Source organism: Haliotis rubra, unplaced genomic scaffold (genome assembly GCF_003918875.1).
Source record: "Haliotis rubra isolate DU_JTF1 unplaced genomic scaffold, ASM391887v1 Scf301, whole genome shotgun sequence".
Classification (NCBI taxonomy): Eukaryota; Metazoa; Mollusca; class Gastropoda; order Lepetellida; family Haliotidae; genus Haliotis; species Haliotis rubra.
Window position 1 is genome coordinate 699706 of NW_025766971.1, and position 63890 is coordinate 763595.

Consider the following 63890-nt stretch of genomic DNA (forward strand, 5'->3'; position numbering starts at 1 on the left):
ATAAAGTACACAAAGACACCAGAGACTTCCTGAGATGGAGCGATGGCCCAGACAGCAAAATGGAGGTCTGATTCAAGAAACATTTAAAAGTCTACTTGTTACCACACTTGGTGCTTTGTATTGGCGCTAACTGGACAAAAAAGAACTGGTGATCTTGGAGAACAGGAGACAGAAGACTGGGAAACTGTGCCATGGTATTAAACTGTGCCATGGTACAGACCAACAAGTCCAGACAAGGAGACACACACAGCTACATGAACATCACTACATAAGTGCAATAATCTTGAACCCTCTAACTCCATTTCACCTCAGCTCATTAGATAAGCATCTCCATCTGTGCCTTTGTTGTTTAATGCCACATTCAGCAATATTCCACCTATATGGTGGTGGTCTGTAAATAATAAGGTCTGTACCAAACAATCCAGTGATCAACAGCATGAGCATTGATCTACACAATTAGGATTTGCCAGTAGATGACATGTGTCATCAAAGCTCAACAAGTCTGACCACCCAATGATCCAGCGAGCATTGACCTATGTAGCCTTTCCACGACAAGCATGGGTTGGTGAAGACCAGTTCTACCAGCTAGTATAAGGTTACACATCAGTCTATAACTTGGTTTCCCTCAACCATCAGAAACAATTTCTGACCATCTCAAGAAAGGCACGTCAAGCTGTCCTCCCACATTAAGCTGAATCATGTTCACATGGCAAATGTGCTTGAAACATCCAGGGAGGAAATGACATGTAAACAAACCCTGGATGAGTGAGGATGGTGCCCTACACTAATGTTCAACAGAGGGTAGTGTGAGAGGTGTGAGGTGCTTCAGTGAGTGAGTGGAGCCTTCAGTGGACACAACAGCGACACAACGGTATCATGCTCATATGGAGAACTTTGTCTAAGAGTTAGGTGCATGTGTACCCACCTGGACCATTATGAGGAAGACAACACTTATCTGTTCATGTCAAAACAGTTATATCAAAAGTTTATTGCAAGTATATTGTTGATGAAATAACCCCATTAAATCAGATTGTTTACCTCTGAGTTAAGACTAAACATCACCTTCAATGGCGGTGCCCTCAGATCATAGGGGAGGCACCACATCTGAGTAAAAAATCTGATTCTAATGAGGTTGTTGGTGAATTGGAATGGGAATTCCAATCTTTCTTTTAAATAGGCTCTAGCCTCATTTGGCTAAGTAATCTTAATGCTGCAACTGCCCAACATTTATGGGATTCCTTTGACAACAACTCCAATTTGACCAGGCTGCTAAGGGACACAACTCTGCACAGCAGGGACTTATGCCTCGTATAACACAACTACCTTCAAGAAGTCCTGAAACCTTTCACGACGAGGTTTGCTCATACAGGATCCCATCTTCTCATGAAGAAAAAGGTAATTTAAGACATGGCCTCATATCACACATCTGCCTTCAAGAAGTCCTGAAACCTTTCACGATGAGGTTTGACGTTTACAGGATCCCATCTTCTCATGTAGAAAAAGTAATGTGAAAACATGGCCTTGATGTAGAAGAAAGGTGAACACTGGCTTCATGGTTGATGTAAAGATTAGAAGTCCAGTTTAGATGAAGGTCCACCACACGCCAGGGACGTGGGTTTAAATCTGGGTGCAGGGTCCTCTTGCTCTCGACTGGCCGACTCCGACAACTCGGGGTAGGTGCAGCTTCTGGCAAACATAAAATACAACACAATGGGAGGACGAGAAAAATCAACAACACCTCATTCTTTGCTCTTTTTGTATGTATGTTTTATGAAAAAAATGAGCTATTACCTGTGAGTGAGTGAGTGAGTTTAGAAAGTTTTACAATGCTTTCAGTAATAATCTGAGCTTCACACATTTCAGCCATGTAGGGAATCAAACCTGGGTCTTTGTCAAGACAAGCGAATGCTTTAACCACTAGGCTATCCCACCACCCCTATCACCTCAGAGGTCCACAACACAAATGTAGGAGTATTTACCCATGTATACTGAGAAGCTCTACAGGCAAACCTAGCTGTATAATAATTTCAGTATTGCACAGAATTTCAAGAATTTGAAAAAACAACTATAAAGAATGTGCAGTGAGAAATCCCAATGGCATACAGCAGATTTTCTTCATATAAAAATGAACCCACCTCTATTGTGAATTTTTTTCGCTTGAGTTTGAATGCCAGGTCCAGTGTGTCGGGCATATGAGAGACGAGAGAGTTGAGACGTGGTAGTTGACGAAGGTGCAACAGACCTGAAATATAGCAAGGTTGAGGTTTGTTTCTTTGTTTATTCTTTAACTTTGCTCTCAGCAATATCCCAGAAGTAATGGGAACCAAGCCTGGACAAAACAATCCTGTGATTGACAACAAGAGCATCAATCCATGCAATGGATATGATGCTGTTGTTGACACACATCAACCAAGTTAGAGGGTCTGGTCTCCCAATACTGTTAGTAGTGGTGGTCCGATTAATTGAAATAATCGAAGATTGGTCGCAGTGACTAAACGACCAAGCAATCGATCATAATTTCTCATAATCGAACACAAACAATTCTGGAACACTTGTTTTCATTAACAATATTTATCACATGGTTGGTTTTGTCTGTTACATTTCGCAAGCACTGCAAGCTCGTTTCAAGTCATGATTGAATTTATCTTAAAGATTCCAAGAAATTTATGTTCCTAACATACTAGTCATCCTTTAAAGATGTGAAATTTTGCCAAAAAACGCCTAAAAGAACTACATGTTTTTTCCTTATTTTTATGTGCATTAACAAATTTCATAAATGACGCTAACCAATTATTTTCGATGATTGATCGGTGGTAATGAACCAATCATCAATTATGAGATTTGAACCAATTCCCAACACTACCTGTTAGTCGCTTCTTCCTACAAACATGGGCTGACAAAGCCCGATTTGCCCCGGGATCAATAAGGTGAGTGAGTGAGTTCAGTTTTACGACACTTTTAGCAATATTCCAGCAATATCACGGCAGGGGACACCAGAAATGGACTTCACACATTGTACCCATGTGGGGAATCAAACCTGGGGAATCAAACCTGGGTATTCGGCGTGACGAGCCAACGCATTAACCACTAGGCTACCCCACCAACCCAATGATGTCAAGGAGTGTTTCACATCCCAGTCTACTTCTGTTCAACAATATCTTGCTGATTTGTAAACAATCAAGTTTTCCACAAGCAAAATATCTGGGACCAACTTCAACTGGAATCCCTACAAGGACAAACATGGAGGAGACAGTCTCCATTACTCTAAAGTATGTCCTTTTTATGAAAAGACTGTTCAAAGCAGGACCAAAATCAAAATTTGTTGCTCTTGGCTCCACACACTATATTCAGCTCCTTGCTCCACAGAAGATCTATCACTCTAAGGTTGACACATGATGTGTACCATCTGATTAAAAGTGTAGTAGAGTGATAACTTACCATGATATTCCTTAAAAGCAGGATTTTTTCCTTGATAGAGCCAGCAAAACTTTCGAGCCGTATTGCTGTGTCACTTAGACGAACAAGTCTTTCCACAAAACCTGGATCCTGCTCACAGAAAGAAAGAGAATATTCATCAATTATAGTTCATAGGACACATCATGTGTCATCATCATTTCATTACTGAAAGGAAAGTGAGTGAGTGAGTGAGTGAGTTTCAGTTACGTTACTTCTACCAGAATTCCAGAAATATAATCACATAATGTGCATTTATTTACAATCATATCTTACTGCACATGTAATATACCTCGTAATGGAATGTTTTAAATTTCTGAAATAAAACCCAGAAATTAAAGAAGTGAGATTACATTTGGTCCACAGATTTAAGACTGACTGACTGACTGAGATTACATTTGGGCTTCACACATTGTCCCATGTGGAGATTCGAACAGATTTAAGAAGAGCCCCAGCTTGTCTTTCAGTTTTAGTCTGTTTTAGTTAATCTTAAAGTGTTTAATATGAAATTGGTATTGTGTGTCACATGATATGTGACTGTTGAGGCAACAGGAATTAGCACCACTAGAGATGACAAGAGATGACGTACCTGGAACAGGTGAGAAGGTACGGTGATGAGACAACAGGCATAGGCTGACCTCAGCATCGACCTGAGTGCATATAGGAAGCGTGGCAGCGAGGGGTCTGAACTCCCATCTGGCCCCACCCCTCCACTCTCACCCCACAGCGGAGACCCCAGGGAGTGTATTGCTGCAATGTGATGGGAGGTGTGGTTTATACAGGAGACAAGGTGAGACATCAACATTGTCCAATTTGATTTGTCTTACGGACCGATTTAAAGCACAAGTTACAAACCAGGCTCAAAAGTTGGGTTGGTTATATTAACAGTATTGCGGCCGATCCCAAGGATTTCGACACAGAAATTCAAAGTTGAAAAAATGCATGACACACAAAAGAAGGCCCTCAAAAATCTGATGGAAAGGATGTTGTCACATCCATGTCCATGGCCCTTACCCAGTCCTGTTTTCCTCATCTGGGCCTCGATTTTTTAAGCTCTCTTAACGCTAAGATAGTCGTAAGTGCCATACATTAACATTAACTTACGACTATCTTAGCGATAAGAGAGCTTTGAAAATCTAGGCCCTGGGGTGTGTGAGTTTGGTTATGCTTCTTTTAGTAATATTTCTCTAATATCACGGCAGGGGACACCAGAAATAGGCTTCACACATTGTACCCATGTGTTGAATCGAACCCAGGACTTTGGCGTGGCGGGTGAACACTTTAACCACTACCCCATCGACCCTCCTCATCTGGAAGTTTTTTCTTCAGTAAAATGTGGAAACTGGAGTGAGTGAGAGTGTGAGTGAGTGAGTATGATTTTAAGCCACTTGTAGCAATATTCCAGCAATATCACGGCAGGTGACACCAGAAATGGGCTGCACACATTGTACCCGTTTTGGGAATTGAACCCACAAGGCTACCCCACCACCCCTTGCTTTGGATGGAACAACACACGTAAATATATGTAGTCCATCAATATGATGGGAAGATCTATGTTGTCCTATTAGATTTGTTTGTTTGTTGTTTAACAATGCTCTTAGCAATATTCCAGCAATATGCTACCAGTCTGTAAATAATCGAGTTTGGAACAGACAATCCAGTGATCAAAAGCATGAGCATCGATTCACGTGATTGGGATATGATGACATGTAAGTTAGCGAGTCTGACCACCTGATTATGTTTGTTGCCTCTTACGACAAGAATGGTTTGCTGAAGACCAATTCCAACCCCGATCTTCAAGGAGTTTTCGTATTTGACAGAGATCTTACCTATCCTAAGTATATTTCTGTTGTCACACTGCTGGCTGGTGGAGAACTTGCCAGACTCTATCCGGCTGTGTATGTACTGGAGCAGTCTGCTGTAGTGTGGGGTCATGAAGGGACAGGGGTCAAGGCTGGCAAGGGACAGAAATCTTGCTTTAGCATGTTCATCTTTAACATCATCACCTGTTCATTTCAAAACTACTTCATCGACTTGCAGGAAATCACTACATAATGACTCAAAATGAAAAAATATTTGTTCACATTTGACAATACTTTTGACAAAGTGAAAAATGTACAGACTTTATCATATTTGAAGTCGTTCTTAATAAATATGAAGTGTACTATGTTGTTTATACAGCAAATACAATCATTATTCCCTTCTCTGTTAACTGCTTCACAAAGTTTGATTTGGAAAGGAAAATGAAATGAAAGTACTGTATAAAAGCATTAATCTGTACCTCTGTGTTGCCGCCAACAGGTATAAACATGGCTTGAGGCAGCATACATTCACATCCCCTCGGTCTTACCTGTGCGTAAAGTCATGTGTTGACAGTGTTGTGACATCAGAGCTGCCAACTGTTTCTGCCGACATGGACTTTGTCAGATTATAATAATGTCCGAATTTGGCGGAGGGTTGGTTAGACTGCAAATAATAATACCTTACTGATTGACATGAGGTTTGCATCAGCCACATCTTCATAATGTCATCCAAACATGTCCAATATTTGTGGGCAAAACTTACCAGGATTTCTTGTACTTAAGGCCCTGCAAAATTGGGCCGATAGGCCTAAAATCAGCATTTTTTCCAGTTTTAGAGGCATGGACCTAAATCAAATTCTTTAATTCTATTATTGGGAGTGATGTCCCTTGGTAAAAGCACACAATGATTGACTTAAAATGCTCATTTTACAATCAGGGGTACCATTGTGTACAGGACACACTGGACTCTTGAGGCAGGTTAGATACCTAACACGGGAATAGCTGTGCCACACATTCTAGACCTGAATGGGCTGCATTACATTATATTTGTTTCAGTGTCAGTATGACAGACTATGGCTTACCCTGCTTACTGTTGATGTGACAACATGTATCTCTGAGGAAAATTATAAAGCTATGACATTTAAACAACAAATACGACTGTACCTCACAACTTAAAGTGACCAGTTGACCTTACCACTCACCTGAACTTTAGGCTTATTCTGGTATCTCCAGGCGATCTTCATAGACCCTGAATCGGATCCTTCGGACATGGCCTCTTCTGGGTCGTCTGTAATAGGGGCAGGTAACTCCTGCAGCAACAACAGAACAGTGCTCAACATCAATATTTCCATACTTGACTCATCCAAAGACATATATAGACATATATACACTGAAACCTGTCTAAACCGGCACCCAATGGGACCGAAATAAAATGCCGGTTTAGACAGGGTGCCGGATTAGACAGTGACGATAATTTTTTAACATGGCTGCCATTTACACTCGCCAATCTCTTCATTCCTGATTATCTAGCATGCCGAGAGGAGTGTATTGGATTAAGGGACCTTGACTGGATGCTACTACCCATGCCGGCTTAGAGCGTTTGATTCACCACGCAATCACTACTTCCTGGATATCTTGCGTGCCAAGAGGATTAATTAGTGTATTGGATTATGGGTCCTTGATTGGACTGCTCATACCCATGCCGGTTTAGACAGTGTTAATTACAGTTAAAATTGCTTGTTGGGACCGGAAAGTCGTGCCGGAATATGGAATAGACAGGTGCCGGATTAGACAATGTTTTAATTATCATAATATCGTTGTAAAAAGGCGGGACCAAACTTTTATGCTGGTTTTGACAGTGTGTCGGATTAGACAGGTGCCGGTGTTGGCAGGTTTCACTGTATTTACGTCTTTCTCTCATCCTTCCAGAATGTCAGTCATGAAGTCTTATGATAATCCTGAATACACTGCCAGTTTGTGATCACCACTTGGGTCTGTGTGATTCTACCTGAATAAGAGAGTTGGGGTCTGTGTGACTTTACCTGAATGAGTGAGTTGGGTTCTGTGTGACTCTACCTGAGTGAGCCAGTTGTAGTCTTTGTGACTTTACCTGAATGAGTGAGTTGGGGTCTGTGTCAAGATCTGCCAGCAAGGTTGAGTGCCTGGTCATGACACTCTCTGCCACAAAATACTTCACCAGAAGTCTTGCATAGCTACCATATGTATCTTCCTCTGGAAAATAGGATTTGGAATACATAGTCAACATAGTTATCACCAAACAAGAACATTACGTTTACTGGTTTTATCCATGCATCCTTAATGTCTAATCAGAAGATCCACAAACCTACCAATCAACAGCACTGTGCCAACAGCCAAACCACCACCTGCAGGTAAAAACAAACAAACTGATTATTTATTTTATTATGCAATATTCAGGACACATAAAAGCAGCCTTTTAAAAATATTTAAAAACAACCCCAACTTTGTAGATTTATACTGAACTCCTCAATATTTGAGTTGTATGATGGTAAAACAGCAATATTTAACCTGTAACTGGCCTGTAACTGAGTCTGGCTTTATGCAGCTCTCATTGACCACCCTTTACTGGCAGTACTCATCTGCGAGACATTGTGAAGGGTAATTATGACCTGTTTGATTCATATACATCCTGAAAATTTAGTTTGAAATTAGATTTTGGTACTAAATCTTTGATGGAAATTTAAAATGTTGGAAGAAGAAGAAGACATAAATTTTTGTTTGTTTGTGGTTTAACATTCAGCAAATTTCCAGGTATATGATGATGGTAAATAACTGAAACTGGACAATCCTGCGACCGATATCATGAGCATTGATCTACACCCATGAGATAAGATACATGCATAAAATAAGTCAGCGAGACTGACTGATGGGTAGCACCCTGTACAGTCAAGAAATGACCCTGCATCGTCATGTCTTGACTGTATAGGACCGCCTCGCGGCTCTCGGCTACTCCATGGGTTACATCAACCCTTAAACGGAAAATGACTTCTCTATTGTTTGTAATGGCATTGCTGGGCTACCTCTTGCATCAGATGCCACTTCATCAGGTGAATGATGAAGGGGAAAGAATATTCTGAAAAGTCATAACAAACAGCATTTTTGGGCCACTCTTACTTGTTATCCATAAAAGGTTCATCTCTTCAGAACATGTGAACTAGTGTCATGAAAAGGTTGCGCTTTAAATAAACACGTAATACTCGTGACAAATCACGAACATTATGACATATCATTATCTGAATAATGTTATATAACATCGAACGGTATTTGACACTTCGTCATTTCCGTATGTTTTGATAACAACCGAGTTCAGCTTAACGGCATGCAGGATCAATTTCACAAAGACACAATTGATGATTTAATACCTATAACATTATCTAAAGACGGGACACCAGTGGATATCAATAATTGACTGTTTAACAAGGATGGTTTCGTTCCAGATATTTGCGGTACTTTCACACGTGTTTTCTTCTGAAAGCTTGTTGATGCTGCCATGTTGATATTATGTTTAAGTCGATAAACACTGTACGGTTGTATCATGGGGAAATAGTTCGTGCTTCCCATATACATATTGGATTACATAAAGCACCAACATAATTTATATTTAACAATATATGTTTGAATTATGTGGTAATGAAAGTAACCAGGCAACGCGCTTCACAGCCGTTTTTAATTTATCGATTAGTATACACTCTTGTGTCTTGGAGATACGGAATTTGGAGTACTATATTCCTAAAAACTGTTCTCATACATTACAGTTCATACTGTATTTTCCTGAATAAAAGAATTAGGTATAACAATCGGTGCACAGTGTGACATACTAAACACAAATGGACAAATATAAACTCAAGAGATTAAAACTATTAAAATTACAGTGTACATACAGTTGGAGTTCGCCGGTAGAATAGTTAGTGATTCATCTATATATAGCCCATATAGAATTATTTCCGATTTATGATCCTGGATAGAATAGGAAAGAGTCGCTCCATGCTCAAACGTAACATTTAAATCCACATATTCAAATGACGTTCTTAATCTTATAGTAGCCCGAATGCCACAAGGCATTTCTTGATAAAACTGTAACAAGTATATGAAGATACATGTATCGAAGGGATTACATGTTCATCACTAGAATACTTGGGCGAATACATATGTATTGCGTTCTAAGTGAACTTGTAGAGTAGAGATGATATTCAAATAAGAATGTGCGTGCTTGCATCAGCGTAAAATCGCGGTGATAGTAACGGTAGTTCAATTATTTCTCATTTCATGCGAAGGTCCTCGTGATAACAGTATTAGTTGGGTGGTAAGTAGTACCCGAATGTAAACAAGTATGTGTTCATTGCACGTGCGTTCGCGATCTCCTGTTATCTTTGGACGTATCAGAGATGAAATCAACTCTTCTGTTTACGATTAATTGTTAAAAAGGAATTAACGGAATTCCGATTTTTGTCAGTACTGGGAACATAGTTTGAAAAATTGTTTTGAAACTCCCGCCTTGACAAGTTGTAATAGCCTAGCAGACGACGTTGCAAGTCAGAGGAGCAGACGACCGTTTACATCCGGTTAATTTCTTAGTTTAGTTTGTCGTCAAAGTATATGACGTGCTTCTTTTAGGTTCACAATTTTGTTTGCATGTTGACAGGACTGCACAAGAGGCACACCAAGGTAGGTATATTTAAGATATGTCTTGTTTTTCAAAATGACCTGGTGCATTTAGGCTAGACTTTAATTTGTGACTTTAGAGTCAGAAAATTACGTGCACTTTTAAAAACGAGCTAAAGTTTCTCATACCTCGAAAACCATTAGTGTCATTTATGCTATTTGTCGGGTTTTATACATAGTGAAGTACTTTCAGGTATGATATTAATTCAACATACAGAATACTCAATGATGGTACTTCGAATTTATCAGCTGATGTTGTTTGCTATTAAATTAAAAAAATGCTGAAACAACACCCAGAATCAAATATTTACAGACGCTTCTGATGCCCAATACAGCTTCTGATGCCCAATACAGTATAGATCTGTTGTTACTCACATCGTAAATGTTAAAATTGATCATAATAATGTTCATACCACATCTTTTTGAAAATAACCTCAAACAAATCTGGATTTGTCCAAATGCAGCATATGTTTTTCTATCTTATAAACTAAGTCTATTTCATTTACTGTGTGTATTAAACATTTATAAAAAGTCCCAAATACTTATACATATCAGGAAATATTTATTTCAGAAATGGATATCAAAACATACATGTCGTGTAAGAAACCTAGAAGATCAATACGCCTTGAAGGAAAAGTTCAAGAACATATGAAAGAATCAGCCATAAAACAGAGCCCTCTTGGAATTTTCGACATATTGCCTCTTGAGTTGAAATTCTACATACTGAAGTTTTGCTCAGGTTTGTTATTTTAAAATAAAATATATATTCAAATGTTTCCATGTCATATCTTATCATATTTAAGTGATATTAATTCAAAATTGGAGAGACTTATTCCCATTCATATTCCTTTTATATGCATTTCTTTGTTCATAGATTTTGTCTCCTTAAGGCCCAAAAACAAATGTTGTGGTTCCGATTTCCTACATTTCAGAACTAGGGTAGGTAGGTAGGGTTTTTGTTCTTTTAAAAAATATTTTTTCATTACTTATGTGTCAGAAAATAAATTTAATTTATTATGTGGTGAGTAAAATTGTTAGGCTCAGCCGGAATATTTAGGGTCGGTCGGGAAATCGGAACCACAAGCTTTTTTTTTTAGGCCTAATTCAACGTACAGAATATAACTGAGTTTGCTACCTTTCATCTACTCAATGATGGTACTTCAAATTTATCAGTTGATGTTGTTTGCTATTAACTTTCATTTGCTTTACAGTTATTGATTTGAGTCTTATGACAATTACATCAAAAGCGATGAGGAATTTGATTGAAGGATACAGAGTAACAAGGCCTTTGAGTCGTCACTTCTTGGAATTGCCAGATCCTCATGTCATACTGCCATTGAGTGAACAAGCAGAGTATTTAAAAACTACCAAAGATTAGGTAATGCTGTCACAGATGCCTTTATCCAGTGTTGAAAGTTAAATGCCAAGTGACCTGAATGTGGAACTCTTTTGTATTTCACTTTTAAAAAATGTACAACTTGTATTTCTGGTTATAAGGTTATAAGATAACTGCTAACTGAAAATTCGGGTTAGAATTGATCTTCAGTAACCCATGCTTGTCGTAAGAGGCAACTAACAGGATCTGGTGGTCAGACTTGCTGACTTGGTTGACACATTTCATCGTATCCCAATTGTGTAGATCGATGCTCATGCTGTTGATCACCAGATTGTCTGGTCCAGACTCAATTATATACAGACCACTGCCACATAGGCTAGCTGGAATAATGCTGAGTGTGGAGTAAAACTAAACAAACTTTAATTGCTAACAAGTCATCTGTTTTATACTTCTATAATTACATTAAGTCCACCAAACTAAAAAAGACAAGATATGAACATTCTCTTTACCTGAATCCTGGCAATGTGTATGTGCACTATGCATATTTGTCATAATTTGTTTAATACTGAAGCTGAAAATTATTTTCATGTGAATTTCATGAATTTCTGTTGTTGTTTTTCAAATATTTTATATGGACCTGATCATCATTCAGTAATAATATAGATTTGTGGATTTCTTTACAGGCCTGCTTATGAAGAGGTCCTCATGCTTGTACGCAACAAAGGAAAGGCTGAAATTTGTCAATGATTTCCTGACAAGGGTAAAATGTTTTAATATGATTGTTGTAAACATAAAAGCCATTATGGTATGAGATGTCCATAATGTAATTGTATGGGGCATAGTGGGTTCAGTTGTCTGATGTGTCACTCTTAGCTATGAAGGATCCTCTGATTTTAAGTTTGATTCTCACATTGGCCCCTATATTGATCCTCTGGTTTCCCACCACAATTATTCCTAAACAGCCAACATCACTTTAATCTGACCTGACAAATTAATATGACCAAAATAAAGTTCATAGCAGCATTAAACCCAACTAACATATTAAGAAATCACCACCATTTTTAGTTGAGATAATCGGACAAAAATCAAACTTGTCTTAAACTGTCCTTATCATTCATTTGTATTCTTGATCTTTTATGCAGATGATGTGCTCCAACTCCAAACACTGTACTGATGCAATAAGTTGTGTGGCTTTATGCAGCTTTGGGCATTTCTTCCATACTGTGATAGCTGGTTGGGATGACAGTGAATGCCAGAAAGCATATGATGTTGTCTGTCAACATTCATGTATACTCAAGACACTGAAATATGTAGTGTCTGGAAATCCAGGTGATTATAGTGTAAAGGTTACCTCAACAAATGTTTCATAACGGTTTTGTAGACAGAGACTAGACTGATTATGATCCTGTCATTGTGAAGAATGACTAGTGTGAAAACTTCAGACACCAAGTGTTAATAATGTATGACAATGATGATGTTTACCACCAGGATACTTCATTGCTTCTACCCTAAAAATAATTTTGAATTAGAAAAGCAAGATTTATGGATGTCAACTTCTTCATTGTGAATAACACGTTTTAGGGTGTATGCATGCTCCTTCATCAGGTAAAGCAAGCAAACACTCCGAAACATTGTGTTATTCACAATAAAGAAGTTGACATCCACAAATCTTGCTTTTCTCATGCATTCCACTGATAAATGCCATTCAAAGATTTAATTTTGAATTGCCTACAGGAAGTAGAGGGAAATGAATATCAATTACATTCTTATGTGTTCAAATAGTTCAAGTGAAAAGGGTTCAGTGCGGGAAGGGGTCATTGCATCCATGAGTTTCCTTGATTTAGAAGTTTATTTAAAGGACTCCTTATATGGTTTACTTATGATATGAGGTTTATGAAAAGGGTCCCTTGAATTTCATGCCTAATTTGGAATACTGCAACAACCATCAATGCCCCTTACCTTTACTACATGCCTGCAGAAAGCTTTTTCACAAGTTGTAACTTTTTGTTCAGGTTACAGTCTGGAACAAGAAATGAAGTGTCGTGTCTTCCTCAGGCGAGTGTTTCTAGATGCATGTCCAACAACGCAAGACAAGGCATTCTGGCTGAGCAGAATTCTCAAGCCTTGGCCCATGGTCCACCAGGCAAAGATCCTTTATATACTTTATGGGGCAGAGACAGAGGGTCAGTATCCAGATTATATGAGAATATAATCAATGTTTTCACTGTATCATTATAATACTATGTTATTATCAAATTGGCTGCCATGTCTTCATTTGAACTGTCATATTCTGACAATGTCCTTAATGTCATGATTTTTAACATATGTTATGTTTGGGATTACACTTTCTTTGTAAAGTACAGATTCTAGTACTTTTGTTGGGTTGAGTCCCATCTGGGATTCGAACCCACACCCTCACAGTCAGGCACCTAATCGCCAGCATACAAAGTGATCCGCCTAACCCGCTCAGTCATCGCAACTTCTAAAAAAATGAAGTTGGACAAGTGTAGTGTAGACTGAGGACTTTGTGTACCCCTCTGATAGGTGTAAATTGATACGGCTCCAATGGCTGAAAGCTATGATTACACAATGCCATTTAGAAAGTGGTCAAATGTAACATATGTTCATAATATTTGGGATTACACTTTCTTAGTAAGGTACAGATTCTAGTACTTTTGTTGGGTTGAGTCCCACTTGTGATTTGAACCCACATCCTCAGAGTTAGGCAACTAATTGCCAGCACACAAAGTCAGCTGCCTAACCCGCTCAGCCACCATGACTTCAACACTGAGAAAGTGTAGTCCCAAATATAAAATAACTGCTTTCTAAATGGCATTATGTGTCATGATTTTGTTTTTCTTTTTTGCAGCAATGAAACACTTAGACTGATCACGTCTATTCATGAATATGCTATGAGATAAAGTATGTTAACATTCAGCAGTAAGACTAATTTACATAAGAATAGGTATATATTTTAGAGCAAATGCCATTCTATTGATGTTGAAGTTGTTTTACAGTGCAGTATAACTTTGTATGTTCTGACATGAAACTAATGTATTCATTCCCATCCACTACATATTGCTTGTCAGTGAAATTAAACTTTTAAGAACTGTGTTGTAAAACACTGCACAGAATATTTATCAATCAGAAAAACTCAGAGAAAATAGTTCCAGATAAAATTGTAAACATTGAGACATGGATATCTATTCAGATAGTCCTAGATGATTAGCAGTCTAAGTCAACAACTCATCAAGTAGCTGATACATCAGTTTATGCGTCATTTTTATCAAAGCGTAGCCTTGACTTTGCTTTTGACTTCATTTTGAGTAGGTATTAATGTTAAAGTAAAGTTTAATTAGCTGACACGAATAGCTTCAGAAATGGGCCTCAGACTAGTGTCTAGACTGATACTGGCATTTCATAAGATGCATACAATCAGAGGTGTAGCTACCATTATAAAACTAAAACCCAGGCTTACACATAATTGTTGCCAGAAGGTTGGGCAAGCCCTCAATAGTATCTAAATATTAAGCTTTCCAACCTATCGGGCTTACACAAAAAATTGGTTTGCTATGCACCTGACGATAAATGCATTTAGCTTAAAGAAGTCCAGGTCTGATGTTTACTATGAATTTGTGAAGTGAAAGTTTATGTGTGTCATTAGTTTGAGTCCTCAGATTCCCCACAACTGAATTTTGTGTCTGACAGTGCAAAAATACAACACATGTTATACAATCTGTCACTTTGGTCCTCATATTTTCCCAGTTGTTTATTCCATGCAATCAGTGGTGAAGAATGCTGTCTGTTCATTCTGAATATTTCCATCTGTCCCTGTTTTCATAAGGTGTTACTTTTTTACGAATGTTTCACTTTTTGTAATGGTTTGCCTTTTTGATCCCCCTGGCGAGAAAATTACTTTGTTGGTCTGACATGTGTCAGCAAAGCACTCCTTCAACATCAGAAGAATCATGGTATCTCAGTGGGCTAAAGCAGTTTGGAGAAATTGCACAAAATACATTGCATGTTCAGATATCTGCACCTCCACCAATGTTTGCCTTTTTAAGGAATGGTCATGACAGATGAACATCATCAGCAAGTTTGGAGAAATTGCAAACATTGTTCAGATGACCTCCACTGGTCAGAAGATGACATCATCAGTGTTCTGGATGAACTTACAAGTAGGCAGCTTTGCCCTTATTCCTGTATTGCCATTTCAGACTTACACAGTCACTGTAATCCCACTGCTCTTATACTGGGGAAACATTAGGACTTTAAATAAGAGTGGCATGACATAACTCTATCTTGTTGAAAGTGAAAATATTATCATTCAGACACTACAGCAGCAAATGTGATGGGTCTTTGTTTGTACTCAATTTACCCTTTCTTTCTTGGTGTCATCGAACCAGTTATGTCATTTAGAAGCTAAATGAATTTTGGATGCATAGAAAGAATATTAATACAGTGTTCACGAATAGCGTCTGACCCTCTGACAAATCCGGCAGATTCGCCAACGGTCCGATAGAAATCTACAACCCGCCGGCCCCAGTTCCTGACTGTATATTTCACAATGACTTTGACTGAAGTTGTTATATGTGACATGTGACACTTGTTTGCTGTTTATAAATCTTATGTTTGTTAATAATTTCAATGCCAATATAAGAAATATTAAATCTGAAATGTGTATTTAATTTTATTCTATGGGTCCTGTGAATTTTCAATGGGTCAGACAGACATCTGAAACTTACAGGACCGAAAGTCCTGTTACTTTGAAACACCATTTGTGAACACTGTTAATAGAGTCTGTATTTATCAAAAACATGCATGAATACAATATTTCAGTGAGTAAAGTGCCCCATTTATCTTATTGTGCTAAATGATTAGCAGGCATGATTGACTGCAGAATTACCTTTTGATCAAGCAGTCACTGCATTGATGTATGGAGCATAAAAGTAGTTCCTATGGAGTGACCTCATTTGCATATCTATTAGATCAGGATACCAAATTCATCAGATTGGTTTATGGCTTTGATCATGGCATAATCCTTTATTTGATAAATGTCTGTCATGTAAACCCTTCTTAATAGCTGTCCACATCATTAACACAAAAACATACTTTATATTATGCCACAAAACAAGATTCAAACATCTTTATCACATACTATGTTACTTACAATGTCATGTCCATGCAGCTGTTTTAAATCAATTTACACACAACGTTTTAAAGACTGATTAATTAATTTCACTTGGAGAAAATTATGATATTGACATATACATGGCTTTTACATCTTCACAGGTTACCCTGATGAATGGTTAGCAGAGAATGTGGCTCATCTTTTACTCATGTGTGGAGATCAGATAACATCCAAACTCCTCATCAGCAAAGCAATCAATGGAAGAATCATCGAACTGTGCAGCATCACTACCTCATTCTGTTTGGTATGTTAAACAGAAAACCAAGATTTCACTTTCAGTTATACTTATCAGTGTGTGCAAAGTATGTAACTCAGATCATAACCATGCATGATCCCTAGGGAGTTGAGATTGATAACACGATGTGCCGTTGAGACTGACATCCATGGATTGAGGAAAAAAAACAGCACCTTGAGCATGTGGATATGTCCGCAATGTAAATATCCTATAATAAGTAAAACGCAAATATTATCGATGACAACTTCTTCTTTATTGTATGTCACAACGTTTCTGGGCTATTCCCTGCCCCTTCGTCAGGTGAAACATTGTGACATACAATGAACAAGTTGTCATCCATGATATTTGCGTTTTACTTGAATACCAACTTCTAAATGCCTCTCAAGAACCTCATCCTATAATAATAATAATAAAAAATAATAATAACCATGTGATCAAAACACATTTTTTGTATGATATTTATTGCCAACAAAAAATATCAGTGTTCACAGAATATTTTGTTAAGTGTCTATGTTTGTTGACATTTCCAACTGTTAATATAAGTAATAGTCTATTGTTCATTTAATTTTGACACAGGGCATTTCTTTAGAGTTCCATGTCTTTTCAGGTGTGTGTGAAGAACAATTTCAGCATGAGCTATGTGATCACAATGCTGCAGAACATCATCAAAGTAATGGACAACCCTAAAGACAGGATGACTTTCATAAACAGCATGATGGACATGTTCAAGGAACTCATCCTTGACATGCATGAGTACACAGAATCAGGTACAGTCAAAATATTTGTTTATACAGTCAGGGTATTGCATAGAAATGAATGGGATTCATGGTGACTCACAGTTAAAGTGTTTTTTGGTCATCTTCTAAATTTGTGGGTCATGAAAATGTTTTGTCAATGAAATAATTGCATTATTAATTCTAAATAAAGCAAGGGCTGTGAAAGCATATTTTGTGATATTGTCCCCTGTTGTAAGTATTCTGATGCAATGCATAGTTACTTATATATATATATATCAACTAATCAATTCATTCATAACAAACTTTAATATAAGGAAATGGGTAAATACACCAGTGATTTTATGTATCATAATTTAACCTGTTAAACTTCCAGGTGCAGTTTACAGTCAAAAAATTAAATTGCTTGACCTTAAATTATCTTTAGGATTTTTTCATAAAATATTGTGTCAGCTATTACAAGTATGAAAATATTTTAGGAGTATTTTACAAAAGTGTTGAGTCAAATATGTAGGAATTATGCATCTTCTAAAACCCTGTACACTGTAATTATTTTTAAAGAACAAGTATTGTTACTCTTAACTTTTAATTGCTTGGGGATGTTTCAATCTATTGGTACTAGCTTTCAGGTCAACTGAGATCCAATATTTGGAAAGTAAACTAAAAAGAAATATTCAAAAAGTGCTATTTTAGAGACCTCAAAAGCTTTTTCTGTATCAAATAATGTTCTGAATATCAATAAATCTTGAATTAACACTGGTGTTTTTTTTGTGAGTTGTTAAGTTATGATATTTTATAGAAATGCAGGGCTTGACATTCACCCAAATTCCCAAACAAGACCACAGGACCAGTAACTTTTAAAAATTACTGATCCTTACAGATTCTTACTGGTCCTGCTAAGGGACATTTAATGTCAAATTCAAATTTGCACTTGCTTTTTATAATTTTATACATTCACATGTTGTCGTGTTCACTTGTTTTTTTTTATTCATTCATTCATATATTTTTTGACAGTTCAAAACCTGTACAATTATATTGACAGCCTTAAATATCTACTAGACCGTCGGGATAGCACTTATCAAAGTTGCACTGGTCCTGTCAACATTTTACTAGACCCGGGCCAGTGGGATAGCGTGAATGTCGAGCCCTGCATTTAAAATGTATTGAAAACATGGAAAGATAATGAAAATACTGTTGTCATATACAGAATGTCTTTTCTTTCAGGTGAGGGACATGATGGTGAACTGTATTACCTTGTCATGGCTCTCTCAGAGTTCACAAAGAGGGTGGTCCATCTTGCATTCAAAAGCCTCTTAGGATAAATTTGTAACACTCGTTACAACACTGTGAGAATGCTGTACCTGTGATATGAACTGCTACTTAATATTGTCGATATTCAGCATTAGTGTGGATAATTGCCCTAATCTTTGCTGGATTTGTAGAAATTTGCCATTTTTAGGAGTTGTACTGTACCGGTATGTTATTATTGTAAGGACTAGTGGAATAAAAAAATTAGTTTCTGTCAGCTAATATCTTTTGATTTAGCTTGAACTCAAATTCTTTGCCCTACTTTTGTTTGACAGAACAACACTGACTCATTTTCTTCTTCTATGTTGAAATGATTTCTATTAGAGCTTCCCAAAGTAATGTTATGTTTGCTTGTCACACTTTGTTGGTATATCTTTTAACCATATATTGTTAGTAGATCATGGGTTTATGAACAGTTAAACATTTGTTATTGTCGTTGTGTTTAAAACCCAGCAGCAATGAAAGATATTGGATATTCTTGAATCATTCCAGGCTATCTACTGCTTATAAAAATGTGAAATTAGAATGAAAGAATGTTGAGTCAGGGGAACATTGCCAATAATAACTTACTGTTCAAGAAAGTCATTCAGAAAACCTGAGGTTGGCAGGTAGAAATGTGTGGTAAAAGACTGCTTGTTTTTCTTCCGCTGAACCCAAATGACACTGATAATATTTTGTACAAAGGTGTAACATATCCTCTTTATATTTATTATATTTATATACTATATGCCTGTATATATATATAAATACATAGTCTCTCCTCTAGTCAGCCCAAAATGTTGCTGGAATATTGCTAAAAGCGGTGTAAAACCAAACTCAGTCAGTCAGTCAGTCTCTCCTCTAGTCAGTAAAAGGATCCCTGCAAAGCAGAATTATTAACTTTGCTGCATCTCAGAGTCAGTTTATGGAATTTCTTGTGCTTAGGGCTGGCTATCAATATTATCAATATGGATCATAGAAATCAATAATCATTGACTAAATATGCATGATATCGAATCAGTAAATTTGAGTAAAAGTAAACAATAAAATTTCATGTCAATGATGAGCAGTGACACATTAATAGTGATAATAATCATAATATGGATTCTTATATTGCGCTAAACTCCACACCAAAGTGTGCTCAAAGCATGGATTACTAACAAAAACTGTGTTAGGAACAGAAGTTAGCTATGAATGATGACATAACTCAGACTTTATTTCATCATTATAGTTTATGTAAGATATTACCTCTGACACAATTTTCGTTGATAATTCTTCCCATCAACAAAATTTTCAATTATCAATCTTTATAGCCAGCACTACTTGCTCTGGATACATATCCAAGTCTTTAATGATATGTGACTATAGAAGAAACTGTCAAATGTTGTGTTTTCATTTGAAATTAAAGATGTTGAAGGATTTCTTATTTGTAAATGACAACTCTATTATGTACAGATTTAATGGTGTAAGTGCTTCTAAAATAGATGTTTGCATTAAAAGGTCTCTTTGTAACATCTTAAATACATGACTTGTCCGTTGTGTCACTAGTTCTGTTAGGCACGAATGCCATACCGAAATGTCTCCCAGAGGTATACAGATTTCTTGACTGAAATATGTATATCCATAACAAGAGTGAAATATTAACATGGCATTTCTTCTGGACATTTGTGTGGCTGTAAGTAAATGTCCTTGTAAATAAGCTAATCTAAATCACTACTATGTATTGAAGATCATAGAATGATTGTTTATGTAACTTAAGTTAATTCAATGTTATACATGTATTTCCTGATCTCTATGAACTGTGATAAACATGAGCCTTTATTTAAAGTTGAATTATGCTGTCACATGTCTTGTAAAAGCTAAATGTAAGTAATAAATGTGCGGCATTTGTTAACTTTGAAAATAAAGAAAATACTATGAAATATTTCTTTTCAGTTTTTTTTCTGTAAACTGAGTAAGATGCAAGAAACCCGTAATCACTTTTATATCCTAATCTGTAAAGGATGAAAGTGATCCATTATTTGTTCTCATATACAGAGTTCATGTTCAAAATATTTACAGAAATGGCACTGATATGGCCTCTTGGGACATTTTAAGTCCAAGAAAGTGGCTTTATTCTTTCTTGAGCATTCAATTCCAGGAGGCTATTGTGTCTCACAGTCCAGCAGAACCACATAATTTCCCTTTCCACCAACCCCTTTTTGCAGTGACAGAGCTTTGTATACATCAGCTAATTAAAAGCAGCAACTAGGATTCTTCCAAATGTCAACGAAAGATTGGTCGAACTGGATTACCGGCTGGTTCATGTCCTGTCATAGGCGTTGCCCATCTCATTCGGAACATGTTCAATGCGAAGAAATCTGGACAATCGACCCTCATGCATGGCAATACAGCCATATTATTCTGTCTCAAAAGTCTGTCACAGTGCATGCGTTGCAACGTGTGGGCGGGCACAATACTACTGCAACGTGGCCTTATGTCCCTGAATTTGCAGGGTAGATCTTAAACTTTGTCGTCCTGGTGGCGTACGCCTTTCAAATTACCATTAACAATGGTGAGTTGGGATTGCATCTAATACCATCTGGCAGTTTGGTATGGATTCCCTACAACCACACTGTTGACGTGACTGCACTTTGACGTTTGGCCTGGGGCTTATTATGAATGAGTGAACAGATGATATTGTGTTTCGATGGACTTTCAAATATCTGTTATTCCTGTGTACAGTAGAAGCCGATTTTCAGGCAATGCTACAGTATCATTAAGTGTGTTATGAGCACCTGATAGCTGAACAATCATCATGTGACGTTTACCTTATAAAACCACGTGTATGAGAATCCTGCTTCTCCCTAACAGACAAATATCCAAATTGTGCGCCACGCTCGAACGTGCTCATACCAATTATGAATCACGACCTTAAATTCTTCATAACGTTTTGAACGGTGCGTCAGTTTCAGAAGAAATGTATTTTTATTGACGTTCATGTTAATCATAGTTACTTCTTCCCGATAGAATACACCGTAGGCAGTTCCTACAGATAGTATGTCAGCCGATACTATGCTTAATTGCATTGGGAGAATAGACTGACTGACTGACTGAGTTTGGTTTTACGCCGCTTTTAGCAATATTCCAGCAACATCACGGCGGGGGACACCAGAAATGGGCTTCACACATTGTGCCCATGTGGGGATTCGAACCCGGGTCTTCGGCGTGACGAGCCAACGCTTTAACCATTAGGCTACCCCACCGCCCCTGGGAGAATAGAAGACGTAGATGTAGATTATCCCTGATTGCATACAGACAGGCCACGTGCATATTGTGTTCTCAGCTCAGTGGGGAATATTCAATCCAAGCTTCTGTGTAGTGAGTTGCTTTAAATTGGTCTCTTAGGTCCAGGCAGACTATAGTGGTTGACAGGGTGAACACATATGACTTCCTCATTTCAGCTCTTACAGATGAGCATGGATTCCCGGTGACCTTTTCTGACACATAACCGAGCAGGTATAAGCTGCTATTGTGCCTTCTCATCTACTTGCTAGCCGTGAAGGTCCGGGTTAGAATATTGATCTTCAGTAACCGGATCGGGTGATCAGGCTCGGTGACTTGGTTGACACATGTCATCGATCGGTGCCCAATTGCGCAGATCGATGATCATACTGTTGATCACTGGATTGTCTGGTCCAGACTCGATTATTTACATACCGCTGCCATATAGCGGGAATATTGCTGAGTGCGGCGTAAAACTAAACTCACTCACTCATCTACTTGGATTCTTGTGTGATTCAGATTCCAGTACAAGAGCTTGCCTCGTGTATTGATTACTGCATCTCGGTAGATGGAAGAACTGGTATGTTGCAGACAGCACATCATGCCAAAGATTGCAGGAAATGTTTAAAAATGTATATCAAAATAATTAAAAACAAATCTGAAGACTGAAATCATACCATATATTTTTATTTCGTAATCATACAGGCAGATATTGAGTAGACATTGACAAAACATAAACAGAAAGCATTGTAGTTAACATGAATGTTATGGTGAATGTAAAACTTTATAGAACTAGGGACCATGCCCTAAATGTATGGAAATGTGTTTCATGTTAACTCGGTCAAATTCAGCTCATTCGATATGAACATTGTAACTGTATGTTTGAGTGAATCATTATGATCATTCACACCTCACACAATTGCATATTCCGTGGATGAAACCGAATAGACCCTGTTAATATCAACAACCATGTCATGTTTATTGTACAATCTGGTCATGGAAAGATAATTATTAAACTTGTTGGCCTGAACGAACTCGCAAGCTTTCTTGTTCTCGATCGGCTGCGTGAAAATGACCTCTCCGTTTTCTGGCACAAATGAAGCCAGTTTACAGAACAGGGCATGAGCAATTTTGTCACTGTCTGCAAAAAGTGGATACATACGAAAGCCAATATCCGCCGCTCTCAGTACCCCATATCCACAAACCTTTCCATTTTGAACGGCAACAACGGTCTTTGCCTTCTGAAACAAGACCCAGTTCTTCAAGTAGGACGGTCTTGGCAATGTATGGATGTCTGCATCGTATGTAACGACGTCATCAAAATTGACGTCTTCTATTGGGATGATGTCAAAATCTCCTTTACTCGGCTCCTTTACGAAGTCAGGGCTCACGGGCCCCATGTTATAGTGGAAAGTATAGGATGGGATGGTCCATCCAAACTGTTCATAAAACGTGATTCTGTTGGACAACGCTGTTCCTCCAACGTTGCGATGATTCATGACGTCCATGACGGACCGAAACAGCGTCTTCCCTATGCCCGTTCCTCGGTATTCTTCTTTCACTATGTTCATTCCCGACGAAGCGAACGTGTCACTGTGTGACAGAATGCCATTGTGTCCTGATCAAAATGAAATATATGAAAGAGTATACATTATTTGTTTGTTAACGTTTAACGCCGCACTCAGCAATATTCCACCAATATGACGGCAGTTTTCTCACCCAAATCTATATCACTCTACATAACATCAAAGCGTCATTTCATCCATCATGTGCTAGTCATTTTTTCCTTATGTACTATATACTTCATGTTATTTGCTACCTATTCTGTCAGTGTGAATGTGTGAGTGAATGCAATGTGCCTGTCTAATGTCTTACAAAAAAAAAAAAAAAAGAAGCCTGTTGCTTCAATCCCTTTTCACTTCAATGGGGTTTCTGCTTCCCTGGGTTGCAGCCCCCATTTGTAACATGGGTTTCTCAAATAAAAAGATTAAAAAAACCCAAAAGAAATATGACGGCAGTTTGAAACCCGGCAGTCTGTAAATAACCAAGCCTGGTCCAAACACTTCAGTGATTGACATCAAGAGCAGCGACCCTGACCATCCGATCCTGTCAATCGCCTCTTGCGACTGACATGGGTTGCAGAAGACCAATTCTAGCCCGGATGCTCACGGGTCAGAATAGATATGAGCGTGTAAAGAGAGCTATCTACATTTACCATAGTGTCGTGAAACTAACAGGGTCAACGTGGCTCTTTGGAGCAGACGGTTTTCAAAACTGAAAATATTGATTTTGGATCATAAACAGAATCACGCCCTTGTATCTTTTAATATCAATGACATCAACGCTCGTCGATAAAAGTTTAATATCCCAAGGCAAACACCGGAGTTATAACTTTTATCTACTCTGGCTGATATATTTAATATCCCGGTTGAGATTCTGTACATATGTTTAGTTGACGTTATTTCAGTCCCTTAATGCTGATACGTTATTCGCCCCGTGGTTGCATCGCTGATTTAAACAACCTTATCTGCAACATTAACTACAGTTGTAAAGAGTTTGCTGTACCTATAACCTCCCCAGTGGGTGTGACCACCACCAACAGTCCCGAGGAATCCGTGTCGAAAATACACTCCAAGTAGTCTCTCTCCATGTTCCACTGGTTGGCGGACGTCAGCTCGTACAGGCCTTGAATGTCCTCGCGGCGCATGCGTCGAACCTCATAGTCAACCCCTTCTCGTGCAGTGGAAAAGCTAAAAATAAAAAAAATTCAACATCATTGAATTAATTCTATCTTTATACTGCTACATGCATCAATATTGACTACATAAAATATATACTCAGGGTCAAAACTTTAGCACAATAACATCAAACATCTACATGTATTATACACATGTCCTAAATAGAATCATGATATTGAAGGTAAAAAAGTGAATAGTTGGTAATTTAAAAAGTTGTTGTAATTTACGTCAACATCAACGATGTTCATAATTTCAGTATGCTGTTCAATTTGTCCGTGGATATATCACATATTTACCTATACATTTTCACATTTCAACCGTATTTATGAACACATGAACATTATTGTTAATAAACTTCACATATTATTTTTCTCTTTTAAAGGACCTATGTTTACTGTCCAGAAAAAACATGAATTAAAAAGTAGAACCGTTACGTTGCTTATCTTTTTACCGTCAGTATATGCAAACCCGAACTGGAGCAGGCATGCAAGTGATCGATAATGTGCCGATATAATCAGCGGGTAAGATTCAAGTCAGATGCACCCATGAAGATCAGGGTTAGAATTGGTCTTCAGTAACCCATGCTTGTAGTAAGACTCTTTTTAGAGGCGACTATAACGGGATCGGGCGGTCAGGCTTCCTGACTTGGTTGAAGCATGTCATCGTATACCAGTTGTGTACATCGATGCTCATGCTGTTGATCATTAGATTGTTTAATCCAGGCGCGCTTGTTTACAGACCGCAGCCATATTGTTGTAGTATTGCTATATGTGGCGTTTAATAACAAACCAACCAACCAACAACCAATCAAGTCAGGTGCCGTTTTCAATCGATACAAATTATGTGGAAACCCATTTCTGAGTGTATGATGTAAGGAGCACATTGTGATAAAGTATTATTTGCTCATGAAGTTCAGAGTATATGAAGGTTTCAAATTCTACGAAATACTTAAAAAACATAATCAAGATAGATTAACTCGCTTCTCAATAATTTCTGCATGCACAGAAGTTGGTATTTCTTACTTAAAATATACACACAGAAAAGTTATATATATTCTACAAAACTGGTATAAATGCGGAGCGATAATTTTGGTTCCCAGTAAAACCGATCAATGGTGAGCTGAGGGCGGTTCATGATAACCTAATGTTATTTTAAGTTTCCACCAGGAAAGCATATGCGAGATAAGATCTGAAAGCTAAAAATAGGGACAGAATTATTTTTAAAATGTTTGGAAAAACCTTCCTCCGCAATACCTCTTTCCAACGTGCGATGCAGGATACGCATATGCTCGTGATAGGTGTAGCCCTCTTGTGAGAGACACAGCTGAAGCAAGTTTCTTCAAAATCTTGGCCATGTTCAGCTTGTTTATGTGTAGTAGTGGCTCACGGAGACCCGGTCAGGGTTTTATAGAAGAGATGGTCCTCGGATAAAATAGGTCGACGACGGCGCGATAATGACACCGTCTTATCTGTTGTTGACGTAGTAGTCGTTATGTGGTCACTACTTCTGCGTTAAAACATTACAGATGCCATCTGTCGTGAAATCGCAAGTGATAATTTCCGAGATAATGCTAAACTTGCAATTGTTTCAGGTTATTCGGCTTACAAAGGATTACGCAATATTACATAATGCTTAAGCTGTTGTGACAAGCTGACACTTAAGCATTTTGTGTAAAAGCCAAGGTTTACGTTGCCTTTGGGTTCTATGTGATACTGTCAAATAAGTCTGTGTTAGTTTTACGCCTTTGTATTTGTTAAATAATGGACTTACATAAGACTCTAAGGCAATAAGTATTAGTTTGAACCGTACATTCTAGATTAAATAGGGGCGGTGGGGTAGCCTAGTGGTTAAAGCGTTCGCTCGTCACACCGAAGGCCCGGGTTCAATTCTCCACATGGGTACAATGTGTGAAGCCCATTTCTGGTGTTCCCCGCTGGAATATTGCTAAAAGCATAAAAACTAAACTCACTCACTCACCCACTCTGGATTAAATAAGTTCTAGTAACAGGTTGTCCTTTTAAAAGGCTGGTGCCTTTGTACTTTCCGCTTTTCTGGAGTTGCATATTATATGGATAGACTTACATAACATCGATGGACTTATAAGTCAATACAGCCTTGGAGCAAGGCTAGGTATGTTCCTGTAATAGGATAGTGTCCAGTAAATAAACTGATATCTTATCAGCTTATCAGGACATGGTCAGCAAACGAGCACCTGACCCCCATGACAAAAGCCTCATCTTATAGAACAAACAACAAAACTCTACCATTTGTCGGCCCTGACACAGAGTGAGTTTAGTTTTACGCCGCACACAGTATGTAGTGGTCCGCAAGTGTAGATTACTGCAAGATGAAGAGAGTCTCTGTGCTTATTCATATTATATTACACTAAGATAATTTGTCAACTTATTTTATGTAACAGGTTTTCATTTCAGTGACTACATGTTCGTCTATACTGAACCCTTGCGTAAGCCTATACTGGTGCATTGTGTGAAAGACTGTAAAAAGAAAAATGGAAAATTGGAATGAAATGGGGAAATAGTTCATTAAGATATACAAGCATACAACTAAACATTTTTATAATATAAATACAGCTCAACATTAAAACATGAACGTAATCCTTAATCCGAAACGAGAATGATAATTCCCGTATAAAAACAGCGCGATGAAATGTGACTTCAATGTGCACCATCCTAGCGTGAGATTGGCCACCTTAATCTCCAGTCGATGCCAAGTAAGTTTTAAACAAAATTCAACCCAACAGGTGTGATAGGAAATACGACCATCTGCGGAGTGAGAAATCGTATTCACTGGAAGCACTCATATAATGTCCGAGAATGGTCGCTGGTATCACGACTCAGTTATGTGGACATACTAACATTTGAACTACAAAATATAAATCTTTTCAACAATTATTGTCCATTGTCTTCAAATGGATAATAAAATGGAACCACGTTAATTTCTTCATTTCTTTACACTGAAGAAATCTTGACATGTAGAAATATGTTTGTTTCTTTTTTCGGATGTTTCAGTTTTCGGCTGCTTCATCTTCCAGTGGTTACAGTGATTCGTGAACAAAACAATATTTCGTTGAACCAACACAGTCGAACTGCATGGTCTGTTTTGCACAAAACATATACATCATGAGACCGCCTCCGTGGTGTAGTGGTTAGAGCGTCCGCCCGGAGAGCGGAAGGTCGCGGGTTCGATCCCCGACCGCGTCATACCAAAAGACGTTAAAATATGGTACTTGTTGGTCCCTGCCTGGCGCTCGGCATTAATGGGTACAACAAGGACTGGTCGGCTCGGAGTCAGTATAATGTGTCTAAGTGGGGTATCCATGCTTCACTGCGGCATGGTATCTCAGTGGACTAGCACCATAAAACCAGCTTCAGTCTGGGCTAGTACAAGCAGCCGCACATACACATACACACGCATGCACGTCGTCATATGTGCGAAACATTCTCAAGTACGACGTTTAACCCAATTTCACATCACATCACCTCACCTCACCTCACCTCACCTCACCTATACATCATGAGTCGGTCCAACTCTGTTATGTCTCAGTTTTGTAGGCGTTGTTACCTGCATTACACATGTAACACATGTGTTCTCTTACTCTGCACCTGTGCTTTGGAACTGTCTCCCTTGTGCCATTAAAAGCTCCGACACAATTGACATTTTTAAGTCCAGACTTAAAACCCACCTTTTCTCTGCATATTACTTATATAATTCAACTGTAGATACTCCAGTGTATATATTCTGTAGCGCTTTGAGCATGCCTTAGGGTGTGGAATAGGCGCATTATTAATATGCATTTATTTATTATATTATTATTTATTACATGTTATATTTGGGATTACACCTTCTCAGTAAAGTACAGATTCTAGTACTTTTGATGGGTTGAGTCCCATCTGGGATTCGAACCCAGACACAGAGTCAGGCACCTAATCGCAAGCACACAAAGTCAACCATCTAACCCGCTCAGCCAGCGCGGCTTCCACAACGTCCACATGTAACCTTCATTTCCAGATGTTTTTGTCAGTGTGATGTCGGATTCACTGGAAGCGGTCGTTAAATCCACAACACGAATACTGTGGTCTGATTCTCTGATATGAAATTCCGGTCAACAGTTTGCTTCTAATCTCTAAGTGGCTTTCCATTCATCCAGTTTTGTCTGCATTGTTGTTTACTCGTGTTAAAGCTTTCTCTCTACACTCCCACGCTAACAGGCTTTCGTGAAACGTCCGCCCGTCTTCAGCAACTCTTGTCATAACGGGATAGTTTGCTCGCCGACGTGGTTGATGCATGCAATGGTGTCCATGCAAATGCGTAGATTGATGCTTATGACGTGGATCACTGGATTATTTACAAACCGCCGTCATATAGCTAGAAAACTGTTGAATGCGGCGTTTAGCAACAAACAAACAGGAAACGGCACGCTGGTGTTTATACCCTGTCTAGAACCAGAGACCATATAATAGAACTATATATGCAAATTGTAGTTATATTACGTAATGTCAGCTTAATGCTGGTGCCAAACTCAACATGACCCAGCACTTTGACACTTTCTACTTCGGCACTACAAGAATCAAATCAGGGTAAATCTGGGATTCGAACCCATGAACATGCAGAGGTGAAAACATATAGCCAAGTTCTCCAAATAAATATGCTTAATGATCATTTTCAAATCGTATCATGAAGTCTTAATTTTAAGATAGTTGCAAAGGCAATAGCATTCATTGAGCAGGTCGAATTCTATCACGTTTCACTTTGAACACAGTGGCCGATTTACGAAAATGAGCTCCCAAATAGCCTATAGGTAACAGAAAACACCCAAAACAACAACAAAAATAAGACAGGCAGACAGGTACCCGAAGAATACGTCTTTAAGTTATATGGAAAAGAATGAGGACCTGTTTGTGTTAGATACAATACAATAATAAACAGCTGAGCTCCTAATTAAACAAAACAAGTATATAATATATGTTATATGCTAACCATAACCCCCATCCCATCCCCACTTTCAAACACCCATAGCCTATTTGTATGTTTCCAAGTGCGCAATATATTTTTACTCAAACTAACCTAATTTCAAAACGAAGTATATCACCCGATTCGTCGCAACCGTGCATCAGGTTCAGTTGTCTTTTATTTTTAATCAGCAAGCATTTTTAAAGATCTCAGCTAGTTCTACTGTATGTGAAAATTGCAAAGAACCGTTTCTTATAAATATACTGAAAATGGAATAATGTGCGGTAACCAGAAGACTAATGAGGGTGTATATCGTAGTCTGGCATTAGACTTGTTGATTGACTGTTTCTATAAATATCTTCGGTTCCAGTATCCGAGATATTTCATTTGACGTCACACAGTCTTGTTGTGGGAAATTTGTGAGCAGAAAATGATGATTTCTATGACATACTAGTATCGTCACGACTTAATACAGTTTGTATTCATAACTTCTACATTGTGTTATGGATTTATGTCATATTTAATATTTCCATATTGTATTATGCGTATGTGTCCAAATATATATTAGTTATAGAAACTATATCACAATTTGGAGTGCATTTGCCCCTGAAACGATGTGTAAATACAGCAGTGTGAAATAGTCGTGCGGTAAATAGTCTCAATAATGCCAATGACCAATAACAGAATTGATCAGAAAAAATAGACAGCTTATTATGGGTTTCTAGCAAACGTTATTGGCAATCTATCGTCGACTGATCTATTTTCAGTTCTGTAGGTAATTTTATTTTGTATATAACAACGGATTTCGTGTGCTCTGCCCCATTAAACGGAGCGGCAGTCATGTTGAGCGAAGACAGTTTGCGAAGCATCGAGTCCGGTTCCGAAACAGATCTTACCAATGTGCTTGAAGCATTTAATTCAGAGGTGAGTTTGATGTTCAGTTTCTATAGTGCTCATCCGTATACTCCTACTTTTGAAGCGAAACCCGCAATAACACCCGCTACCTGCTCAATTGTGCTATTCTGACATGTGATTTTAAGGATTTGTGTTGCAGTGCTTGTAGGTGTCAACCCTAATTGGTTTCCTATGAAATGTTATCCCCCATCTTTGACAGTTGCACCTTGATGTTGATCCAGAATTCAACGCATACACTGCACATTGACTATCTTTGTATATGCAGAATTGAATGTTAATCCTGTGTATCACTCTGTGAACTATTAGTATTGATAATCCAGTTTGTACCAGCCTGCATAGCTTTTACATAGTAATTTTCTCTTATCATGGTTTTCTTTTCTGAAGATATTTTCATCTTGGGTGATTATTGGTGACAAAATCAGAGACTGCAGTGATTGGCATATTTCTCCATATCATGTGTTGCTGCATTTAATTGTTTTTGTTTTAACCCAATGATTCAGACCAAAGGCAGGTAAAAATTAAGGCTGTAACGATTCACTCGCATATTCGAAGAATCGAACCGTAGCCCTTCATGAATTCAATTCGTTATTCGTGGTCATAAGAACCGAATATTCATGAATATTTACAATTTTTATAAGGGAGTGTGTTTTACTTGAACCCTATGTCCTTTTTCAAAACGAGATATGCAAGAATGCAATATGTACTAGCCTTGTAGTAGCCCAAGTCATGTTAGATTGCAAAGGGCGGACATGTTACTGTCAACTATAACTATTACATACAAAATTTAGGTTCATGAGATGACTGGTTATTGCTGAGACAAATTAACACTGTCAACATTAGCATTCAATATTGTGCAGCAATCATTTAACTACAATATTGTATTCATGAATAATTATTCGTATTCGTTACCTTATATTCGTGATACGTATCATATTCGCAACATAGTGTATTCATTACAGCCCTAGTAAAAATACATTTATTACTTTTGCTTCAGTTGTTGACACCGGTGCTATGGAAATGCACCCCCATGGACTTACTGTATTTGTAAATGTGGCCTAGCAAGGCAAAACATAAATATGCTGTCTCTTTTTACAAATTACACAACTAGTTCCAGTTTGGCTGTCATGTAAACACTATTGCACTATGCTGCATTTTTATTGTAACTGCAATACTAAAGAATCCTGATTATCGTGACGATAAGATTATCATACTATGATACATTATGTGTGTATGGAAACGGATATGGTGTACGATTGGTTAAGCATAAGTCTTTTTCCAAGGTCTGCTCTTTTGTTTAAAATACAGTGGAAGCTGTCAAATACACTGGCAGCTGTCCAATCCAGCAAGTTGTCAACACTGGCATAAAATCTCAGTCCTGCCATGGCTAGTACATTTATCATCATTTGAAAGCTCTGCAATCCAGCAACTGTCATTTCCGGATCTCAGCATGAAATGAGCCGCCCGAATATGTGTTTATACAGTCTAATCCGGCGTGTGGCATGGAGTCTGCCAGATGTGAATTGTCACCAATAATCCTGCGTTGGAACAACATGGTTGCCGACAAAGTTGATGTAATCTTAGTTCATTAGTTCAGTATGGGTATACTTGTACATGTAATTAGTGAGCTGACATGTTGACTTTGTCTTTTATTGTCAATGTGTGCAGTAATTGAGAGAACCATGTGATACAACACTGTATATGAGGGAGACAAAACTGGTTCAGTTCTAGTTGTAGGTAACCGTGTCAGCTTTACAATCCGGCACGCTGTCTAAACCAGATTATTTCTTCAGTCCCAACGACTGCCGGTTTAGACAGCTTCCACTGTACACAGTTGAATGGAGTGAGTTAGTTTAGTTTTACGCCTCACTCAGCAATATTCCAGCCATATGGCGGTGGTCTGTAAATAATCGAGTCTGAACCAGACAATCCAGTGATCAACAGAATGAGCATCGATCTACGCAGTTGGGATACGATGACATGTGTCAACCAAGTCAGCGAGTCTGACCATTTGATCCTGTTAGTCGCTTCTTTGGTGATGGGTTACTGAAGATCAATTCTAACCCGGATCTTCACGAGTCCAATTGAATGGAACCAAAACAAAAATGAATGGAATTCCAAAGGAAAACTTTTGATTGTTCTTGAATGTTCTTGTTCATTTTGTGTGTGATAATTAGTTTGTAATTAATTGTATAACAGCTGTGTTTATTTCCTTTCAGAATGCCCAGACATTCAGCTTCCCTAATGTAACTACTGACTTCAAACAGGTGAGCCATTTTGAAAGAATGGGTCATGCACTGCACCTTTCACTATTCAGAGCTCAGTGGCTGCTTATTTTCAAAATGACCCTAGACAAATGAGAAACAATGATAAACCGGGACAGTTTGTGTGTTTGGCACCCCAGTGTGCATATTATCATGTTTTTAACTATATTCCATGTCTGTTCATGTCTGTCACTCGTTCTCAAACAAATGATAACTGGAAGATTCAACGTTTAAACTATCCGATATTGTGTTTTTGCAGAAATGCGTGCAGACGATCACAGGTCGCCTGAAGGGGGCACTGTCGTCCAAGTGTCAGATTCTGTGCCTGCAAGCCCTTCGGATCTACAGTCGTGAGAAGGAAAGGATGGAGGTGTTGACATCGGACGACACCCTGGAACTCCTTGTCAAGCTGTCCGGGCTGCAGTACTACGCAGAGGAGGAAGGGGAGGGAGTCACTATCCAAGATGGAGACCAAGATGGTGAGGATCACATAGTTTATTTTTATGCTGCTTTTAGCAATATTCCAGCAATATCCCGCTTGGTGACACCAGAAATGGGATTCACACATTATACCCATGTGGAAAACTGAACCCAGTTTGTGATGATGTCAATTAGGGCTGTTATGTGAGTGAGTGAGTATGGTTTTACGCTGCTTTTAGCAATATTCCAGCAATATTAAATCGGGGGATACCAGAAATGGGCTTCACATATTTTATCCATGTGATAAATAAAACCCGGGTCTTCAGCGAGCCGAGCCGACGCTTTAACCATGCTCACTATTAGCCTACCACACCGCGCCAAGGCTGTTATGATTCAATCATGTATTTTGTGAATCTAATTATTCCTTCATGAATTCAGTTTATTATTCACGATCACTAAAATAATAAAATATTCATGGTACTTTTTTTTTAAAAAGGAGTGTTTTTACTTAAATTTAGGTATTATTTATCTGAGTGAGATGTGCAGAATATAATGTCTTTGAATATCAGGCAGGATAAGAGTCAACATGTTATATTTAATGTGACAGTAATGATGTAACTGGTCATTGTTGTGATAAACTAGCACTGTCAAACTGGTAAAAAACCAGTCAAAGAATATATTTGGTTATTATTTCTCGGAATATGATGAATACATAAACTGCTGTTGTGTTATTGTATTTGTTTCTCAATAATCATATTTATTAACCAATATTTGTGATATGCATCATTTTTGCCAACCACATGATCATAGTTGTCAAACAGTTAGGACATGTACGTTGTCAAACAGTTAGGACATGTACACTGTCAAACAGTTAAGACATGTACATTGTCAAACAGTTAAGACATGTACATTGTCAAACAGTTAAGACATGTACACCGTCAAACAGTTAAGACATGTACACCGTCAAACAGTTGAGACATGTACACTGTCAAACAGTTAGGACATGTACATTGTCAAACAGTTAGGATATGTACACTGTCAAACAGTTAAGACATGTATACGCGTCAAACAGTTAGGACATGTACATTGTCAAACAGTTAGGATATGTACACTGTAAAACAGTTAAGACATGTACGTTGTCAAACAGTTAAGACAGTTTGTCAAGACATGTACACCGTCAAACAGTTAAGACATGTATGTTGTCAAACAGTTAAGACATGTTGTCAAACAGTTAAGACATGTACACCGTCAAACAGTTAAGACATGTACACCGTCAAACAGTTGAGACATGTACACTGTCAAACAGTTGAGACATGTACACCGTCAAACAGTTGAGACATGTACACCGTCAAACAGTTAAGACATGTACACCGTCAAACAGTTAAGACATGTACACTGTCAAACAGTTAAGATATGTACACCGTCAAACAGTTGAGACATGTACATCGTCCAGGGCTACAGATAAGGGGCGTACAGGCGTAATGTACGCCTCAAAATCAATTAAGTACGACATAATATAAGATTTCAAGCGTATCATGTACGCACATAAATACCTTTGTACGTCTAACATTTAATTTCTGTGCGTATCGTGCAAATGGAAATTTATTTCGGATAAATACTTGTCAAGTTTCTTTTGCGAAACATGATTTGACACATGAGGAAACCCCGACAGTAGGAATCCCTTGCGTTGCCATGCAACGATATGCGTCACTATTTTTCGATTGGATAAATACTACACTGTTCCTATTTATATCCAGTCGGACCTGGCATTTCGCGCATCACACCGTCGCTCAGTTATTTCTCACGCGTCTTCAAATACAAATACATGGTTAGAAATAGTGATCGATGAATCGTCCAGACAAACCACATCACCAACTCGCTCACAAAAAAACATGTCAGTACTTCAAAATTCTCAGTACACCTCCACTTGCAATATGATGTGTAAGTACACTCACACCCCTAAAAGTTATCTGGAGCCCTGCCGTCAAACAGTTAAGACATGTACATTGTCAAACAGTTAAGACATACATCGTCACATCTTGTTGTGTTGAAGCAGGATATGATTTAAGACATCTGATTAAGTGAATCTTTGAAAATCAAACATTATGTTTGAGACATTACCAGGTCAGGATGTAACACTAGATTTCAAAGCATACATAAATTTCATTGCCCAGCTACTCGTAGTCAAGGGGATGGCAACGCAGGCTTATCGTTGATCTCACAGTCTATAGATTGGTGTTGTAGAAGTCATAGGTCGACTGACATATAACAATTTCACTAACAGGATCATCATAATTTAGTTGATTGGTTGACGCCGGGCTAATTATCCAATGAACATTGTCGTTAGTAGACATTGCCAACTTTGACAATGGATATCACGCTAAAAAACCCAACTCATTTGAACCCGTGAAGGTCCGAGTTAGAATGAACCTTCAGTAACCCATGCTTGTCGTAAGAGGCGACTATTGGGATCGGGTGGTCAGGCTCGCTGGCTTGGTTGACACATGTCATCGGTTCCCAAATTACGCAGATCGATGCTCATGAAGTTGATCACTGGATTGTCTGGTCCAGTGATAGACTCGACTATTTACAGACCGCCGCCATATAGCTGGAATATTGCTGAGTGTGGCGTAAAACTGAACTCATTAGTCACTCCCAACTTACTTGAACTCTGAGAGTTAAATGAAATCTGATGTTGAATGAAGAATCGAACCGAAACTTATAGAATCGAGGGTCCAATTGACTCCAATATCGAACATCGAATCGAATCAGGGTCTGGGTGAATTGTTGCAGCCCAAGTGAAGTTTGGAGATTATCGGTGTCTGGGCATTATTTTTCATTTTGAACTGTTCAAGTCATTTTGGAATTTTATGCTAAATTGGACACTTGGGTTGACACACAGATTGAGTATAAATGATGATAAATATAGACGTGAGTGAGGCTGGGGGTGAGTTTAAGACAACCTGGAATTCAAGTTCAACACTTCTAAATTAGACACAAGAAGTTTCGACTGTATGTAATTTCCAGATATTTCATCATGATAAGGAGGTCTTCACAATTGATACAAACCTTATGGTAGACTCGATTGCTGATTGGACTGCCTCCGTGGTGTAGTGGTTAGAGCGTTTCTTTCGCGTGGTCGCGGGTTCGATCCCCGACCGCGTCATACCAAAAGACGTTAAAATATGGTACTTGTTGGTCCCCTGCCTGGCGGTCGGCGCTAATGGGTACAATAAGGACTGGTCAGCTTGGAGTCAGTATAATGTGTCTGATTGGGGTATTCCTGCTTAACTGCGGTATAGTATCTCAGTGAGCTAGCGCTATAAAAACAGCATACGTCTGGGCTAGTACAAGCAGCCACACATACACGCATGCACGTCATCATCATATGAGCGAAATATTCTTAAGTGCGACGTTAAACCCCATTTCACCTCACCGATTGCTGATTGGTTGTTCACAGTGTCTGGCGAGTATGAAGTCATCTCATGGCATGATAGGATTTGTTTTTTCTTTGTTTAATGCCGCACTGAGCAATGGTCCATCTCACTCACTCCATCTATATCATGTATATGATAGCGGTATATAAATAAGCGAGTCTGATCTAGATGATTTACGCATATGGGATACGATGACATGTGTTAACCAAGTCAGTGGGCCTGATCACAGCATGATAGGAAACAAAGGGACCAATTCCCTTGCAACTCACTGCATTTGCTCAGTTTAAAATGTTTGTCATTGTTAAGTTAAATCATTGAAAACAATCTAATGTAACTTGTATTTTTACAGTGATGGTTGAAAGCCAGAAATGCCTGTGCAATCTCATCTTCAACAGTACAGTTGCTCAAAGATATTGCAGGTGAGTACACTCTCAGACCTGTGTTTTGATTGGTCACTGCTTCATTCTCTGCCCTTCTCTGTAGTCACATGATTGTCGCTATTATGATGATAACTATTATTATTGCTGGAATATTGCTGATGTGGCGTTAAGCAACAAATATCTTATCAATAAGCGTGTAGTGATATTGAATGTGACATCAAATGACAACCACTCAGTTTTACTTTACTTTACTTTACTCTGTCCTCCAGACCGAAGATCGGTATGAGCTTCGTAGCTTCACGTATCTGATGGAAGTGTTGAATCCAGCTGCTTGGCGCTACAAGAGAAAGAAGAAGAGTTTCAGAGCTTAAGGACCAGGATGTGGGCCTCTGTGGTGAAATCCTTAAAGATCCTGTTCAGCCTGCATTGGCGGCTGAGAAGAAACGACAGATGGGGTGAGTCCTGAATTTGTGGTGGGGTTGGCCCAGTGGTTGAGGAATTGACCCATGATGGAGTCCTGGGTTTGATTCCGCATGTGATTTTGATTCACAGTATGTGAAGACTGTAATAGGGTGTTGGATTGGGTGCATTCCCCGCTGTGTGGCTTGAAGTAACAACTTTGTAATATGCAACACTTTTGCAATGGTCAGAACACTTAAGTCATAATGAGTATTAACAAAACACAGCTGGATGTAGTTGAGTTAGGCGACCTTATGACTGTATTAAGAATAAAACAAAGTTGTTATTCATAAAACATGTCATGTATTCACAACCCGCTGACTTTCCCTGATTACTTGTACTAGTTAAGCAGCCTCTTTCGACCTCGTCAGATCACTCAGATGTGTGTCCCTCAGAATGATGTCCCTTTGTCTGTGTTGTCATCATGTGACTGACTGGAGTTTAGTTTCACGCCCGGCTTTTAGCAATATTAGAGCAATATCACGCAGTGGGGACACCAGAAATGGGCTTCACACATTGTGCCCATGTGGGGAATCGAACTCAGCCGATGGAATAGTGTGCGAGCGCAGCAGCTAAAACCACTAGGCTACCCCACTGCCCCTGTCATCATGTGAGAGAAATGACTGAAGAAACTTGATCTTACCAGAGAACAGTCTGAACTGTATTTCGCCTGAAAGTCCAGTTATAAACCCAGCGTCGGCTTTGTTTCTTCTTATTTAGCCACTAAGACACATATCCTGACATTAATGCTAGCATCTCTTCTTCACTTGATGAATCCATGTTTCTGAGTCATGCTTGAGAATCGTGCGAGATTTGAATTGTATGTGACTTGAAAAATACAGAAACAACAAAGTTGTTATGATCTTTATTGTTCCTTCAAGCTGTTTCTACAAGTGACACCTTGAGAATAAACCTTCACAGTAATGTGGCTGGAATATTGTTAAACCACGACTCACTTTCGTTGTTGGTTAAGTCTTGGTTCAATGGTTGGTACCCCTGTATGTTTGAAACTGATATTCTGGGGAGCTGGGATTTTTGTTTAACTGTACAATATCTTGAAGACACAGCCATTTGCAAATGGTTTGCAGTTGGGAAAGACAAAGGGGTTAAAGGGGAGGTAATTCTTCAATACCAATAAGTTTCCATTCTGACTGGATTTTGAATATTTTCCTTTTTGATGAATGGTATGTGAAGTCATAAGTTGTTACTGCTTTGGAATAAGTATTTTGCATTTTGTTTTGTGAGGAAGATTCTCGGTTGTTTTAAGTTTTATCAGAAACTGAGCTCACTTTACCCATTCATCACCACTTCTTCCGTAACCTCCAAGAAGACTCGGTCCCCTATCTCGATACTTGTTATGTGGGAAAATCACGACAAACCAATCAGAGCGGCGTAAATGGCTGTGGAAGCTTTGATAAAAAATAATCCAGATGCTTTAAATCGTTATGGCATTATGTCATTGTTTAAAAAATCATGAAAAAATATATATATATCGGTGTTATTGAAAGTAGAAACAACGTAGCTATAAGGATTTTGCTGCCTTTATGAAGTTTTAATAAGAATCATCACGATTGACGGTTAGAGATTCAAAAACTCTGACGTCGTTTGTTGACATAACTGCTCTCATGGGTCCAACTGAGTGTATTTCTGGCTCGATCTTATGGGGCTTGTTATGGAGATTATGCAATGTTTGTGTTCCGCATTAAACAGACATGAGAATTTCCCACGGATTTCGGGAATTTTTGTTTCATTTTTAATGTTTTTGAGATCGATGTAAATCTGCAATAAAAGACCCCCAAGACCCTCAGCTAAATTTTAAATTTTTTTGTGCTTTGACGTTCTCATGTCTGATTAAACAGATAAAGCAAGGATTAATCTGTTTGGAGTCAGTATACTGTATGTGAGAAGGGTTTCTGCTCACTGCTAAATGGTAGGCTAATTGTCCAGCGATATAAAATCGACACTAGTTCAGTCTAGTTCAAGCACACATGTACACGGTCCGTGAAGATAATGGTTAGAATTGATTTTCAGTAACCCATGCTTATCATAAGAGGAGACTAACGGGATCAGGTGGTCAGGCTTGCTGACTTGGTTGACACATGTCAGAGTATCCCAATTGTGTAGATTGATGCTCATGCTGTTGATCACTGGATTTTCTGGTCCAGACTCGATTATTTACAGACTGCCACCATATAGCTGGAACATTGCTGAGTGCGGCGTTAAGCAACAAACCAACCAACCACACATCAATAAACATGTGTAGTGATATTGAATGTGACATCAAATGACAAGCCACTCAGTTTTACTTTACTTTTACTTTACTCTGTCCTCCAGACCGAAGATCCGGTATGAGCTTCATGGCTTCACGTATCTGATGGAGGTGCTGGATCTCACGCTGCGCGCTGCAGAGGAGAAGAGGACAGGGCTTGGCGACCAGGATGTCGACCTCTGTAGTGAAATCCTCAAGATCCTCTTCAACCTCACCGTGGCGGTTGAGAAGAAATCGGCAGATGAGGTGAGTCTAGATTTGTGGTGGGTTGGCCCAGTGGTTGATGAACTGACTCATGATGGAGTCCTGAGTTTGATTCCACATGTGATTTGATTCACAACGTGTGAAGACTATGTCGGTGTTCGTTAAGGTTCATTCCCGCGGTGTGACTTGAAGTAACAACTTGTAATATGCAACACATTTGAAATGTCAGAACACCCAAATCATAATGATATTAACTCGCTTACAACTGGATGCAGTTGAGTTGTATAACCTATGACTTGTATTAAGAATAAAACAAAGTTGTTATCCACAAAACGTGTGATGTATTCACAACCTATGACTTTCCCTGATTACTTGTACTAGTCGCAGCCTCTCGACCTGTCAGATCACTCAGATGTGTGTCCCTCAGAATGACGTCCCTTTGTCTGTGTTGTCATCATGTGACTGACTCAGTTTAGTTTTACGCCGCTTTTAGCAATATTCCAGCAATATCACGGCGGGGGACACCAGAAAAGGGCTTCACACATAGTGCCCATGTGGGGATTCGAACCCAGGTCGTCGGCGTGACGAGCCAGTGCTTTAACCACTAGGCTACCCCACCACCCCTGTCATCATGTGAGAGACATGACTGAAGAAACTTGATCTTACAAGAGAGAAGTGTGAACTGTATTTCGCCTGAAAGTCCAGTTATAAACCTAGCGTCGGCTTTGTTTCTTCTTATTTAGCGGGGGCGGTGGGGTAGCCTAATAGTTAAAGCGTTGGCTCGTCACGCCGAAGGCCCGGGTTCGAATCCCTACATGGGTAAAATGTCTGAAGCCCATTTCTGGTGTCCCCCGCCGTGATGTTGCTGGAATATTGCTAAAAGCGGCGTAAAACCAAACTCAGTCAGTCAGTCTTATTTAGCGACTGGGACACACATCCTGACATTAATGCTAGCATCTCTTCTTCACTTGATGAATCCATGTTTCTGAGGCATGCTTGAGAATCTTGCGAGATTTGAATTGTATGTGACTTGAAAAATACAGAAAAAACAAAGTTGTTATGATCTTTATTGTTCCTTCAAGCTGTTTCTACAAGTGACACCTTGAGAATAAACATTCACAGTATTGTGGCTGGAATATTGTTAAACCACGACTCACTCGTTGTTAGTTAAGTCTTGGTTCAATGGTTGGTACCGGTATGTTTGAAACTGGTAATATTTTGGGGGCTGGGATTTATGTTTAACTGTACAATATCTTGAAGACACAGCCATTTGCGAATGCTGCAGTTGGGAAGACAAGGGGTTAAGGGGAGGTAATTCTTCAATACCAATAAGTTTCTATTCTGACTGGATTTTTGAATATTTTCCTTTTGATGAATGGTATGTGAAGTCATAAGTTGTTACGGCTTTGGAATAAGTATTTTGCATATGTTTTGTGAGGAAAGATTCTCTGATTTGTTTAAGTTTTATCAGAAAACTGAGCACACTTTACCCTTGCCAACTAGGATACAGATCTGCAGCGATCTTTGGTCCAATTCATTGAGATTTTTAGATCAGGTTGCTGTTTTAGGAAAATTTATTATGGATGGATATGATGTACAGAAATGAAACAATATCCTTATTACGTAGATATGTTAGATTCTCTGATAAAGAGTCCAATTAACTTAGTTATGATGATAAAAATTGCATCAGTCCTAATATGTGAAATATGTAACGCTGCACACAACTGTGGACTGCCTCTTTAGTCAAATGGATAGATCAGGGCTAGTTTGGTGGATCAGTCCACGAACACATCATACCTAAAGACATTAAAGATGGTACTTGTTGTTACCCTGCCTGGGGCCATTGAGGTGATATAAAGAACAGCATATTATAAGTTAATCACTGGTCTTGAGGGGGACATGGGCTGATGTACCCTCGATGTTTGTTTATGTTCCCTGAGCCCTGGCGAGGGTAACAAAAAGAAACATCGAGGGTACATCAACCCATGAACCCCGAGGGATCAGTGAACAACGTATTTATCTTACCGAACACCTCAATGGTAATTTTGAACTGTTTGAAGCACGGGTTTCGATCATAGTATGGAGTACCAGACGACAAGACAAGAAAAACAAATTTAGAGTTATCTCCTTTCCATCGATTTGCATTCGCAAAACATCTGTCATTTCCGTACATCATTTGTGATTCAATGTCGTTTGAGATAAAGAATTACTACTATGAAGTACCAAATGAGTTCGACATTCCCAGCAGGGTACATAGAAAATAATAGAAGAGCGTTCAGCCAATCAGAAAACGACATTTATGTGTGACTTTGTGAGGCAAGATAAAACAGAATATTGTGTCTGAACGGGGTATCCATGTGAAACTGCATCATGCTGTCGTAAAGATCTTGCATTTATCTGAACTCTCTCTCTGTTTACGATTTACCACTCCTGTCTTAGAAATTAGAAATGCTGTATTGTAGGGTTGTGATGAGCTTGTATGTACTTCCTGGGTACTTGGGTACCTGACAATACACGGGTACTCCTTGCAGGTCTCATGAGTTGGTGGAATTGTCTCATTGGGAAATGTTTTCAGCTGCACCTATAACTACGTCTGATCATGAATACATCAAAGCTTTATCTTAACTCAAGGGGCAGGTGGGGTAGCCTTAGTGGTTAAAGCTTCTGCTCGTCACGCTGAAGACCTGGGTTCGATTCCCCACATGGGTACAATGTGTGAAGCCCATTTCTGGTATTCCCTGCTGTGATATTGCTGGAATATTGATAAAAGCGGCGTAAAACCCAACTCACTCACTCAATCACTCACTCTGAACTCACTCTGAACTCACTCTGAACTCAAACATCACGAAACCCAAAGTAATGCATACATTGTTAGAAAGAAAATGTAAGTCACTCATAGTGTAATCTAGGAGATTTGTCATTGAACGATACATTACGAGGTCTTAGGATGACATCTTTACCTTGTCAGGATGCCCCTGATCCACTACTTAAGATCCTGACCCCAGTACCAGAGATACCTATCCCAGCTCAGCTGTACTGGATAGGCAACAGTCCTATCACTCACATAGTATCGTTACACCTCTACACACTAGACTAACACTGTCTGTCCTTGCATGTTGCAGGAGGAAGAGGCCCACTTCATGAGGCTGGTGAGCGTTCTACGGGATCTGCTCATGTGCACAACCATATCTAAAGACAAGCAGGAGGAACTACACAGGTGAGCATGACTCTGTGATATTTTACCGTGATTTTCTCCAGTCATCTTCAGAAAGTGTAGTGAATGCTTGTGTAGCAGCCGTATAATTGCCGTCTCTTGATGAGATTCATACAATGGATGGGTGGTGGGGTTAAAGCTTTCACTCATCACGCTGAAGACCCGGGTTCGATTCCCCACATGGGTACAATGTGTGAAGCCCATTATTGGTGTCCCCGCGTGATATTGCTGGAATATTGCTAAAAGTGGCATAAAACTCACTCATTCAAACTATGGACCTTCTGACCCAAGGCTTTGATGCTCTGTTCAAGTGACCAAAGGCATTAATCCTGTGAAACTAACAAGGCACTTAATGCAATCTGCTGGATGACTCCATGCCCTGCTACACTGACAGGGTAAGGGTGTCTTCTTTGGGATGACTCAAAGCCCTTGTACATGATGAATGTAATGGCACTCATTGAAATTGTGAGTCCCATCTCCAAGAGCTGAGTTTTGGGTCCAGTAGTGGCTCAAGTGCTGTATCACTGAAAGGACTTGCAGTTTGAGTTAATCCAAGATTCACAGCTGCGAGTATTTCTCTAAGGTGATATAACATCAGGGTAATTTTAAGGTTGCATTAGGAAATTCAAACACATGCAATGAATGATGGTAAAATTTTGATATTTTCAGCCACACCGTCAACCTCCTCATCAACATCCCTGTAGACTTCTACGAGGAGTTGTTGACCCCGCTCAATGAGAGTGATGTTCGTGGTGTCGAGAACAAAGACGTCGAATATGATGGCAAAAACATGGAGGCTATCATTGTCCTCATTGAATTTCTCAGTAAAAGGCTGGATAGGGTGAGCATACACTTGAGTATCTTATTGCTGTTGTAAATTTGGTAATGGTACTGAATCTGTATAAGTTGATAAACTTTAATCTTTGTCATCAGTTATAATTATGATCTGATAACATGTATGGTTTTTGTGAAACGTTTTTAGGAACTGCCTAACATTTAAAAGTCTTCATGTTTTACTTAGACTTGTTAAACATTATGTTTCCGAAGTCACAAAAGCCTGCCTCAACTTGACCTTCTTTTGGTTCAGAGTTGTGTCCCTTTGTTAGGATCAGCTGATGATAGGTTAAAATCCAAGATTTGGGCCAGTTACAAATTATGATTCTTGATCTTTCAGCACCATACCTGTGCTTATTAAATTTGATTGTTAAATTTCAAAATCATTTGAAATTAAATGTTTTTGCAGCTGAAATCCACTATATCTCTGTCCTGTTTAAAATATATTATCAATTCATTGCTGATTTTCAACGCTCAATGGGGAAAATATGCTAACAGACAAAAGTAACTGTGCTTCATATAAAATATCATAAAATATTTATTCCAAAACATTTTTGAAAAACTATCGCAGAAGAATATGACCAAACACACTTTTGTCATTGTCTGAATGAAATGCTCATGTTGCACATACATTTAGTGTGACGTTGCAAGTTTCGTGTTTTGCTTGTTAAACTCAATTGTGATTTTGTCACACGTGTTTTTCAGCCCAAAAGAGCATATATTGTTTGTGTAGACTTCTGGTGATAAGAAAAACACATTATTAGTTCTGTTAACACTGCAAAACATTATGCCCCGTCTGTCTGAAAATGAACGTCTACGTGTCGTCAGTATGCTGCAGACTGGAATGCCCAAGAATGAAATTGCTAGACATTTTAATTTTCATCGGAACACCATATCGTCTCTTTAGAGATGTTATCAGCAAAATGGCAACACTCGCGACTTACGTCGATCCGGTTGTCCAAGCATGATGTCACGTCGGCAGGATAACCATATCCGCCATGTTCATCTAAGGAATCGGTTTCAACCTGCAACTTTGACAGCTCGAACGATTCCTGGTTTGAGATCCATTAGTGGGAGGACTGTAAGAAACCGTCTAAGGGAGCACAACATTCGACCCCGACGCATAATACGTCCCGTTTTGCTCCACGTCACCGTCAAGCACTTCTAGCATGGTGCAGACAACCTCTAAGGTTCACACGAGACTGGAACTGTGTCCTGTTTACGGATGAGTCTTGATTTCACCTTGACAGTTCAGATGGGCGTGCTAGGGTTTACAGACGTGATGGGGAACGTTACGCTGACGTGTGCATCACCCAACGTCGTTCATTTGGAGGTGGGAGTGTAATGTTGTGGGGAAGCATCTCACACCGTGGACGAACGGAAGTCATCATTGTCAATGGCAATCTGAGAGGTTTACGTTGCCGAAACAAAATTATTGAACGTCACGTTGTGCCCTTCGTGCAAAACCATGGGCCCGTTACCTTTAAGCATGACAATGCCCGTCAGCACGTTGCACGTGTCGTCACAGACCATTTAAGGCAACAGAACATTGATGTTCTGCCATGGCCAGCAGTTTTGCCAGACCTTTCGCACATAGAACATGTCTGGGATGAAACGGAGAGACGTCTACGTCAACAACCAAACCAGCTGTTGATGCTTGATGAATTGGGTCAATCTTTGGTGACCATTTGGAACAATATTCCTCAAGCGTTTTTCAACCATCTTGTGTCTTCCATGCGTCGCCGTTGTGTGGCTTGCTTCGATGCTAATGGGGGTCACACATGTTACTGACTTTGTGAATTGAGTTCTGATACCACACCTCTGCAGACGTATGCCACGCCATGTTACTGTGCTTAAGTTTCATTCATGAAATTTCCCTAATTAAACATTGATTTAACTGTTTACTTAAGTTTATGTTGTTATTATAATTATTAACAAAATTATAGAACATTATATAAAGCACAGTTACTTTTTTCTGCTAGTATAGTTATTTGCTTCAGATTAATCAGATGAGGTTTGGGGAGATGTTTGTTATGTTTTCCATTGCTGACTGCAGCCCTCCAAGAGTCTTAAGGAGAGCCTGACCCCGATCCTCCACTGTCTGTGTGAAGCCTGCAGACACAACCGCTCAATAAGAAAGTTCTGCAGGACAAAGGTAAGTCAGAATATCACTCAGTTTATCTGGAACTGGTGCCAACTGTTTGGGAATGTCAAGTGATATTTCATACATAATCTTTACCAAAATTAAGGTACACAATATGGAATGATGTTTTGTTCAGGTAAAGATACATACTATTCAAAAGAAGGTAACAAACTAGAGCTGTTTTCACATGCTCAAGGCGCATTACCCCTGATAACCAAAGCTGTATTTGAAGTGCTAGAGGGTTAACACTCATATGACTTATCCCACAGGGTACCCATTCACTGTTGGGGGAACAGAGGCAATTTATGAACAAACTCAGGGTGAGACTGCATGTGTTACGTATGCTGTCACTGTAGTTGATCTGTCATGTAAAAGAGCGCCAGGTGATATATAATAACTTCCTTGATAATCTCCAGGGTATACGCTCCGTTAAATCTCCACTATACCCTAGATGCATCTACGCCTTGGATTGACAATTTTATTACCTCCCTTGGCTGGCTTTTTATCCAATCTTGTTCTACGCTGGGAAGATGAGCGTACCAAGGCTTTTTATTATAACTCACTTTCACTTTTTTTTTCTAACCGATTAAACTTGAGAAGACAATTGTTGCTGAGATAGGAGCTCTTGCATTTAGTTTTTGAAGGTTTCAGACCTGTCATTTTGTCTGTATGGATTTTCACCTAAATCTGAGTCGCACAGCAAGCAAACCTTTGCTATCTTGTTGACACAGGCAAGCTCGGTTGTAACAGCTTATCTGACTGGCTACTGTGAGAATGTGGATCGATCAAAGGGAGGTAATAAAATTATCGGGCCGAGCTGTAGATGCATCCAGGGTACTCGTGGAGATATAGTGGAACGTGTACCGTTATCGAAGATGATGAAATTATAGAATGTTCTGTTACTTTTTTCAGCAGTATATTATTAATGAAATGGATTAAGTTATAGCCAGAAATACACAGCATTGTTGAGATGACAGATTACTGACATGTATTTTGCACCTTTTTAACAAAGATGTGCATAATATACACTAAAATATGCTAACCTGTGAAATTAAAAGAAAAGATAAATAGCCGAGAAATGAAATTCTACAGTTGTGATTGCAGTGGTGTTGTGTGGGTTCCAGCAGGTGGAGATAAGGCTTATCATGGCCACAGGGCTGTGAACAGGTGTGAGTGTCATGTCCTAATTAGTAGTGGTTCTTAAATGCCTTTCACATGTTCACTCAGTATCAAAGAGATAGTGTGAGTTTTGGTATATTCTAGATGTCTAAGATGGTGAATTGATTAGTTTTGCAAAAATGTTTTGGACGATTTTACATTAACATGCTAAGCCTGGCACAACCATTACAATATTGTCTTGTCCTGGCCAGATTATATGTCATCTTATAGCTGCCACAACAATTGCTGAATTCAGTGTAAACAAACAAACAAACAAACAAACAAACAAACATACAAACAAACCTGACTCATGAACATGTTCAAATCTTATGTAAAACTTAAAAGTCAAGGAGTCCTTGTTTCCAGCTTGTGACAGGTGTATGTGTGTTCAGATGCAGTGTCTACATTTCCAATTCCAGATAGCATGTATGCTTGTGTTCAGATATTGCCCCTTAATTTCCAACACCAAATACCCATAAAGATCTGGGTTAGAATTGATCTTCAGTAACCCTTACTTGTCGTAGGAGGTGACTGACGGGATCTAGTGGTCAGCAAGCTCACCTGGTTGACACATGTCATCGTATCCCAATTGCATAGACCGATGCTCATGCTGTTGATCACTGGATTGTTCGGTCCAGACTCAATTATTTATAGACCACCGCCATATAGCTGGGATATTGCTGAGTGTGGTGTAAAACTAAACTCACTCACTCACTCCAACACCAGATAACATGTATACTTGTGTTCAGGTCTTGTTACTTAATTTCCATCCCATATAATGTGTATGTTTGTGTTAAGATCTTGCCCCTTAATTTCCATCCCATATAATGTGTATGTTTGTGTTCAGATCTTGCCCCTTAATTTCCAACCCACATAATGTGTATGTTTGTGTTCAGATCTTATGTCTTAATTTCCAACCCAGATAATGTGTATGTTTGTGTTCAGATCTTGCCCCTTAATTTCCAACCCATATAATGTGTATGTTTGTGTTCAGATGTTGTGTCTTAATTTCCATCCCATATAATGTGTATGTTTGTGTTCAGATATTGCCCCTAATTTCCAACCCATATAATGTGTATGTTTGTGTTCAGATATTGCTCCTTAATTCCCAACCCATATAATGTGTATGTTTGTGTTCAGATATTGCCCCTAATTTCCAACCCATATAATGTGTATGTTTGTGTTCAGATCTTGTGTCTTAATTTCCAACCCAGATAATGTATATGTTTGTGTTCAGATCTTGCCCCTTAATTTCCAACCCATATAATGTGTATGTTTGTGTTCAGATCTTGCCCTTTAATTTCCATCCCATATAATGTGTATGTTTGTGTTCAGATCTTGCCCTTAATTTCCAACCCATAATGTGTGTGTTTGTGTTCAGATGTTTGTGTTCAGATCTTGTATGTTTGTGTTCAGATAATTTCTTAATTTCCAACCCATATAATGTGTATGTTTGTGTTCAGATCTTGCCCTTTAATTTCCAACCCATATAATGTGTATGTTCGTGTTCAGATATTGCCTCTTAATTTCCAACCCATATAATGTGTATGTTTGTGTTCAGGTCTCAGATATTGCCTGTTTGTGTTCTAATCTTCCAATTTCCAACCCATATAATGTGTATGTTCGTGTTCAGATATTGCCTCTTAATTTCCAACCCATATAATGTGTATGTTTGTGTTCAGATATTGCCTCTTAATTTCCAACACCAGATGATGTATATGCTTGTGTTCAGGTCTCGCCCCTTAATTTCCAACACCAGATAACATGTGTATGCTTGTGTTCAGATCTTGCCCCTAATTTCCAACACCAGATAATGTGTATGTTTGTGTTCAGATTCTGCCTCCACTGCGGGAGGAGGTGAAGAGGCTGCCCGAGGAGGGAGACTCCCTAAGGAACAGGTGAGATCCAGAACCACTATCGAAAACATACAAGTGTTTGCACCCAAACTCGGCTCTGAATTTTCAGTAGATTATATAAGCTCACCTGACAAAGTTTGAGCCAGAGACTTTGGACATTCAATGTTGATGTTAAAGTTGTCCTGAAAGAACGAATGCATAAAACTATTGTTTATGAATTATTTAATGTTGTTTCTTCCAGATTGTGTAAACAGTTGACCTCTCCCGTCACAGAAGTTAAAGATTTAGTTGCTCACTTCATGTTTGTGTTGTGTAAAGAGAATGGTAGGTGGAAATGTTCCAAATGTTCCATGCATTCAATATTCACCTGATTTTCATGATCTCAGCTCTAGTATATCATGTATATTGGCCAATTACGCAGATCGATGCTCATGCTGTTGATCACTGGATTGTCTGGTCCAGACTCTATTATTTACAGACCGCTGCCATATGACTGGAAATTGGAATATTTGGAATATTGCTGAGTGTGGCGTAAAACTAAACTCAATCACTCACTCATGTATATTGTAAATTTATTTTGCAACTTGTTTTAACCTCCAACCAGCAACTTGTTTTAACATAATATGTTTTTTTTTTTTTTCAAGATAATATATCTTGTTTGAAAAGAGACTCACTCAAGTGGGTATTGATGTTAACAATCTATAACTGCATGACTGACTTTACATTACGCCAAATAATTCCATTGATCACACGTTTGTATGTTTGGACTTGATAACTTACAGGTGGCATTAACATACCTTAACTTTTGGTGACTTTGTTTATCGTGGAAAATGTGTTTTGAATATTTTCTACCCATTGAGGTTCCAAGTAAAACATGTTAAAATCTTCAAAAGTAAAATGTAGTGAGCTGGACCTTTGCACTAGATACTACACATTTACAAAATGTACTCATATATGAGATTTGTATTGCCAGACAGTTTGGTGAAAGTTCATCTTCATCTTGATAATGCAAGCCCAGTATGTTGATTCCAAGCTGCGGCAGTGGGGTAGCTTAATGATTGAAGCGTCCACTTGTCACACTGAAGACCGGGTTCGATTCCCAAATGGGTACATTGTGTGAAGCCCATTTCTGGTGTCCCCTGTCATGATATTGCTGGAATGTTGCTAAAAGTGGCTTAAAACCATACTCACTCACTCATTCGTTGTTGAGGGCTCATCACGCCAAATTCCCAGGTTTGATTCCCCACATGGGTACAATGTGTGATATTACCGTGATATTACTGGAATACTGTTATAGGCGGCATAAAACCAAACTCACTCACTCATCCATTATTGGGGGCTCGTCATGCCAAATTCCCAGGTTTGATACCCCACATGGGTACAATGTGTGATATTACCGTGATATTACTGGAATACTGTATAAAACCAAACTCACTCACTCACTCATCATTATTGTTATCTTAATATTGCATCAGCATCAGTGACCATACACGTGTCCAGGGCTCAGTACAGCATGATAACATTGAGTTCATCTGTTGCTTCAGTGAATCGTATGGTGAAGTACACGGGTTACGGCAACTGCGCTGGGTTGCTGGCACAGTTCGGTTTGCTCAAGCTGGAACAGGGGAACACCAAGGGAGACTACTCTAGCGACTCTGAGGACTCAGACACGGAGGAATACTCAGAATTGAAAGACCAGTAAGAATATGTGTTGTATTGTCAAGGAACTTAATAACGTAAATGGTCGTAGAGTATTAAGCTTATGTCCAGTGTCAGAAAAGTCAAGTTACAACCTTGAACTTATAAGAAAAGATAAAACGATAGTGATACCAATTTCTAGTTTATTGCATGGAGCAACGTTTCAGTTCAGCTCCTTATCAAACTGGAGGTGAAGCTTGATATCAGTGTAAGAATCTACCTCAAAATGCTTCTGCGTGCAATAAATCAGAAGTTGTCATCTGTAAAGATATCTTTTTTCACTTGTAGAATATTAATCAAACAGTTACCTTTAGCATGTCTAGAGCTCTGCTACTTTCCTACTGACTTATTATTTGGGGGCAAATTCTTCTGGTCTTCAGTAGATTGAGTTAGCCTAATGGTTAAGGTTAGCCTAATGGTTAAGGTGCTTGCTTATCTCACTGAAGACATTGGCTGTGATGTCAACATTGATACACTCAGTGAAGAAGATTTCTTGTGTCCCCTGCCTTTATATTGCTTAAAAGTGAACTATAACTGAAACTCGCTCACTGTTCCCTCAGAATAAACCTTGTGACCGGGCGTTGGGAGGAGTCAAAACCTGACCCGATGGAGGGCATGTCTGAAGAGCAGAAAGAGCATGAAGCCATGAAGCTGGTGGATGCCATGGACAAGTTACACAGGTGAGTCCAATGTAGACAGAGCATGGACAAGTTACATAGGTGAGTCTAATGTAGACAGAGCATGGACAAGTTACACAGGTGAGTCTTGCACCTTGACACCTTCATTCAATTACTGTTTTCTTCTTGTTCAGGCAAGGGTTGATCCAGCCCAGTCGAATCGGCCCTGACGGTGAGTCTAATGTAGACAGAGCATGCCTCGAACCCACCTTGTGTTTTCTTCTTGTTCAGGCAAGGGTTGATCCAGCCCAGTACCCGTACCCGTGTCCCACATTCTGGAGTTGGCTGAATCTGGAGGAGCCACTGCCGCCAAAGAAACAGACTCTGACTGATTCGGCCCGGAGATGTAGTTGTTTCTGACTGACCAGATCAGTGACTGACACCTTAGTTCATTAACTGGAAGCATCTTACAAAGTGTTTAAGTGATTAAAAAATATTTTCAAAATGGAAGTGATGATATTTCCAGTGACAAAATGTTACAAGTATTTTTGTTGTTGCAGCTTATAGGATAGATGCAGAATTTCTTATTCCTTTGGTGATTTTCGCTCTTGAAAGTAATCAAGTTATATACCTAAGCCTCGAAATCTGGTAGACGTTACGAGAAAATTCGGTGAGAAAATTGCAGATAAGTGCAGGCACAGATTTCTTAATTTTTGCACTGTTGTAGTTGGCAGTCTATTGTAAAATATGTCTACTTGTATGGAAGATTCGATATATAAAGAAATGTTGACATCTTATGGAAGAACAAGCCAAATATTTCCTTTATGCTTATATTTGTGTAACTTTTTCTTGTAGTTCTGTCTTGGATTGTCAGACAGGATGGATGTTTTTCGGCGCCATTTCCAAAATTTATACTCCCCCTTCCCCCTTTAGCATTTATATGCACTTAGAGTTAGAAAAAAGCGTACTTGTTAATGTTGCATATCGTTTTCAAAACATCTGTTTGCAACTTGTTACATTTTACTGAATAACTAAAGGTTCGATCTGAAGAAATATGATTCGTCTTTTCTGAAAATAGTTTGTTTTTTTAAACTTAAATTATTGGCGGAATATTTTCAGAATATATATTTACCAGAACAAAGTGCTATAGAAAAGTTATGTCCCAGTGATTCGGTTTTTAAAACATTTGAAGAACACTCATTGACAATGTCATCTTTCATCCTACCATTCAAGAAGAAACCACACAATAGGTGTGTCGTGTTTGTAATCTCAATATTCATCTCAGAAAGGTAAACTGTTCTATCATTGATTCAGTGGTTTAGAAAATAGACATGAACAACTTGCCTTCAAAAATGAATGGTTATATTACGAAGCAAGAAAACTATTTGTAATGGTGAAAAAAAAAATGTTTGTTTCTTGTGTTTGCTTGTCAATGTGCCAATAGGCGGAGGCAAAATCATATCAGACAATACTGTCTTGGTTGTTTAGAGGTGAAATTGAAATATTAGGATGCTAAGAAAGAATTTCTAAAAGTATCAAGGGTGGTATATATAATGTTTTATGCATCCTTGAAACACGTAGGCAATTTGTATAAAACCTAACAGATGACACAATCTGCATGTTTCATAAAATGAGGGTAAACTGAAAACTGATATGAAACAGTTTGATCAGAGGTTAAGTTGTGCTGTGTCACCTGACCTTCATTGTTGAAATATTTCCAGCTCTCTGCTTCTTTTTTATTGTTAAAAGCATATATTCTCCTGCTTGGAAATCTATAAAATTTGTTTTCTTCATAGCAGGGTGTAGGGGACATATTCTCATGCTCAGAAATATATATCCCTCTCTAGTGGGATAGGGGGTGGTGGGGAAGCGAAGTGGTTAAAGCGTTCACTCCTCACGCCAAAGACCCGGGTTCAATTCCCCACATGAATACAATGTATGAAGCCCATTTCTGGCCCCGATTTCTCGAAACAAACTTAAGTTTTTACTCAAATTTCAAACTGAGTTTGACAATTTGAAACAGCTGAATTTTTAACAAGACTGCATTTTTTAAATAAAAAAATCCCAAACAACTTAAGAAATCTATCCACCAAACTCAAATTGTCTACTAAGTTTGAGTTTAATATTGATTTCAGTATATTCTGGGAAATGCATTTTCCTGCGTTTTCTCAAATTTGAGTAAAAACTCTGACTTAAGTCAGAACTCAGACTTAAGTTTCTTTCGAGAAATCGGGGCCTGGTGTCCCCGCCATGATATTGCTGGAATATTGCTTAAAGCAGTGTTAAACTAAACTCACTCTGGTGGGATACATCATATTATAAAGATCACGTGAACCATTCAGATCTCAACATTCTGAGATGGAGGTAAGATAACAGACTTAGTAAGTCTCTAGGATCACTGCATCAAGTCCAGTGTAGTCTGTAGAAGTTCAGTTGAAAACTGTTGTGGCAGATTGTATACTGTACAGATACATATTTCAGATGCTGTACATGCTGTAAGAAGGCTACGTGCAATATATCATATCAACATATATATGGGACCATTTATTGTTATCATTTATTAAGCTTTTGATCAAATTCAAGCCTCGTGCTATGTGTTGAAATATTCCTCATGAGCCAATAAGCAGGGAAACTATTGAAAGAAGTTTTCGCAAGTTAGTAAAATTTTCTAGTCAAAGCTTTTCACCTGATGTTAAAATGTTTGGTATTTTGTTTTCGTATTATTGCTGAATCATCTCATTTGGACTTTAATGACATTGTTATTAACATTGGAGAACTGATTATGTACTTGTGGACGTATTCATCTTCAGACCTGTGTTGGTTAAACATTTGGAGTCAAAGATCTCAAGGAATAGTTCAGTCAAACTGAAATGCATAAGAATTTGTGATCAGCATTTTCGTTTTAAAGTTCAAAACTCATCGCTTTATTCCACACTTTTTTGTTCCTGCCACAAACTTTTAGAAAAAATCAGAATTGAAAGTGTCAAAATTTTCTTTATAAATTTGATAGTTTTGTTTTTCTTTGTACTTCATTTCAGCCTTGTTGCATTTATGAGGGCTGGTAAACAAGTATTCCTAGCCCTGATGCTGTATATTATCAGTTTGTGCTGTAGCAGTTAGTGGTATGTGCACTGCAGTGTTCTGTTATTCTAGCTACTGTTGTGTATTGTTAGTACATGTTGAGTGATTAGAGTAGATTGTTGGACTTGTGGCTCTCCATGATAATCTTTGACTGTTTCTGTCAATGAATGGGGAAGTACTGGGAAATTGTTATTTTCTAGCAGAGGGAACGTAGCCTTTCTGTCTATGAACACTGGAAGGTATCCTGTTTTCGAGGACGTGTGTATAGGTCTTATCACATGTGTTTGATGGGTTCGGAATTCTGTATGAAACAAATAATGAAGCTTGATTAAAATTAAAGACGTGTATTGGTTTTTATCATTTATTGTGAAAATAGCAATGCATGTTAATGTCATATCATAACCTGCAGCATGCACCAGGCAAGTTTTCTCAGCTTCCTGGGAAGTATGGAACTCAAACTGCCTGTTCGGTGCTAGAAGGGTTTTTATTTGGGATGTTTATTATTGTGTCCAGGACAGGTTAATGCTAGTTTGTACTGATTGTGGTCCTGTGGTTTTCGCTTGCATTCATCTTCTGGTAGTTTAAAACGGAAAATTTGAACAGCCCGACCTACAGTGAATATCAGAATTTGTAAATGTGGCTCCACAAAGGAGAAAAAAACTAGATCAACCTCTGAAGTTCCAGTACTACGTTTATATAAAATCCTGGATCCACCTCTGAAGTTCCTGTACTACTTTTGTATAAAATCCTGGATCCACCTCTGTAGTTCCAGTACTACTTTTATATAAAATCCTGGATCCACCTCTGATGTTCCTGTACTACTTTTGTATAAAATCCTGGATCCACTTCTGAAGTTCCAGTACTACTTTTATATATAATCCTGGATCCATCTCTGTATTTTTAGTATTACTTTTGTATAAAATCCTGGATCCACCTCTGTAGTTCCGGTATTACTTTTGTATAAAATCCTGGACCCACCTTTGAAGTTCTAGTACTACTTCTTATATAATTAACCTTTATCATTTCAAGGGACTTAAATTACATGTGAATAAGTCTAAGAGAATTTTATACTCTGATACCTTTAACATCAAATATGGTGGTAGATTATAATGATTCTCTGCATTAAGGCCATGTTGTCTCTGCTAGTACTTGTCGGTGCTCATTGTGAAACGCCTGTGTCTGACGGAGCCAGAGTTTCAGTTGCGACCATTTCCAGTGTTAGTCACACGAGGAACATTATACATGTATAAGTGGATTATTGTCTGACAAAATAATCCATGAAATTCCAAGAATTATCCGTCATGAAGTTCCTGAAAAACACATTTGTCAAAACTAGTTCAATTGTGCACATTAAGAATGTGTACCTCAAGTGTAATATTTGAGATGATTTGAGCAGATCCTACCGAGAATTTTGCCAAATATGTTTTTCTTTTTTCACAGGATACCACTGTTTGATACAATAATCACAGGCTAATGGCTGTGAGCTGTGATAATCACAGGCTAATAGCTATTGGCAGTCATAGGCACAGACTAGATTTGTAATGGCTGTTACCTGTGATCATCACAGACTAATGCCTGTGAACTGTTACTATCACAGGCTAATGGCTGTTAGCTGTGACTATCACAGACCAATGACTGAGCTATGATAGTCACAGGCTAATGGCTGTGAACTGTGATAGTCACAGGCTAATGGTACTGAGCTATGATAGTCACAGGCTAATGGCTTTGAGCTATGAAAGTCACAGGCTAATGGCTGTGAACTGTGATAACCACAGGCTAATGGCTGTGAGCTATGAAAGTCACAGGCTAATGGCTGTGAACTGTGATAGTCACAGGCTAATGGCTGTGAACTGTGATAGTCACAGGCTAAAGGTACTGAGCTATGATAGTCACAGGCTAATGGCTGTGAGCTATGAAAGTCACAGGCTAATGGCTGTGAACTGTGATAGTCACAGGCTAATGGCTGTGAACTGTGATAGTCACAGGCTAAAGGTACTGAGCTATGATAGTCACAGGCTAATGGCTGTGAGCTATGAAAGTCACAGGCTAATGGCGGTGAGCTATGGTAATCACAGGCAATTGCTGTGAGCTATGATAGTCACAGGCTGATTAGCTCAGGCTAATGACTGTGTGATATGCTACTGGTTATGTTATGTAATGTTTACAGACAAACAGCTGTGTGATGAAGTTGTTGCTATTATAAGTACAGTGTTGTAAATATTGGTATGATATATATTTTGACAAGTACTGTGACACATCTGATTAAATGCTTTCAAGAGTCACCATACTTGCGCTTAAACTGAGTCTAACTTAGCTTCATAATCAGTCCACTGAGATCAGCATAATGATATTTACAGTGGAATCGTGAAGTTCTGAATTAGCTCTCTCTGGACAACAACTCATGGGAATGTGTATATTCATTAAGCGATATTACACTGTACTCTTCATTCGTTAATCCAAACGTGTCAATGCGGATGATTTCAGTTGACTATTACAGCTTGGATTAAGCAGGTTTCATTGGTTTGGTTTGGAAGGAATGCTGCTTGACGTAACGTGCTTAGTGCCTGCAGCTTAAGACAAGGACCATGTTGTGTGGGGTTAAAGATCAGCGATTGCATTGTACCTTGGATGTCATGGCTTTACATAGTCATATTGAAAACAATATTTGTGATTTTCTGAACCTTGAACAAAAATTTCATGCTGTGAAAATCAGTATATTGTTTTAAATGATTCTCGTTTTGTGAACATTTTGCCAAATATTTGTTAGGAGTTGAGCACTCTCTCATCTGGAGATGTTTTGGTGGTGTATATACTGCTCAACTTTTGATAGGGAATTGTACTTTTAGGAAACCATGACAAGTTATCAAAAGCCATTTGTGTGTTTATTTTAACTTGTAAAGATAAAAATGTTTCAGTTCAACAGCAATATCAAATACTGTTTGTATGACAACTTATTGCAATCAGTATCACCCCAACTGGCTGCTCAGAATACCTTAAGAATTGTTGAGTAGTATATCATTTAGAAATTTATGAATGAAAGACAGCATGACAAGGGTACCTTTTTTATGACCTGTTATGTGGGGAAGTATGTAGCCAAACAGTTGTCAAGAATATGTTATAGATTTAAGGGGGCCAAAAATGCACCAAATTACTATATTTATTGCAGACATCTTGAAGCATGTTTCAGAAAAATGTTTTCAAAAAGACATCAGAATATCATGAGTTGAAGGTTCACAGAAGTATTCTGACTTTGATGTAGTTTAGTACAAGCTGTGAGTGTTATTGACTTACCGATGTATGCTATGTATTTAAATAAACTGATCATGTAATGAATGTCGGATTTTTCTCAGCTTTAATCCAAATGACACTTTATTTCTTGCCATAAACTTTGTATGTTTAATGTCACTTTGTATTCTCTTTTATCATATATTTATCATATATACCAATTTTGTATGCTACCTTTTGAAAAAAACAACTTTTAACTGTTAAAGTCTTTGTTACACAGTGTACATGTATTAATTTATGTAGGTTTCTTTACCAGATATTGTTTTGTGTATATATCTATAGATATGTTTTGTAAGTATGTTGTTTCTTCAGGTTGTTTATTTTGTCGACAGGATGATGAGGAAGAGTGAGCGGATCACTGATGTTTATGATAACCTGAATTGTTAAACTATATGATAGTAAGGCTGACAAGGTGGTAATTACATGGGTGTGAGGACATCGATAGGATACTTGCAGGATTCACTTCCTGGTAGTCTTGAGTTCATATAAGGAATTGTCGGGGCACCTGCTGAAATTGGAAAATATCATGAAAGGAATTTTAAGAGAGCCCAGGGACTAAAACAGAGATTTTGTTCTATAAAAGTCACCTTATAGCCCCGTAGAATCTGCATCAATACTTTCGTTCGGTACAATCCCCACATGGGTACAATGTGTGAAGCCCATTTCTGGTGTCCCCCGCTGTGATGTTGCTGGAATATTGCTAAAAGCGGCGTAAAACCAAACTCAGTCAGTCAGTCGTTCGGTACATCTACTAATAACGTAATCCTTATTGGCGCTCTGGTCTGGTATAAATACTTATAACTTAAACAAACATCACTACATCTTTTTTTAATTATTTGGTACCAATTTGCTTATGACCTACATTAAAAATTGATTAATTTCAGTCTTCCAATCAAGACATTGCTTTAATACCAGATTTGTCATGTAACATGTTTGTTTTATCTTTTAAAACAGTTCCATTTGTGACATGGGTGGTCCACAGTTTACTGTGCAGAGTTACTTACCTTAGACATGCCAGATCTTGGTGTCCAATACTGCTTTGCCGTGGAACTTTTCACACAAAAAAACAACTAAAAATGGTATTTTGTAACACAGTTACAAGGCTGTAAAGATAAAACTACAGGAATGATGCATTCTTACACCGTTATCTTGCTTCATTATTGACTCCCCAACTTCTAGAATACTGATAAAGCAAATATTACAACAGGCTGTGGTTTTGCTAGGTTGAGGGGCGGTTTGGTAGCCTAGTGGTTGAAGTGTTTGCTCTTTACACCGAAGTCCTGGGTTCAGTTCCCCACATGGGTACAATGTGTGAAGCCCATTTCTGGTGACCCCCTCCGTGATATTGGTGGAATGTTGCTAAAAGCGGTGTAAAACCATACTCACTGCTAGGTTGAAACCTGTTCAATGACTACAAGGTGTTGGAATGATTCCAGATGAGAAAGAACTTATCAGTCTGCCAATGATTATACTGCTGAACTCAGTCATGCTTGATAGAAATATGGTTTAGGCTAAAATATCAAATCAAGAGTGTCAACATGTTGATATTAAGGTTGTCTACTCATGGCATCTACAACACTAGTGAGGAGAGCATCTGTCTGTACCAACACTGTAACAGACGTGTATTTTTTGACAGAATAGGGATTGTTTCAGACACCTTTTTCCTGATGGAGTGAGGAGTTATTAGATTTTCGGATCTCTAGTTTTGAATCAAATGTAATTGTTAGTGTTATAATAATGCTGATTTGGTACTTAATGAGGAAATGATTTGTTTGACACAGTCCCTGTTTTGGGATTTGATTTGTGATGACAGACCAAAGGGTTATTTATATTTTTGACTGGTTGACTAGCCAGTAAATATAATCTGTTTGTAAATCATTGTTTTACTGTATTTGTGTTCTTATGGATTTATTAATTAGCTTTTATGAGTAGATAATAAACAAAGATAAAAACTTGGAAGAGGTGATTTTGTTTTACTACCTGTAAGGAGTACAGTATGTCAGCATCGTCATTTTTACATTAATTATTGTCTCGCAATTCACAGGTATGGGCAGAGCTGCTCCTCTTGCATGAGCCAGAATCCCCTCTCCTTGGGATCAGGTCGAATCCCAGGGAGATTTTGTTCTGTTTGGTTGTTAACACCATGCATTTAGGTGTGGATTTCAAATTGGCATCCTCCCATATTGAACACATGCTTATTTGTTTGTTGTTGTTTAATGTGGTCCTCAGCAATATTCCAGCTACATGGAGTTGGTCTGTAAAAAATCGAGTCTGGACCAGACAATTCAGTGATCAACAGCATGAACATCGATGTACGTAACTGGGATGCGATGACATGTGTCAACCAAGTCAGCGAGCCTGGCCACCCGATCTACTCAGGGGCATAGCTACCATTATGGAAAAAAATGCCGGGCTTACACATGATTGTTGCTAAAAAGGTTGGGCAAGCCCTCAATACTATTTAAATATAAAGCTTTGCTTTCACGGGCTTACACGAAACAATTGGCTTGCTACGCGCCTGGTAGTCGCCTCTTACGAAAACCATGGGTTGCTGAAGACAAAATCTAGCCAGGATCTTCACAGATACCAAACTAATGCTTGGTGATAAAACTGAAATATTGTTTCATGCAGGGTCAACTTCGACACGCTCAAGTTCGCCTTCTGTCGGGAATGCCCACTATCAGCATGGTCAGTAACGCGTGCAGTCCGGCAACGTGGTTGTGTACATCGCATGGCAATGTGTTTAGAATAAATAACACTGGCCATTTTGAATCGACGCCTCTTTCGAATCGGGGTCAGATTGAAGCTGTGGTAGGATATGCATCCAGAGTTGAAGAATGCAGACACAGAGATATCAATCACTGGATTGTCTGGTCCAGACACGATTATTTACAGACCGCCGTCAGATAGAAGAATTATGGTTGAACGCAGCGTAAAACAACAAACAAACAACAGGAGTACGCGAGATTTGCCATGGCCTGTCTACGTCAACGTTTTGACAGTGTTTTAAAGTCTACTGATGAACGGCAGTATTATGAAATGGTTATAACACGCTCATGTACACCAGCCAATCATCGGGAATTATGAGAGGCTTTAGTATATACAGTATGATGAAAACACCAACAACTAATAGATAAAAAAAAGAAAAGATATCCCCTCCTCGAAAAAACAATAATAACATAATTTACTAAACATCCGTGAGGTAATTGTATTGAAATAGTAAAAGTAATTGTATTGAAATATGGGGAAATATGTTTACAAAACATCCGTGAGAGTGACGAAATAGTAAGGTAATTGTATTGAAATATGGGGAAAAGTTTACTAAACATCCGTGAGAGTGACGAAATAGTAAAGTAATTGTATTGAAATATGGGGAAAAGTTTACTAAACATCCGTGAGAGTGACGAAATAGTAAAAACATCCGTAATTGTATTGAAATATGGGGAAAAGTTTACTAAACATCCGTGAGAGTGATAGTAAGGTAATTGTATTGAAATATGGGGAAAAGTTTACTAAACATCCGTGAGAGTGACGAAATAGTAGTGTAAAATATGGGGAAAACTTCCGTGAGTATTGAAATATGGGGGGAAAAAGTTTACAAAACATCCGTGAAACATCCGTGAGTTTAGTGAGTGAAATAGTAAAGTAATTGTATTGAAATATGGGGAAAAGTTTACTAAACATCCGTGAGAGTGACGAAATAGTAAAATTGTATTGTATTGAAAACATGGGGAAAAGTTTACAAAACATCCGTGAGTAAGTGATTGAAATAGTAAAAACATCCGTGAATTGTATTGAAATATGGGGAAAAGTTTACTAAACATCCGTGAGAGTGACGAAATAGTAAAGTAATTGTATTGAAATATGGGGAAAAGTTTTACAAAACATCCGTGAGTGACGAAATAGTAAGGTAATTGTATTGAAATATGGGGAAAAGTTTACTAAACATCCGTGAGAGTGACGAAATAGTAAAATAATTGTATTGAAATATGGGGAAAAGTTTACAAAACATCCGTGAGAGTATTATTGAAATATGGGGAAAAGTTTAATATATGGGGAAAAGTTTACAAAACATCCATGAGAGGAAATAGAAATAGTAAAATATAAAAGTTGTATTGAAATATGGGGAAATGGGGAAAAGTTTACAAACATCCGTGAGAGTGACGAAATAGTAAAGTAATTGTATTGAAATATGGGGAAAAGTTTACAAAACATCCGTGAAATAGAGTGACGAAATAGTAAAAACATCCGTGAGTAATTGTATTGAAATATGGGGAAAAGTTTACAAAACATCCGTGAGAGTAGAAAAGTAATTGTATTGAAATATGGGGAAAAGTTTACAAAACATCCGTGAAAGTAGAGGAAATAGTAAAGTAATTGTATTGAAATATGGGGAAAAGTTTACTAAACATCCGTGAGAGTGACGAAATAGTAAAGTAAAATTGTATTGAAATATGGGGAAAAGTTTACAAAACATCCGTGAGAGTGACGAAATAGTAAAATATGTAATTGTATTGAAATATGGGGAAAAGTTTACAAAACATCCGTGAGAGTGAGTGAAGGTATTTGAAATATGGGGAAAAGTTTACAAAACATCCGTAAAAATATGGGAAAAGTTTACAAAACATCCGTAAATTGTATTGAAAATATGGGGAAAAGTTTACAAAACATCCGTGAGAGTGACGAAATAGTAAAAGTAATTGTAATTGTATTGAAATATGGGGAAAAGTTTACAAAACATCCGTGAGAGTGACGAATTAGTAAAGGAAATAGGGGGAAAAGTTTACAAAACATCCGTGAGTATGACGAAATTGTAATTGTATTGAAATATGGAAGAAAGTTTACAAAACATCCGTGAGAGTGACGAAATAGTAAAGTAATTGTATTGAAATATGGGGAAAAGTTTACAAAACATCCGACAATATTTATATGTAAACCTTCTAGCTTCACAAACTTGTGATGTATCAATGGTAATGATAATAAGAGAAAACACAAGTACGAAGTGTTTCGTTTCTGACTGATTAGTTAATCATTTCTTATCCAACCACATTAAAAAACAACAAACTACCACTCTGATTTGGAACAGCCGCTCTGACGGCCACATCACTGTAAGAGCTAATATGCTATTTTTATATTCACAGAAATGTGTTTTTATCAATCATTTTTAGATAATTATATTTGAAATTATAGGTTACAAAATGTAAAATTGTGGTTACTGCGATACTAAAAGGATCTGCACCCAGTTCTACATTGAAAACACAGCATGTCTTTTAATTACTACATGAGGACTTCTACACCATATGGAGCCACGACTGTGTATACAAGGAGTTACACTGTTAAGACCGATACAAAATCAACAGCTGTCATCAACAATTAAAGTTCAAAGGGGGTAGATTGAACCCTTTCCTCGGGAATTAAGACCAAGACAATGAAACCGCTAATCACTGTAGCTGCATGGCACTCTGTTGGTTGCATAACGCTGGACTGACATCGGATTACAGTCACGTGATAGATAGATAGATATTCTTTATTTCCTCCAGTGAATGAAGATACAATGTGATATGATATAATCGGATTACAGTCACGTGATAGATTAAGTCGCTTTTCTATCTTTTTAAGTAGAGAACTGCCGTATAGCAGATTAAAGCTGACACGTACCAAGATAACAATGTACAATACAAACAAATGTATCCTTTGAAATGTTTTCACAGAAAGGTAAGAGGGTTTGGCACCAAAGACCGTGTCATGTTGGCGACTGTACGAGCGCTTCTGCATGGTGAATCTGATTTGGAACTTTGATGTGGCTTGAGAAAAAAGCTATTTAAAATATCTACAAAATATCTTAAAACATGTTAAAATATAAAAAAGCCTAACATTTTAAACTATTTAAAACATTAAAACAATATATATTGAAACATATCTAAATTTTAAAAATATTTAAAATTTA

At 38.3% G+C, this 63890-nt stretch overlaps 4 protein-coding genes across 4 annotated transcripts; 2 read left to right on the forward strand and 2 right to left on the reverse strand.

Annotated features, from left to right (window-relative positions):
* Nucleotides 1–1323: 1323 nt before the first annotated feature.
* LOC124282725 (elongator complex protein 4-like) lies at nucleotides 1324–8833 on the reverse strand. Its single transcript, XM_046718745.1, is given in 12 exon segments — nucleotides 1324–1674; nucleotides 1676–1686; nucleotides 2136–2242; nucleotides 3439–3465; nucleotides 3468–3546; nucleotides 4043–4203; nucleotides 5283–5407; nucleotides 5804–5919; nucleotides 6458–6565; nucleotides 7366–7487; nucleotides 7604–7639; nucleotides 8657–8833. Coding segments are annotated over 12 exon segments (1173 nt in total). The 5' UTR covers nucleotides 8832–8833; the 3' UTR covers nucleotides 1324–1568.
* Nucleotides 8834–9625: 792 nt separating this feature from the next.
* Nucleotides 9626–18877, forward strand: LOC124282710 (F-box only protein 47-like). Its single transcript, XM_046718729.1, is given in 12 exon segments — nucleotides 9626–9959; nucleotides 10528–10695; nucleotides 11168–11332; nucleotides 11976–12052; nucleotides 12435–12621; nucleotides 13305–13475; nucleotides 14310–14323; nucleotides 15372–15419; nucleotides 15422–15470; nucleotides 16585–16727; nucleotides 17326–17485; nucleotides 18677–18877. Coding segments are annotated over 11 exon segments (1278 nt in total). The 5' UTR covers nucleotides 9626–9959; nucleotides 10528–10529; the 3' UTR covers nucleotides 18775–18877.
* A 3797-nt stretch (nucleotides 18878–22674) lies between these two features.
* LOC124282739 lies at nucleotides 22675–26177 on the reverse strand. Its single transcript, XM_046718763.1, has 3 exons — nucleotides 25995–26177; nucleotides 24569–24753; nucleotides 22675–23621 (listed from the first exon to the last, which is right to left on the reverse strand). Exons 1-3 carry the CDS (start codon nucleotides 26093–26095, stop codon nucleotides 22915–22917), a joined length of 993 nt encoding a protein of 330 aa, XP_046574719.1. The 5' UTR covers nucleotides 26096–26177; the 3' UTR covers nucleotides 22675–22914.
* Nucleotides 26178–30392: 4215 nt separating this feature from the next.
* On the forward strand, nucleotides 30393–53368 carry LOC124282711 (synembryn-A-like). Its single transcript, XM_046718730.1, has 15 exons — nucleotides 30393–30636; nucleotides 32844–32891; nucleotides 33148–33367; nucleotides 37095–37164; nucleotides 37470–37580; nucleotides 39919–40099; nucleotides 43180–43274; nucleotides 43941–44112; nucleotides 46162–46260; nucleotides 49240–49304; nucleotides 49504–49586; nucleotides 50807–50960; nucleotides 51521–51640; nucleotides 51772–51810; nucleotides 51882–53368. The coding sequence occupies exons 1-15, from the start codon at nucleotides 30553–30555 to the stop codon at nucleotides 51967–51969; spliced, it is 1629 nt and encodes a 542-aa protein (XP_046574686.1). The 5' UTR covers nucleotides 30393–30552; the 3' UTR covers nucleotides 51970–53368.
* The last annotated feature ends 10522 nt before the right edge of the window (nucleotides 53369–63890 follow it).

Excerpts from the sequence above, each read along its gene's own strand:
- LOC124282739 (XM_046718763.1), bottom strand. The coding sequence starts at position 26,095 with ATGGCCAAGATTTTGAAGAAACTTGCTTCAGCTGTGTCTCTCACAAGA. Across the intron at positions 24,754-25,994 it reads GCATCGCACGTTGGAAAGAG|CTTTTCCACTGCACGAGAAG; the intron begins GTATTGCGGAGG and ends TTTTATTTTTAG. Across the intron at positions 23,622-24,568 it reads ACCCACTGGGGAGGTTATAG|GACACAATGGCATTCTGTCA; the intron begins GTACAGCAAACT and ends CATTTTGATCAG.
- LOC124282711 (XM_046718730.1), top strand. The coding sequence starts at position 30,553 with ATGTTGAGCGAAGACAGTTTGCGAAGCATCGAGTCCGGTTCCGAAACA. Across the intron at positions 40,100-43,179 it reads AGAAGAAATCGGCAGATGAG|GAGGAAGAGGCCCACTTCAT; the intron begins GTGAGTCTAGAT and ends TGCATGTTGCAG. Across the intron at positions 49,305-49,503 it reads GGAGACTCCCTAAGGAACAG|ATTGTGTAAACAGTTGACCT; the intron begins GTGAGATCCAGA and ends TGTTTCTTCCAG.